The 72,089-nt window shown below is 39.7% G+C and overlaps 1 protein-coding gene across 2 annotated transcripts; it reads right to left on the bottom strand.

Moving 5' to 3' along the window:
* Positions 1-22,881: 22,881 nt before the first annotated feature.
* TMEM64 (transmembrane protein 64) lies at positions 22,882-50,360 on the bottom strand. 2 transcript variants are annotated; one of them, XM_058698508.1, is made up of 3 exons: positions 49,355-50,357; positions 32,187-32,342; positions 22,882-26,741 (listed from the first exon to the last, which is right to left on the bottom strand). In XM_058698508.1, exons 1-3 carry the CDS (start codon positions 50,150-50,152, stop codon positions 26,550-26,552), a joined length of 1,146 nt encoding a protein of 381 aa, XP_058554491.1. In that variant the 5' UTR covers positions 50,153-50,357; the 3' UTR covers positions 22,882-26,549. The 2 variants fall into 2 exon arrangements, with proteins under 2 accessions (XP_058554491.1, XP_058554492.1); XM_058698509.1 differs by lacking the exon at positions 32,187-32,342 and having other exon boundaries at positions 49,355-50,360.
* Between the last annotated feature and the right edge of the window lie 21,729 nt (positions 50,361-72,089).

Below are 72,089 nucleotides of genomic sequence, written 5' to 3' on the forward strand. Positions count from 1 at the left end.
TTGCTGACCAATCAAGTCTGCATTCTACTATCACATTAATCTCTGAAACTCTAATCCTGACATGTCCCCCTTATAACTTCCGTTAATACTTTAATTGTAATTTTATTATTTTTTAAAAAGCAATTTTACGTAAATTACTTTAATTAATTTTATTCAACTCCTTAATTTAGAAAATCAAAGCATGCCTCAGTTTGACCCTAAAATGTGTTTTCAGACTTAAGTTGCATGTACTAGTTGTCTGTACTCTCTTTTTCGGTCAAAACTTAATTGCCGACTGTCTTCTGAACAATATAACTTCAGACCTTCTTGCACTCGCTTGAATAGTTCTTCTGCCTGGATTGCCAACCCCCTCTTCTACTTATGGTTCAAAACCCTAGCCAGTCTTCAAATCTGCACTCAGAATGCCACCTCCTCCATGAAGCTTTCTTCCACTCCAGTCAGAGACCTTTTCCTCCGAATGGCGGTCGCGGTTTGCTAGGATTCCTAACACAGCACACTATCAACTGATTTGCATCGTGGTAACTTAGGCATATGTCTTTTCTCTCCTAAATGTAAGTTCCTGAAGGGCAAGGATTGTCATTTACAAGCATGGAGCTTTGCATAGTGTTAAAGTTCAAAAAGTCCATTGGAAAAGTCATGAGATGTGCACAGTAGTGTTGAGTAGAAACAGAGCGGTGGAACTGTCATGGGGAGGATAAGGTAGACCTAGTAAGGACATGTCCTAGGAATTCAGGCTGCATCGGGGTGCTTGTGTGGTGATGGGAGGCGCGTGTCATAGCACATGTGTAACACATGAGCCCGGTACCTCCTTGACATGATGGCAATAATGAACCTCTTCTCAGTAAAAACATGTTCCAGCTGACATCGACAAAGGATGTGGGACGAGTGGCTGCTTCAAAATTCTGAAGGGGAGAATTGCTTATGGGACAGTTTCGGAGGAAGGTCAGATAAAGCTTGTAGGACAGTGTCAGGTGGGCTCTGGGAGGACTTGCCACAGCCCTCTGTCATTCAGAGAGCTGTTGCTGGTTTGGAAATGAGTTACGTTGAAGTCATTAGCCTTGACTGTCATGAGTCCTCATGAGGAAGTGACACCAAGCCTTGGTAAAACTAAATAGTCATCAGATCTTCTCATGACTGTGACAGATATACAGATCAGTTAGTGAAATTTCCAACATGAAACTAGGTCAAACTCATCTACTGAGGCCACCAACCATGCAGTTTATTTCAGTTAGAACTAGATTTCCATAATAGGCCAGTACAGACGGCATATGGCGAAGAGCGGATGCCTGATTACCAAAGCTCACGAGGGTAATTAAAAGCAAAAGGAAAAAGTTCAAATAGGCATCGGTGGAAAAGTCTGGAGGACGAATGGTTGGCAATAATGGAGTAAACAGGACGAAAGTTGGCCAGGAGTCATATTATTCATTACTCTTTTCCCACATGGGAACAGAAACCTGACTTCTTTGAAATAAGTCAGAGCAATTAGAACACATGCTTCCAAAAACCTGCAGATAAACAAGGACTACAAGGACTCTGAGAATTTCCATCATTCTGTCCCTGCATAGTAGGATCTTGTCCCTACATAGCTGGACCTGGACAAAGCCAGGACTGGGGTTATATGGGGCACTTCCAAAAATCATTGAACAGGAAGAAAGTTCAATCTTTACTCCTTGAGGCAGGGTTTCGTGTGGCAGCTCAAATAGTATCTGGGAGGTCATTAAGAAAGGCCTGGAGGGGCGCCTGGGTGGTTCAGTCGGTTGAGTGGCCGACTTCGGCTCAGGTCACGATCTCGCGGTCCATGAGTTCAAGCCCCGCGTCGGGCTCTGTGCTGACCGCTCAGAGCCTGGAGCCTGTTTCAGATTCTGTGTCTCCCTCTCTCTCTGACCCTCCCCCGTTCATGCTTTGTCTCTCTCTGTCTCAAAAATAAATAATAAAAACGTTAAAAAAAAAAAAAAAAAAGAAAAAGAAAAGCCTGGAGCAACAGGGCACCTGGGTGGCTCAGTCGGTTATGCATCTGACTTCAGCTCAGGTCCTGATCTCACACTCCGTGAGGTCGAGCCCCGCGTCGAGCTCTGTGCTGGCAGCTCAGAGCCTGGAGCCTGCTTCAGATTCTGTGTCCCCCTCTCTCTCTGCCCCTCCCCTGCTCATGCTCTGTCTCTGTCTCAAAAATAAATAAAAACATTAAAAAAAAAAGAATAAAAAGAAAGGCCTGGAGCTGATGAGAAGAGGTAACAAAGGTTGTACTTGAGAGCAATGGATTATGAATCAGAAATAGCCAAAAAGGAAGCAGAAGTATGGGAGGTGCTCAGGACAATTTTCTGTTCTGTCTCTCTCTGCCTCTCTGCCTCTCTGTCTCTCTGTCTCTCTCTGTCTCTGTCTCTCTGTCTCTCTCTCTCTCTCTCTTTCTCTTTCTCTTCCTTTCCCCTCTCCTCCTCCCCCTCCTCCTTCTCCTCTCTTTCTCTCTCTGTCTCTGTCCCTCTGTCTTTGTCTCTTTCTCGGTCTGCCTCTGGTCCTCCCTAATGAGACACCCCAGAACATGCCATCTTCTGTCCAATGGCTCCTTAAAGGGACCACTGGACACCTGACTGGGACTCCAGAACCACCAGTCTGAGTCTGCTATAGAAGTGAACAGGTCCTTATGTCTCAGTATCCTCTGAGTAAATCATTACACAATTAATACTGAGGGAGACCTTGAATCACTAAGTTAAATCATGTTTTCTTTTCCTGTAAATAGAGAAAACTAGTCATATTTAAAGGCATACAAGTATATTTTTCACATGAGATTCGATTGTGTTTTTATAATTCCATTTTTGGTAGCTAACATACACACTTGGTTCAAAATTGGCATTCCTGTCCCCGGCCACAGAGCAACCAATGATAATAGTTTCTGTATATTCTTCCAGAAATTATTGATGTACTCACAATTACACATGTAGGCGTCTCACATGCCTGAATAATTAATGTTAATACCTATAGTGCATTATTAACGTTAATAATACAGTACTGAAAATATGCAGGACAATGCCTAACATTTTCATTATTCTATTTTCATCACTCTAATGTATGTTATATTGTGTCATGGCAACCCCAACCTCCAGTTTCCCAAATGACATATCAACCACGGTAGAATGTTTACATATGTAGCAAAGTATCACATAAAAATATAAATTGCTTAAAACATTGCTTCCTAATCATCAATTAAGAGAATGATCAACAAACTTTTGCTGTGTGTAGATGAATAGGGCATCTTCAGGCACCAACCTCAGGGAAGTAGATGACCTTTGTTGACACTTGTGAGCCTCCCCAAAGTGTACATTTGATTCTTAACCTACCAGTTGTGGCTGTACTATTATTTGAGGTTTTCCCAAGCATCGTTTTGTTCAAAATGATGTAGTAAGTTTAGTGGACATAAATAATCTTTTTCTCTGTTTAAAATTAGCCAAGAAGTTTTGAATTGAGACATATATTTTTTTCTATAAGATGTCTAAAATCAGGATGTGTTCTATCAAAGAATAAAAACAAAACCAACAACCATGAACTAAGGAGATTTTGCCTGCCTTTTTCTATCATTTTTCACAAATAGGTGTTCCATATATATACTATTTTACACTATTATTTTCACTTATTTTTATACACACAAAGTTTTAGATTAAAATTTAATAATGATATAAGTATTAATATTAAAATATTAACAATATTTGTCTCTGGATGGTTGGATTATGGGTGATTATGTTCTTTTTTATGAATTTTCTACATTCTCCACATCTTGCATCAAGAAAAGATTTTTAAGAGTATATTTTTGGGGCTCCTGGGTGGCTCAGTCGGTTAAGCGTCCGACTTCGGCTCAGGTCACGATCTCACAGTCTGTGAGTTCGAGCCCCGCGTCGGGCTCTGGGCTGATGCCTCAGAGCCTGGAGCCTACTTCTGATTCTGTGTCTCCCTCTCTCTCTGCCCCTCCCCCATTCATGCTCTGTCTCTCTCTATCTCAAAAATAAATAAAAACGTTAAAAAAAAATTTTTTTTAAAAAAGTATATTTTTAAAAAGGAACCGTTCAATTATTTTTTTTAAATCACTGTGTGACCTCACTTCTCAAACCAGATAACTAAGTCATGATAGTTTTGGAAAGATAGATTCATTAATATGTAAATCCTGCTCATAAGCTATTCATAGTTTATGATTTTTAACAGAAGATGTTTCTACATTTACATGGTCTCCCAATCAATCATTTGTACTTTTAGTTGAAGTATGTTATTGACAATTACTATGATAACTATAATAATATGAGCCTTAGGATGCTTACTTCATCATGTATTCGACCATTAAAAGGCAAATAATATCCTTAAATAAGAATTTCACACTTTAACTTCCAGCTACTTAAAATAATTTTCTGTATTTATTAAAGATCTAAAAGAAAGCTCCGTACACTAAAAAATTGACAAATCAATTTGCTGTGCTTTGTAAGGCACAATCTTACAAGAAGATATTAAAGTAAACAAATCACCAGAGGCAACAAAGAATTATTGTAGAAATCAATCTTGAGAACAGCGCCTATTTGAGGACCATCTGTCTATTTTGTTTAAGTTAGCCTTGGGGAGAAGGCGGTTGAGCATATCTTCAATTCAGATCCACAAAAGAAATGTTCAACACAATGAAAACTTACGTAAAACACTTTTCAAATCAACTAACAGGTATATAACATAAACCTGAATTCATGATCCAGAATAACAGCTGAGGAATGGTTACAAGACACCATCTATTACAATTAAACAAAGTCAAAGTCATATTTGAATTAGGACGTAAACAAAACAGAATTTCAAATAATTCAGCAGTGTTTTTGCCTTCATAATCGTATACAGTTTTGCTGACGGCATAATTTCTAACATCTTTGCCCTAGAGTCAACGGGATGTAAAGATAAAGAAAATGCATTTCTTGATTTTAAAAAAAAGGATTAGGAACTGAGAAAGAAAAAGATACTTCTTTTTCCGTATTAGGGAAAATTTACATTAAAAGACTATAGATCAAGGGTCAAATGGCGGACTAAATTTGGTCTCATACAAAATCAGCTTGATCCTTCACCATGCTGCTTAAGTGCCTTCTCTTGCCCCCTGCTCAGCAGCATTTCCCAGCTGGCCACTCTCTGGATCAGCGCATAAGTTTTTGCTGGCACTACCTAGAGGACCAAGGTTAATTTCCTATAGACTGTAAGTATATGAACAAAACCCAGAAATACTAGCAGGATTAACCTGTCTGTCTAACAAGCTAAAGAAAGAAGAGAGGACGAAAAGAAAAGAAAAGAAAAGAAAAGAAAAGAAAAGAAAAGAAAAGAAAAGAAAGGAAAAGAGAAAAGAAAAGAAAAAAAAGAATGGGAAATAATTGAGTTAAGTGAAGATATCAAAGCATCTAATAAACCATCCACAAAGTGCAAACCAGCTGATGAGGGAGTGTGTGCCATGCCACTTAAGGGTTGGAGAAACTTCTATATCCCGCAAGTACGAAGGCTTCAGTCATGCCCCATTATTTCCCCACCTAGACTTGGGTCCAGGGAAATGAGACCAGACCATCCAATCTGCCAGCAATGTGAGGTGAGTCTCACAAGTTTAGGGCTGGAAGATAGACATGAAACTTGTATTGTGACCAAAGTTAAAGCAAGGAGAGAACAGAATGCCGTGGAACACGCAGGAGAGGCGATGAATATTCCAGCTGAGAATGAGGATGGGAAGAGGTTAGTCAGCCAGGCAAAGAGCAGGGAAGAGTGTTTCTCTCACAGAGAGGGGATGGATTCTGCAAATACCCAAAGGCAAGACAACTGTTAGAACGCAACACAGACTTGGAGGAGACTAGTGAAGAGCAGTGAGGTAGGACTGGGCACCATCGGAAAGAATACTAGAAGATCTTATCGGGGACAAAGGTGGCCAATGAAAGTATAAGCAAATCACTTGAAAAAAATCATTTATCAATGACTGGCACCATGTATAGTTTTACTTTCAGCCTAGAGGAATTAAGACCATTAGGCTAGAGAAGAACTAAGAATTTTGTAGAGCCCGAACAATTTCGTTATGGCTTTTAATCATCATTAAACTTTAATGTAGATGAGCCCTGCATATCCTACAAGTGGCCTTTTAGCTTCATCACCTAGTATATTTATTTATGATATAGCTCTTTCTTGTGAACATAATGTTATCTTTTTTTTTTAATGGCATCGGAGTTTCTCCTACTTAAAATTTTTTTTTAATGTTTTATTTATTTTTGAGACAGAGAGAGACAGAGCATGAGCAGGGGAGAGGCAGAGAGAGAGAGCGAGACACAGAATCCAAAGCAGGCTCCAGGCTCTGAGCGGTCAGCACAGAGCCTGATGGGGGGCTCAAACTCACAAACTGCGAGGTCATGACCTGAGCCGAAGTTGAATGCTCAACCAACTGAGCCACCCAGGTGCCCCAATGTTATCTTTTAAAAATGTCCTGGGGGCGCCTGGGTGGCGCAGTCGGTTAAGCATCCGACTTCAGCCAGGTCACTATCTCGCGGTCCGTGAGTTCGAGCCCCGCGTCAGGCTCTGGGCTGATGGCTCGGAGCCTGGAGCCTGTTTTGGATTCTGTGTCTCCCTCTCTCTCTGACCCTCCCCCGTTCATGCTCTGTCTCTCTCTGTCCCAAAAATAAATAAAAAACATTAAAAAAAATTTTTTTTAAAAATAAAAATGTCCTGGTCCTTTGGATTGCAAAAAAAATAAATGCTTATTATATTTTAGAAGTGCTGGAAGTTCAACTCAAAGTCATGAGAATTCCTAATATTTTATAGTTTTGAAAGTTCTTTAAAACATGCTCTCCAAAAAAAGAAAAAAAAAAAAAAAGGGGAGCCTGGGTGGCTCAGTCGGTTAAGTGTCTGACTTCGGCTCAGGTCATGATCTCGCGGTCCGTGAGTTCGAGCCCCGCATCGGGCTCTGTGCTGACAGCTCAGAGCCTGGAGCCTGTTTCAGATTCTGTGTCTCCCTCTCTCTGACCCTCCCCCATTCATGCTCTGTCTCTCTGTCTCAAAAATAAATAAACATTAAAAAAAAATTAAAAAAAAAAAACAAACATGCTCTCCAGACTATTTTTTGGTCACTCATTTCATCTATAAAGCTTTTGAGTATGTCCTTTATATATATATATATATATAAAAACATTTATATATATTTATATATATATTTATACATTTATATATATTTATATATAGAAATATATATATAAACATATAAATATAAATATATTTAAATATAAAATATAAAAATATAAAACAAAATAAAATATATGGATATATGTGAATATATTCTATAAGTTATACTGTATATCATAATGTGTAATTTCAAATATAAATTATATATTATGTATATTATAAAATATATACATTATAAAGTATATAAAAAATAGAAACTAAAAAATAAGCAAAAAGGAAAGAATAGAAATAGAAATTCTAATAACAGAAACAGAATCTTCCAAAGGGGCTCTCTTCTGGACCCTGTCTGGAGACAACTGTTATAACCTACCCACATAAAATCTCCTAAGTGATTCTTGATTTTTTTTTCATAGAGACAATAAATTCTACAAATGGGACTATATATTTCTTATTTGAATAGAAAGCATTCCTAACCCTTAATTTATAGGCACACCATCACAGAATATTGTCCAAATGTTCTTCCTATTTTGCTTACAAAAGAAAAATTCCAACCACAAGAATCACTGAGGTCACCAGTTACTCTTGAATGGATTCAGCATATTAGGTTGACAAGGAATTTCAAACATGTATGGTTGTACGGCCCTCTTGAATCCTTGTTTCCTACTGCAAGGGAACAGAGAACAGATGGATTTTAGTATTAAAAAAAATTACACCTAAGGACCTCAATAAAAGAAAAATAAAGAAGATAAAGGGGTGGAAGTGTAATAACTAATTTATGTGCAATAATGCATCATTTAAAGCCCTCTAGAGGTTGGGGCGCCCGGGTGGCTCAGTCGGTTAAGCGGCCGACTTCGGCTCAGGTCATGATCTCGCGGTCCGTGAGTTTGAGCCCCGCGTCGGGCTCTGTGCTGAGAGCTCAGAGCCTGGAGCCTATTTCAGATTCTGTGTCTCCCTCTCTCTGACTCTGCCCTGTTCATGCTCTGTCTCTCTCTGTCTTAAACGTAAATAAAACCTTAAAAAAAGAAAATTAAAAAAATAAATAAATAAAGCCCTCTAGAGGCTTCCCAATTTAAAGGAGTCACTCAGTGACTCCTATTGAGATCCTGCATTTGAACATGCCACTGAATGTTCTGGCACGTTGGCCAGACCACTGGTTCTTGGGTCAGCTGGCTTCATCCAGTTCTGCCACTGACTGTGTGAAGTTAGGCAAGTTACTTACCCTTTCTAAGCCTTTGTGTGTTTTTATCTATACAATGGGTATGAGTGGCATCTACCTTCTAGGATTACTGGGGTGGATTAAATGAAATAATGTATGCAAGGTGCTTAGCACAGTGCCTAGGCTGTAGCAAGACTCAATAAACACCAGGATAGTTGTTCAAAGAAATAGAAGTATATAACCAAACACAGCATCACCTTTTCTGACAAAGAGCCCAGAGTTAACATACAATGTAAACACTTTTTTCCCCTTTTGTTCTTGCAGAATTTTTGTCTCTCTCTCTCTTCATTATCACAGTGTCCTTTCAAATGTCTGTCTGAATCATTGGCGTTTTGTGTAGATTAAAAGCTAGAGATAGGAGGCTCTCCAACTTGCTCTGCAAAGCGGCAGAGTCCTGAGGGCCAAGGGTATGGATGAGATAAAGGTAATTAAATCACAAGGGCAGTGATTTCCAGCCTACAGTCTTAGCTTACGCCAGGCAGACGGGGCCTCGCTAGCAGAAGGGCAAATGAGGTGGAAATTTCAGTTCCCAAATACTGGAGGGAGGAGCTGCGAGGTGGCTGTTGGCAGAGACGCGAGGAACGGTCTCAAGGAGAAAGCGTGCTGGAAAAGTACAACGCAGACTCACATGCATCTTTCCTAAATCTAATATTTACCTGCATTCCTGACTACCTGCCACACGCAGCACTAGGGATTTTCACAGGCTGTCTTTATCCACCTATTTTACAGATGAAACAGCCAAGGTTCAGAGATAATTGCTTGCCCAAGATCACACAAAGAAATTGCATTCAGAGGGTGGCATCTGTTGTTTGCAGTAACAGTTGTAGTAATGTGGGTCACGGGCATCGGAAAGACCAGGCGTGAAGGCGCTGAGCTAAGGAGAAACAGTCTGCTCCCAGACACAGCAGTTTTAGGGCGTTCTACTTGGTAGAACCACATTTGCACTGAAAAGTCACTGGAGTAAAGAGGTAAAAGCCCCAAGAGATTTCCTGTGGGTAATTCATCGGGAAGGAAACAACTTGCTTGGGACTTGATGGCTACAGGCTTAGCTGTTGTTACTTTTTGTCGGGGAATTCAAAATTGGCATCGTTGTACAGAAAGGAAAGCGGACTTGCCAGGCAGGGAAACACTCCACGAACTCATATGCATGATAAAAAGAAACAGGTTGTGTAATTGCTACACATCTGTGAGAGAAATGTTTAAAACAGAGCTTTTTCTGAATAATTAATCCTATCTCTTGATTTAGTCCCTCATTTTTTAGTAATGAATATTTATGTCTCGTTGCCATTTTGCTTACTGACTGCAAATTTGCAGTCACTTTGGGAGAGGAGCCGTGAGGCTGATGGCTAAAAAGCTGCAATACTCAGGCTGAAAACTTTTAAACTCAGCCACAATTAAAGCGCCGAAGCATTCGAGCTCCCTGTCAGAAGTATTTTCAGATTTTATAGTCTCTGGGAAAGAAAAAACAAAAACCACAACAGAACTTGGCTTCTGTGATACTTGTGGAAGTGGATTGGGCATTAAGAGGCACTGAAGAGACTTTCCTACTGAGATTGTGCCTTAATTAGCAAATACTATCAGAAGGGTGGCAGAAGTCAGGCCTTTTGAAGGTGGCCCATGTAGTACAGAAACACCAGGAATCAATGGCTAAAAAGCATGGATTTAGCTTTTACTGTTAATTTTTAAAAATTTTTTAATAAGCCAGACACCAAAGGACAAATGCTGATGGTTTCCACTTACACGAAGTATGGAGAATAGGCAAACTCAAGACAGAGAGAAAGTAGGATGGTTTTATCAAAGTCTGGAGGGGAGAGAGAAATGGGAAGTTACTGGTTAATGGGTACAGTTTCAGTTTGGGAAGATTACGTTTTCAAGATGGATGATAGTAATGGTTACACAGCAATGTGAATATATTTCCTGCCCCTTAACTGTATGCAGTAGAAAATGGTTACAAGTGGCAAATTTCATGGTATGAATGTTTCACCACAATAAAAAAATCCTTAAGCCACAACAATAATGCCAATAATACCTACTGGTATTATTTCAGAAATACAATACAAGCTAAATGCTTTTCCTGTGCATTCTCCTGTTTAACCCCTAAGGTGAATACCAAAGAGAATGAGATAAAAAGTTTAAGTCATCTGTCTCAGCTTCACACAAATAGCAAATGGTAGAACGGGGTTTGAACCTGCGTCTATTTACAAAGCCCATGCTATAGGGATTCCTGGGTGGCTCAGTCAGTTAAGCATCCAACTTAATTCAGGTCATGATCTTGCAGTTCATGAGTTGGAGCCCTGCATTGGGCTCTGTGTTGACAGCTCAGAGCCTGGAGCCTGCTTCAGATTCTGTCTCCCTCTCTCTCTACCCCTCCCCACTCATGCTCTGTCTCTCTCTCTCTCTCAAAAATAAACATTTAAAAAATTTAAAAAAAAGAAACAGGCTATACTTATATCATTATACAGATGTTAATATTTATATATAATATTAAAAATATATATTAGAACTTTAGAGAACTTTTTAAAGTTTATAATATTTTCACATTTAATAAATATTGTCACATCAAACTTAAAGCAGGTTTTACATAAAAACAAATACTGAGGCTCAATGTTCTAACGCTACAAAGTAGCTTTATTCCCAGCTGATGCTTTTGTAACTCTCCTCCATCTACAGAATCTCAAACACACTGCAAAGACAATGTTGGGGCTCAGCATCTTTCTGACAGTAATTTTGTAATTTTGACAGTAAGACAGAGGAGGGGGGAAAATTAATTTATTCCCTTTCCCTTCTGCCCCCTACTGTTGTTTCACTTGATGGCCTCTGTATGCTTGCTGAATGGACTCCTGTTACTTTTGTATTGCTTTTGCCCCCATATCTTCCTCTATTTTCAAAATTGTCCCCACCTCTCCCCTGGGTGGTCCATCAGGGGCTCCACATGCTCTAGACTCACAGAGGTAGGAAAGCGAGCCCAGCAGAGACAGAGTCATTTTGGAGAAGTGAGTGTTAACTTTGGTGTTACTTAGGGAAAGCCTGCCTTCATGAAGATGAGGCCAGTACCTAGAAAACCAGAGCCAAGAAATGAAGAGTCTTATTGACATTGTTTAAAAATTTCTGGCCTTTTCCAGGAATGGCTGACACACAATGGACATTCGGTTATTTTTCCTTGAGATAACATGCCATCTGACCAATTTATGAGAACGCCAAGATCTTGATTTCTGACATGTGGCCTGAACACAGTCTCTTCTCATTCCACTCATCTAGTTCATTCAGTCAATGAAGATCTACTGCGTAGCAGGTGAGAAAGAAACCTGAACAGGTAACTGTCATCTGTGGTGAATGTAGCATTAGAAACAGATACAGAGTATTAATGGGAGCACAAAGGAAGCCCTCCAACTCTGTGGGGAGAGCATTCCAGGTTGAGGATGAAGAGGGGCTATGCTTGGAGGGTTCAGGAACATTAAGGTGGCCCGTGTCGCCTTTGTCAGCCTTTGTCACCAGCCTTTCTCCTCCTGTGAAGTTGGTTATCCCAGTAATGTGATGAGGCTCTTCAGTTTATCCTTATCATTTCTTTCTTAGAGAGAATGTCTCTTTCAACCCTAATGCTACGTGTAGATATCTCCAACTGAAAACTTCTAGTGCTAATCTTTTCACATGATCCCCACAAACATTTTCGATTGCCTTCATGAAATTGTCCCTTGAATCTCCTTCTGGTTCCTTCAGATCTCCATGTTCTCCAAAGAATTCATCGTCTTCACCCCAAACACACCCCACCAGCTCCTCTGCCTGGTAATACTTTCCTGGACAATGGCCCATTACCACTGAATTAGTGAGGCTTCGAGCTCCAAAACCACCTTTGCTTCCTCTTCCCTGGTATTTCACATGGAATCAGTTACCCAGACCAGATGACAAATAGTCAAAGCTCCAGAGATGGCCCCCGCCAAGTTACTAAACAGGATTGGACATGTGTAAGTGGGCAATCATTTGCTGGCTATTGCAATCAAGAGGAAATGGATTTTTTTGCCTCGTTGACTCCTCTGCAACATGTTTATCTTTACCCAAAAACTTCTTGAGGTAAAATATGGAAAACCACAAACCACACTTCCAGATGAGGTTCCATGATTAATGAATTGTGAGCACATCATTTTAAACACAATGAAAACATTTGAGTGCATGTGTCTATATTTTAAGCCAGTTGGGATTATCAGTTGGGTTTATTCTGAAATGTTTCTAAGGTTCCCAGGGATTCTAAACTATTTTGTCTTTATTTCATTCTGGTACTGAAGTAATGTGAAGTCTCCAAAGTCACTTTAGTTGCTACATAAGAGCTCTTGTGCAAGAACATACTTATTCTCGTCCTCCTATTTTTTTAAACCTGCACATCCTTTCTTCAGAAAGCATTCCTTTATTAACCTTATGCAGCCTTATGCACCCTTATGGTTTGTGTTTTGTCATATCTCAACATTCAAGGTGAAATATCTGTCAATTCAATTAATTGAGAAGCAGGCAGCCCAAATAAACAGTCAAAAATGAATTATCAATAATAATTAAATAATGTCAGTTTTAATGATGTTAGGACTTCATGGGAACTCTAGTCAGGGTTAATGTTGCCTAATGTGCAGGGAAGAACAATTAATACAAATTATAACAAAATATCAATGGAAGAAATGATTAGCCTTTGCTCTCAAACCTTTTTGCATTTATAATAGTTGGACAGGAAGCAACATAAAGTAGAATTATGTAAGGTGGACATGTGATCTCTGGTCAAAAAACAGTTGAATCTGAAACTTTATCTTAAAGTCAGTTACAAATTAGGAAACACAGTTAATATGTTTATCTCTGGGTGTTTACTTTGCTCTAGGGTGATGTGCTTGTCAAATACTTTCACACTATGGGACACACAGAAAACAGTCACCTTTGTGTAGCACCGGTATAAGTGGGTGAAGCTGTTCATGACCATGAGAACAGACTGGGGTGTTGGGCTACCAGTCCTTCCAGCAAACCCAGGGGCTGAGGAGACCCATATCTTAGCACAAGCTCTAGTCTAGAAAATGGGAAGGCAATATAGCACAGTGGTCTTAATTTCAGCTCTGGACTCAAACTGTGTTCTCAAGCACCTCCTGAGCCATGAGAGCTCCCTGCTCCTCAGTTTCCTCATTTGCAAAGGAGGCTAATAAATTCTATCTCATAGGTTTCAATTATCCCTGTAAAGTGCTTAGAATTGTGCCTGGTACTCAGTAGGAGCTCAAAAACTGTTAGCTGTTACCTTGGGACTATCCAAAGAGGAGGAAGCCAGATCATATGGAATAAAGAAGTACAGGACCTTCCCAGGAGATGGGTGGGTCACTAGAGAAAATGCTACATTGTTACCATGGAAATGTCCCTACTCTGCTCCTAAGAGCAGTTATCACAGCTAAAATAGATTGTGGCATACATTTTTCCAAAGAATAATTCCAAATACATAATAGAATTCAATGGGCAAACAGGATCGAACTTACAGGATTTACAGCACAGATCCCTATTTCAGAAATGAATCTATTCTCTACATTAAACATGATTTGAATTATTTATTTTGACCATAACAGTATTTTCTTATTAAAAATCTAAGATAATTTGGGCTTTGCAATATAGCAACTTAATGTGAAAATTTTATAAGTCTGAACGTGAATTTAATGAAGTTAAGAAATAAATTTACTTATCTTGAACAAGGCCATAATATATGAACTAAACAGATACTTGTTAATATAAAGGAGGGATAATAGTTAAATAGGATTTAATTCTCAGACTTTCTCCCTCTATTTTATTAATATAATTAGCATCTCATTTAGCCAATTCATACGTTCTGTGGGTGAAGGGCAGATTTAGTTAGTACTTTATTTCCCAATGGATAAAATTAGAACATATAATCTATATCTGAAATCTGTTGAGAATTATTTTGAGTTCTTTATATTTTCCCTATGGAGAATTTTCTACAAAGAAATCTTTTTATAAAATAACATAATAATTCTGCTGTGGGATAATACAAATCACAAGAAGCACAAAAAAGAAAATCCAAGATGAACAAATTTCAATATTAATTTATAATGGCGCTAGGGTCAAAATACTAGAATACATTTATTGCTGTTATTTTGAGTGACAGTAATAAGTACATGAATCTGAAGCAAGAGCTATCATGTGACATGTTAAATAGGAATTGTTCAGATGTTCTCTGAGTCACAGACATTTTAGTGACTTTTTTTTTTTTAACGTGTTCATATTGGCTACATTGCCAATACACCTGCCCAGTTATATGGATAATGATGACAATATTCAGCTCATATAGGCAACACTTTTACCTGGAAACATAAATGCTGTGTCAAAATTTTAATCACAACCTACAGATAAGCCATAGTAATCATGAAATAGTATTTTTAAATTTAGGAAAATAAAGAATTTATTTTGAGTAATGTTAAGCCATTCATGTAACTTTCTTCCTCCTCTGATTAACATACATATCAAAAAGTTTTAAAACTAGAAAGAAAATGACACTTTTAGGGGCACCTGGGTGGCTCCGTTGGTTAAGCGTCCCAACGCTTGGTTTTGGCTCAGGTCATGATCTCATGGCTTCGTGGGGTCGAGCCCCATATCGGCCTCTGTGCTGGCAGTGGGATCCTCTCTCTCCCTCTCTAGCTGCCCTTCCCCCCCTCGTGCTGTCTCTGTCTCTCTCAAAATAAATAAGTAAACTTAAAAAAATTTTAAAAACAGAACACTTTTAGAATGAAGCAAATCAACCATAGTGACAGAAGTGCAATGAAGAACATTGTTTGCCTTTCACTAATTTCTATTATCAGCGAGAAAATGGTAAATTTAATAGCTTATTTTATTATAAATGTAGACAGATATTAAATCATTAACATAATCTATATAAACTCCTGTGTGTTGGGGCGCCTGGGTGGCTCAGTCGGTTGAGCGTCCGACTTCAGCTCAGGTCACGATCTCACCGTCCGTGAGTTCGAGCCCCGCGTCCGGCTCTGGGCTAATGGCTCAGAGCCTGGAGCCTGCTTCCGATTCTGTGTCTCCCTCTCTCTCTGCCCCTCCCCCGTTCATGCTCTGTCTCTCTGTCTCAAAAATAAATAAATGTTAAAAAAAAAAAAGAAAAAAGAAAAAAAACTCCTGTGTGCCATTGACCATACTCAGAAATCAGTTAGGTAATTGCAATACTTTTGATTATTCAGAACCCATTTAGTTAGCATGGATTCTGGTTCCACAAAGAACACATACAGTTTTAAAACATTTTCAGAGAATGATACCTGCAGGACAGTTGACTTCTTTTCTCATTTCTAGAAATCTGACTCTATATATCTAAAATAAATTCTCTCTCCTCTTTTTTTTTAAAAATAAGCCTTATAAACTTGTTTTTACTGTAGATGCCTCAGATATCCTGGAACTTAAGAAATACACCAAGTAAGATGTTCATACATTTTATGTTATAATATACTTATTAGCTATTGACAGCCATGATTTCAGATCTTTGGAAACAATCAAGAGGAAAATATTTTTTAAATTATCGCCTATACAGAAATAACTTACATAGAATTTTCAGTAGAGATAGTCCCAATTTGGGTTGGTTGGTGTGGCACTGTAGGAAGCAGGAGATGAAGTGGAGTATTGAGCTAATTATGAAGCCAGAACATTTGGTTGCTACCTTAGGGGAGCATCATTTTAATTGTGAACAAATGAATTTTTGATGTTACAAATAATGCAGATCTATTATTAAAAAAAAAAAAAACAACAACTAGGAAATAAATGTTTGAGGCTTAGCCCTGCCATCTACACATGCCATGACTTTGGGCAAATTACTTTAACCTCTCAGTGCTAGGTTTGCTAATCTGTAAGATGGAGATAATGATAGCACTTACCTCTTAGAGTTGTTGTGATTAGATAGATTGATATAGGTAAAATGCTTAGAACCTTGTCTAGCATATACTAGGTGCTCAATCAAGATTAGCTCCTACTGCTTTTACTACAGTGTACATTTTCCTTCAACGCTGCACACGTTTGATGTTATCGCGTGTGTGTGAGCGTGTGCGTTGTATTTTACTTTATAGAAAGAGAGAGAAAGCATAAGCCGGGGAGAGGAGCAGGGGGAGAGAGAGAGAGAATCTTAAGCAGGCTCCACACTCAGCCGACTTGGGGCTCCATCCCATGAGCCTGGAATCATGACCTGAGCCAAAATCGAGTCGGACGCTCAGCCAACTGAGCCACCCACGCACCCTTTTTTGTGTGTTTTTTTAAAGCTTTGACGGTTTAACAAAATAGCACCATCATTGTCTTCATTTACATTTCCTTAATTATTAGTGAGACTGAATTCTTTTCCAATTATTCACAATCTGGATGAATCTCCAGAAAATTATGCTGAGTTAAAAAAAAAAACACACACAAAAGCCAGTTCCAAAAGATTCCATACTGTATGATTCCGTTTATATTAGCAATTTTGAAATGACAAAGTTGTGGTAATGGAGACCAGATTAATGCTTGCCAGGGTTAGGTGTGGGGTAGGGACAAGAGGCAAGTGTTGCTATAAAAGGGCAAAATGAGGGACCCTTGGGATAGAACTCATTTATATCTTGACTGCCAATATGAATACCCTGGTTGTGATACTGTACTGATAGTTCTCCAAGATGCTACCACTGGAAGGGACTGAGTGAAGGGAACACGGGATCTCCATTATTTCTTACAACTAGATAAGGATCTCTAATTAAATTTTTAGATATGTGTAAGTCATCAGTAAAATGAAAACATATTGGGAAAAATACTTCTACAAATATCAAAGGGTAAACATTTTGCAATTGCCTATCAATGGCAGAGAAGCGCTGTATTAGAAACCTCAGCAAAGGACACAAATAGGCAATTCACTCACATTTCTCTCTCCCCCCCCACCCGCTTCTTTCACAACAGAAATACATTAATCACGAAATTACTCCATTTTTAAGAAATATGAAAATTTCTCACATAAAAGTAGATTTTAAATATATGAACATTTGAATCACTGAAGGTAAAGTAAGAAAATGAATTTCTAGACCTAATGACCATTTATTTCCCTTATACTGAGCTCTATAATATCCCTTGATGAATTTTTAAAAATATTCAGAAAGTTTTTATTGAATTCACAAGAAGTTAAATGTTGTTTTCAGTAGTCCAGCAAAAGAAATATCCTCTGGTACAGCATAATTTGGAGTATTATATTGTATTCTCTGGCTTTTATATAACATATAAAAAGTGAAAAACGACTTAGAATATTAGAAATTTGGAATATTTATTAAATCCAGTGATGTAAGCAAGTCATAACCTTGCTACACAATCTACACAAGGTTATGCTGCTTTGACTACTCAGTAAGTCAACAAATATTTATAATGCATCTACCAGGTGCAGGGCACTCTTCTAGGTGCTGGCAATGCAGTGATGAACAAGGCAGAGAACAAGACAAATAGATGCCTCTGAGGAGTGAGAGTGAAACAAGAGAACTGTGCGCCTTAGTAAGGATCTCTAAGACCTCATGGAAGATGTTATCTCCATGTATCTGCTTCAGCTGAACCCTATTCAGGGTCCTTGGTCAACTCTGGGAAAAAAGGAGAAAAGCAATCACGTATAGACTGGTGACGTGGAAGAAAGACTGTCCAGTTGGCCCCTTCTTTTGCTCTGTGCAATGGCAAATACCATTCGAGTAACTCAGTCCACTACTACTCCTGATTCCACTATTAACACTTTAGAGGGTCAGGAGCAAAGAACTCTAGCTAGGCTCGTTTATAAATGTGAGAAGGACAAAGAATAGGAACCTGGGGAAAAGTCAGAACCAAAGTCCATTTAGTGAAGCCTCTCCCTAGTGAATGGCAGAGCTGAGATAGAACTCTGTTAAACTGACAGATTAAGTTTAACGCTTTAAGTCTTTCAACGTCAGCTCTCTCGAGAGCTCTCAAGGCAATCTTGAGTAGGGGTTATACAAAGTACACACCTTACAGGGCCCTGGAAGGGATTTCTTGATCACTATGAGTATTTGTGACATCTTCCTAGAAATGCTCTCACTGGGGCACCTGGGTGGCTCGGCTGGTTAAGCATCTGGGATGGAGCCCTGCATCAGGCTCTGTGCCGACAGCACAGAGCCTGCTTGGGATTCTCGCTCTCCCTCTCTCTCTGCCCTGTCTCCATTTGTGCACATGCTCTCTCAAAATAAATAAATAAATAATGATTTCTTAAAAAATCCCCTCATCGAAATGTCATCAAGATCACCCCCCCCCCTTTTTTTCCCACTCCTAAGGAACTGTTTTCCTGCCTACTTAGTTTTTGCTTTCCTACTCATCTATTACTGGGGTACCCAAAAAGAACTACCACCTATCTTTGTCTAGAGAATGTTGGCTATTTTTATTGAATTTGTGTAACAGCAAAGATATAAAAATACATAAAATCAATCTACATATGTTTATATCTTTCAGACACAAATCAGAGTTATTTTATTTATTTATTTATTTATTTGAGAGCACCAGCGGGGAAGGGGCAGAGGGAGAGGGAGAAAGAATTTTAAGCAGGCTCCACTCCAAGCCCAGGGCAAAGCCCAACACAGGGCTTCATATCAAGACCATGAGATCATGAATTGAACCAACATCAAGAGTTGAAATGCTTAACTGACTGAGCCACCTAGGGTTCCTGGCCCAGAGTTAAAAATTTTTAAATGAGAATGTTTTCTGAAAGAATACTTAAGTAGCCTTAAGGTAATTGTATTTAAGAAAACTGTCATTACAATTCCCTTTGATCGTAACAATTATAGTGAATTGAAAATGAGAATAGTCTTCTCCCTCATATATGTAATAAGTCAACTAGGTATCTGTTTGTTAAACCTAGGAAGCTTCTAATGAGACCCAGGAGAAACAGTAATTCCCAAAGTTCTTATAAAGAGTGAGCCTAATACAAGTGCAAATTTAACCACCTTTAGAGCTCAGCTTGTTTTCAGCCACTATTATTACAAAGAAGGATGATGCTGGAAGGCAGGAATGGTCAGCCCATGTAGCCTAAGGGAAAACTCTAGTAGAGAACATTTTCTGAGGTAGGAGCCAACAATTCCAGCACTCTGGCATGCCTTCCTTTTGGATAAACATGCAGAATCCTACCTATATTCCATCTTAAAAGTCTGGGACAGATGAGTAATTATTTAAATTTGTTTCATCATAATTGGTCTCCCTAGCTGCAGTTCCTCTTCTAACTCACCTGTAAATTTTGGAGGTCATCAGGGTCTAATTTAGGGACTTTCTTTAATGTCTACTTTTTCTCCGCAGGTGATCCCATCCATCTCAATGGCTCTATATGCCGTTAACTACTAAATTTACATCTCTGCCCCAGACTTCTAAGTTCCCGACCCATATAACCAACTGCCTACTAACACCAGGATTCTTAATTATCACATATCTAAAAGAGAACTCCTGAATTTCTTCCCAAACCTATTATTCCCTTCGTCTTCCTTGCTACCTACACCGAGTGGCTAGCCTCCATTCAGTTGCTGAAGCCAGAAACAAAAAATTACCTTTACTACCTCTTTTCCTTATCCCCCATGTCCAATTCATTAATGAGTCCAGTGACTTCTATCACTTAAATCTGCCTTGAATCTCTCTTTGCTTACCAACCCTGCCAGCCCACTCATTCTTAGCTGGACATCCGCAATAGACTTCCGACTTGTTCCAGACTTTCCTTCTTTGGTCCCTCTCAGTCCATTCTCCATATCCCACATTTACTTTTTGAAAGATGAGAATTTCGAATTTACAGGCAAGTTTCAGGAGTAGTGCAAAGATCTTTATCTTTCTGAACCCGGTTTCGGACATGATGACCAATTCATTAGCCCTGAATTCTCCAGTGAACGTTTTCTCCCATGCCATCAAGATGGTTACCACCATCGAACAAAAAGAACCAGTTCAAGTTTTCCAATTATCTTAATAATATCCTTTGTAACAAATTCAATACCGGATCACACATTGCATTAAGTTATCTCGTCTCTTATTCCTTCAACCTGGAACAGTTTTTCAGTCATTTTATATCACAATCTTGACAGCTTTCGAGACTACAGGCCAGTTGCTTTCACAAGGTACCTCAGTTTGGGTTTGTCTGGTGTTTCCTCATAAAGAGAGTCACATCAGGCATTTTAGGCAGAAATATCACAGGAGAGATTTTTGTCTCCTCACTGCATCATAGATTGGATGAGTTCCAGTCTGCCAAGAAACAGATGCATGTTGAACTAAACACAGGAGACTTACTGGGAGAAAAGGCCTGTGAGGAATAGAGGGGAAGAAGCAGGAGTTGGCAGTGAGGGTTTTTTGACCAAGACTCGAGACCAACACCTGTGAAAGGAGAGAAGGCTGGACCTCAGACTGCAGTTCAGTCCCGAGAAAGCCTCAGCCAGACTGATGGGGTGTCCCTAAGAAAATGTTTCCTGTCAGAGGAATCCCGCATCAGCCAGGAATGTACAGGCCCAAGCATCCCCACCTTGCCCAGTGACTGGCTGGGAGAAGTGGGCCTCAGCATTCATTGGCACGCATCTAAGTTCTTTCTTTCTATGAAGTGGCTGGTTCAATCTCCATGGTGTGTGTATGCTACAATCTGAGCAGCTGATCCCCTAAAGCAGTGTGCACTTTGTTTCCAGTTGTTTGACACTAAGAACAATGCTGCAATTACTATGAGACCTCAGAAATGCCAGGGATGGAATGTGAAGCAGGCGAGCTGTGAATTCCTTGGAGGAAGTTTGCAGGAAGCTTCTCCGGATATGGTCTTCCTGAATTCTCTCCTTCTCACGCAGTAGGAAATATTCAGGCTGCTTAGCTGTTCTCAGCCTACTGGAGGCCAGGGAGAGCTGACATACTTTGGTGGGGCCCATATCAAACTTCCATTCAGAAAACCCACGAATTTCAAAGTGAAAGTCTCCCCAAGGTCTGCAGCTCTCCCGTCTTTGTTCCCAGTGGAGAAAGCCCTATTCTGTTTTTTTCTGCCAACACTCCCACCAGAAAGCAAGCCTCATATGTGCCCAGAAGTCTGTAGATCCTAGCAGCCAAGTGGGGGGAAGGAAAGACAACCTCAGGCTCAATGTTTCCCGAATCTGTTCCAAGTCCATCTAATAATTTAATGCAGTGCTATGAAAATTACCTAGAATGTGAATTCCAAGCAAAGCTGTTCTTTTGTAAGTTTGAAGTAGAAATGCGATGACACAAAACCAGTTAATTAACTGAAAGTCAGAGTAATGAACTGAAAAAACTTAATGGAAAACCATGCAGCTCCCTGCCCTCCTTGCTGAGGTCAACTTAGCACAGGGCTGTAAGAGATCAGGAGTATGGAACAGGTAATGCTTCAAAACATTTCTCCTGAAAATAGCTTTATAACTAATAAAGACAGAATCAAAGAATTCCCTCCTGGCTTCTAGATGGTGGTCATGGATTTTATGCATCCTAGGATAATACACTTACATTACCACATACTACTCTAATTGTATACCTACGATAAGAATTTTGTAACTTTCAAATTACTCCTTTTTGGTTCAATGCATACTCTACTCTTTTCTATTTAACCTCTCTGCATATTTTATGATTTTTAAGCCTTTCACCCAGCAGATTATCCTACAGAATATTAGTCAAAGACAGTAATTATCAGTAATTACTCAGTTTGGATAATCAATTTTGTTGAAACATGGCAGAATGATCAAATTTACCATATACACATATGCTGTTTTAACACTACGATGCATTTAATGCTATCTCTAAACATGTTCAATATTGAACTCCGAATACAGTATACTGCTTATACATGTTTTCCCTGCAATGAGTGCTGACAGGTGGCCTCAACCAGGGAGGGCAAGCATGGCAGAAAGTGCTATACAACTTTGGGTAATGAGCACACACACTGCCAAATACGCTTATCCAGTGGGCGCTCCACTGCACCTCTCCACTTGAAAGCAGTCTGTAATGGGTGGTATCCCCTCTTTGGCCTATTTTGTGTTCTAGCAAGCAATTTGGACCAAAAATGGTCCCACACGGTGTACAAGTGATAGTATGGGACCTGTTACAAAGAAACAAGGGCAAGTGGTACTCTAGGTGCTGAGACGAAAGTGTTATGACAGCAGGAACATGCCCCCAAGGAAACGGTCATGGAAGCAGGGTAGAGATCAACCGAAAATTATATCAAAGTCTTTTGACATTATGAAGGCATTGTAAACATTACTGCAGCCTGGGACAAATGACTAACAATTTTCTGAAGGGCAGGTAGCATTTCATGACTTAGGGGCATCAGAAAAAAATAAAACGAAATGAAAGAGCAAATGCCAAGTTAGATATCACAGTCCTTTCTCCACAGGACGTCTGCTATAACAGTAACCATAACCGCCCCCACCTAGGGTCAATTAGCACCACTCCACCTTAGAAACATGTCCTCCCTTCCTCCTGACTTGCTCCCTCCCATGGCATATATCTCTATATCCATCAAATTATACGAAGAAAGAAAGAGAAGGAAGAAGGAAGATAAAACATTACCTTTTATTTTCTCAGGCACACAAGTGATCTAGGGTATCAATTATCAAGAGATTTTACTGATTCACCTTTAGAATGATCGATTTTAAATCTTCAGCTACCATAGAAAATAGTTTGCAGCAATTACTTTGCAATTCAGAAGTACCATGTTATAATTTAGTTGTGAAATAAATGAATAGTTTATGTTCAATATGCAAGGTTATTAGAACTCCTGAGTTTCAAATATCCTGTGGAACAGATTCCTCTCCCTTCTTTAAAGGCTTTTAAAATTAAAGAGATGACCATTAAAAAAATTATTTTCTAAATAGCTAATTATAACAGAAATTAGCAACATCTAATCTGAAAACCAGATAGTGTTATTTTGACCATCATTCTGATACCCTGAGTGGCCTCTGATTCCATCACCAAAGTCATCAACCTAGGTCAGTATCACTATTCCTGAGGTCCTCATATACTTTTCTTCTTCTCTGCAAATGCCACTTGCTTCTGAATAGCACAGATTTAGTTTACCATGCATCTAAGGATTTACCTGTATCACCCGGCACATACCTAGCTGCTTTCTCAAGCATTGTAAAGCTAGTCCCACAAATACATAAATAAGCCAGAGCACCTTCCCCCAAGAACAGTCCAAATCAGCATTGCACATTAACACACACAGAAACGCCGGGAAATGCTTGTAGCTATACCACTTAGCTCAGTTACAGCAAGAACAAGGAAGAGTTACTAGTGAACTTAGCCTCTCAAGGAGGGAAATGTTTCATAGTCATATATTTGACCCTATCAAAGCAAAATCATCTTAGCAAGGTTTGCAGTTGGTTACAAAGTACATAAAACAAGAGTATGGGGAACAAACCCACACAGTCACTCTTGAACACAAACTCAAAACACACATTCTAATGACAGAGATTGGGTTCTGGTATTTTCATAAACCAGAGTACAGATTTCAACGTATTTCACAAATCATATGATCAAACGAAAATGGACATGAAAGCACGTTTAATTATGTACCTGTTTTTAAAAAGAGGTGCTGTTTTAAAATAGTCCACATGACAAAATTTGGCAGAATACACAAAATCATTAACAATAAACCAGAAAGTATGGAAAACTAGGGGAAAGGTCCAAAGAACCAAAAATAGAGTGTATCTTTCATCAGATTTAGAAATTATGTATATTGTATGCTTTTTTTTTTTTATGTGCATAAAGCAACTCTATGCTGCAGTTTGAGAAATCAAAAAAATTTTATTTTACAAACACACACACTGTATGACTGGAGGCATTATTTGGGCAACATAAAAAGATCCGGGAGAAACTTGTTGCTGCCATAAATCGGGGATGCGGGGTTAAAGATGGAGTGAATAAGGCATGGCAATACTTCGTACAACTTTTAGAGAGCACATCTAAAACCCAGTAACCAAAAATCAGCTGGCAAATGGCATGAATATAATGGATTATTGTTTACTTGGAGGCCAGAAATAATGAAGAAAAGGAAAACTGCAGCTTTAGATTAGTATTTTAGAAACAGTAAAACCATACTATTTTAAGTAAAAATGGATGATTTTATTATATAAAATTATGATGGGCAGAATACAGAAAATTTATTTCTCTTCTACCTTTACATATTTAAGTATGAAACAAAATGCAACAACTGGAAGAACTCATTACAAACTACCAAAAGGGATTCATTTGGTGAAATTATTCAAGTTACAAAATGCTAAGTAAATAAATGCACTTCAAAATACATGAAGTGTAACACAAGTATGAAAGTAGTGATCTTAAATGATTCCTTTAACAAAAACTAACCAACAAACAAGAAGCACAAGAAAAATATTGTCAAGTTAGAAAAGAATAGATCAAACATATTGTTCACTGGGATTATTAAACAAATTCTTTTAAAAAATAAAAACACCTAAACAAGTAATTAGGATTTAAAAAAAGAATAAGAATATTCCAGCATCATATATATTTTTTTCTATCAATGAAAGAAAGACTAGAGGCCAATTAAGTACTATAGACCCAGGTGCCTCTAAGATCACTTGCACTGAGGTCTTCTTGGCATCAACATGTAAGTGAACTTCACCATTACCCAAAGGTGAGAAAATGTATGCGTTATAGGGGAAAGGAAAACAATTATGACTGCAATAGGGCAAAAAACTTATGCATTAAAATGATTAAATGCAATGCATTCTCTAGCATAAGACTAGAATAACCTGCTCCCAAAAGAACTCTTTTGCACTTTAGTAAATCAGGGCAAAGGTTTTACCCTGAGGAAAAGGCAAATGGGAGGTCTCTGATAAGGTAGACTCTTCACAGCCAAAAAAGACACCAACCAGAAAATGTGCATTCATGTCTATAATCTGGGTTGTAAAAACCTAATCAAGTTCACAATTAAACCATTTTAAAAACATAAGATGATAAATGAATACTACATATGTCATACGGATCATATGCCAAATTACTGTATGCTATACTCCTAAGTGCTATTAATAAATACACTCAATTCATGCTACAAGAGAAAGAATTGAGACTTAATTTCACATTTCAGAATTCCTGAGTCTTATCAGAGAAAAACAAGTACCAAAAAACAAACAAAATAAACCTACGTTATAGTAGGGCAAATAATACAAATTTGGGTATTAAGTCGATATTGCATTTATAGTTTTAAAGCTGAAGACTATGGGGACAAATATATATGTAATTCGGTGGTATTATAAACATGATTTTAAAGCTTGGTTTTTTAAAAAGGCGATTTGATCAAACAAGGCCACCTGAGTGACATCTTTAATGATGGAAAGCCCATCATTTTAAAAGAGTAGATCTTTATCTCAAAGCCTAATGATGAATACAAAAAGAAAAAGAAATTTACTTTACTCAAACTTTTTAGTAAGACTGCAATGGGACAGCCCTTTGATGAAAGATCTAATGAGCGTAAAGCCAATGTAATGGAATTAGAACTTGAGTTCTAATTTGAGCCACCATCCATTAAATAATTTCCCTTTTGCCTTGCATATTACACAGTGAAAATAAAAAGGTATCTTAAGAGCACTTCAGTCCCACAATGTAGGATTTAAGCTTGTGTGAATAGGTGTAAATGGCCCTGCAATGATGCTTGAAAAAATACATTCAACCCAAAGTTAATGTCTATATTCTAACTAGTAAAGAAAAGGGAAGCAAAGTGGTCCCTCTTAAAACAACAAAACAAAACCAAACAAAACATTATCTTTTCTGGAAAGGACAAAGAACACCTAAATAATGTCATACATTTAAAATTACATACTTCTACTCATCATTGTAAGTAGGGAAGATGCAAACAACTACTCAGGGACTTTATAAATAAAGACACTAAGCAGAAAAATATTTGGGTTATTTCTTTGTTCGTAAGTACCCAGAAAGAAAACAATTAAAAAACACTAAAGTGCAGACCTATAGGCCATTGCGGGCATAATAAACGATAAAGAGGTGCAGCCCAAATTTGCATCTACGTTTACACTTACATATCCAGAAAATGATTCTTCCTTTAAAAAAACTGTGCAATTTAAAAACGAGTCAGTTTTGTTTGTGCCGTAATGCAATTAGAACTTGTCTCTGCCCACTAGTAAGGTGACCACTAGACCTTGGACAGCACACTAGCTCTCAACAATCACACATTTTGTTAGAGTCATACAATATTGATTCCACCTCCAGAAAATGTTAGGGTCCTCTTGTTGCAGAATGAAGAGCCACTGGTATTTGGTTGATTGCCTTGAACCAGAGAGGTTTTCAGTTCCATTTCACAAGCTACAATAGCTGCATTCAGTTCCACTTGAGCTCGGTGAACTACGTAAAACATGAGGCCTATACTTATAATAATCTGTGGACAAAAATAAAACATGACAGTTAATCATATTTTACACAGAAAAACATGGAGAAATAAATCCCATAAATATTTGGCTTAGAAATGTTTCAAACGGGATGCCTCTCCAATATGGTCAGGTAAGATTTTTAAATGGGTTACACAGAGTTTCCATTCATTCTTTCCTTGGCTGCTTCAACTGGGAAGAGAGGGCTGAAATCTAGAAGTAACCATCAGAGGATATCAGGCTAGCACGCATACATCCTTTTTAGTCCATATAAATGATGTTTGCTTGATACAAGTCAAACTCGTCTCCTGGTACCAAACAGCTTCCTTCAAGGAATAAAAACAATAAAATAAAAAAACAAAACAAAACAAAAAAGTCTAAAATAGAGGCAATAGCTGGCTAAACTTTATTAATGTAATTAATGTAATATATCTTTGCAGGACTATAAATGTCCACAGGTATTCCCAAGCCCACTTAGAGAGAAGCACTACCATTTACAAATGAACTATCTGGTGCAGCCAAACTTTAAAATATTATGAACCGCTTTAAAAAAGTGAAATGTCAATAAACTTCAAAAGAAATTAACAAGAGATCATGAACATGAAACTGTCTGTACTTAAGGAAAAGCAAAAACAAAGGAAAACATGATGATCAAGAAAAAAATGCCAAAGGGCTATGAAAAAACGCATTGAAATCAAAATCCGGTGCTAGTCTTGACTTGACCGCTCAACTAGTGATGTGATTTCACATCACTAGGGAGGCTTCTCCCACTGTCCTATAGGAACCTGTGGTCCCTCTTTATATGTTAATGTGCTTTAACATTCTATATACAGTTCATCAGAATGTCTAGGCAGTACATATCTTCTAAACGGTATTTATTCCAAACTTCATTTGTAAGTCAGTTCTTTCGAATTTGGAGCAAATATTCTCAGGCAACGAGGTTAGGACAGGTAATTTTTAATGTCCCAGTAAGTTTCAAAGAAGTTCAAAGGCTACTCTAACCATAGTGACCCTAAAATATAACATGATATAAAATAAAAGCCTATCCATAATTTTAACAGTTTTGTGGGAAAAGTATTCTAAATAGAAGCATTGAGGGTAGTGAGGGAAGTGCCGAGGCAGAGCATAGTGAGGGTGGGTTAGCGAGGGGAACTTGGAACTTGTGCAAGGGGGGGGGCACTAATAAATGGGTATCCAGTACTCAATAAAATTCTTATTTAAGCTTATTTATTTATTTTGAGAGAGAGAGAGCAAGAGCAGGGGAGGGGCAGAGAGAGGGAAGGAGACAGAGAGGGAGAGGGGGAGAGACAGAGACAGAGAGAGACAGAGAGAGAGAGAGAGAGAGAGAGAGAGAGAGAGAGAGAGAGAGACTTACAAGCAGACTCTGCATTGTGAGCATGGAGCCCAATGCGTGCTTGAACTAACGAACCACAAGATCATGACCTGAGCCCAAGTCAGATGCTTAACCAACTGAGCCACCGAGGTGCCCCATAATTCTGAGCAAATTAGGTATTTTAAAGGTGGGCCTTCAAATGCTGTATTTGCTCTCCTAAAAAAACAAGATATACTAACTGATATGTAAGTTTGACACCTATCAGTGTTATGGTGACACCATGGAAAGATGTGGAAAACTGACTTGGGGAGGGTGCGGGAGAGCTGCTGAGCTCTGCCTCAGACGTGCTGGATTTGAGGTGCCTGTTGGATATCCAAGGCAGTGCAGTGAATGGGTCCAGAGCTTAGAAAGAAGGCTGAGCTGAAGACGTGTATTTGGGAGTCTTTACGCAAATAAACCTAATAGCAGCCACCGTAATAACTGCATTTCCAGGAAGAAGAGTTTTCAGAGTAAGAACACAAAACTTAGGCTAGAATCTTGAGGAATATCAATTGTGGGGTGCAAAGAAGAAGAGATGCTGACAAATGAACCAAGCACGTGGGGAAAAAAAAAATCAAAACAGCTAAGGGAAGAAAGCGTTTTAAAAAGAATCTTAGGTTGCTGAGAGTTCAAGTCAGATGACAACTGGAAAGTATATCTGATTTTGACAAAATTAATGATAACAGCCACAGAAAGTAGGCTTAGATCTAGTGAAAAACTCTTTCAGGTTTCCAGTGAGGGTAAAATCTTTACATGGGATTTTCCCCAGATGCCCTTGTAGACCCAGGGCCTGGCAATATGTGCTGATTCTTTCCCTAACATACTACCTTATTAAAGAGTAAAAAAAAAAAAAAATGGAACAAAAACCTGTTTTATAAAGTTTCCTTATGAACACAAAAGAATCAAACACAAACAAAAGGACCAGCCTTCCACAGAAAGGCATCTCCTCCACCGTCAACTAGAGAGCAGGCTGAGAGCATGAGCAGAATACCAGTTAGTAGATTTCTTAGATGGAAATTGAGGGGTTTCCCACTTGAAGTCTTCTGATTTTTCTGTTAATCAAGAAAGGTAATCTGTTGAGAATGAAGTGGAAAGTGGGGACAGGAGCCAAAATTACGAGGAGTGAAGATAGGTTTGCCATAGTCATTGAGGAAACGGGGGGTGGGAAGACAAAGGAAACAGTTGAGCTATGGGGAAATACTGAGAAACCAGAAGTTTTGCAATCATGAATTAAATATTACCAATGTGGTTGTATGACTTCCCCCGAAACAACAGGTGCAAAACACACCAAAACTTGGATTCATCCAGGGTTTTGGCCGGTGGGCAAACCGAAAAATACAGGGCATGGACAAGAGTAACTGAATTGCAAGACCACAGCATCTTAAGTTGGATTTTTGTACAAGAAATAGTTGTTCCTTCCTCTGAACATCTATTTTGTATTGCTTTAATTTTACAGACGCTGTGGATTCTATTTAGGTGGCTATAAAGCTCAGAGGCAGACGAGTGACTTATTTCTAGCAAATATGAGAAACCTCACGAATACACTTACTCTACTAACTTTAACCTAAGCTTCATCCTTTGTTCCCATGTTAGTTTCCCTCTTCACGCGGACTTCTTTTCCCTCTTGTTTTATTCTGTGTTCTTTTGTCAGCTGAATGAAATCCTTGTTGTTTTTATAAACGTCTGGGCTAAAAAATATTTGCCTTTCCCCCCTGTCTTGTAGCCTAAGCTGAAATTTGTCAACTCAAAGGGGTAAGCAGTTGTTGGAAAAAAACAAGACCCTATATTTTTAGAAGCACTACTGACAAATGCATGAACTACTTTGTTCTATTATAACTCCACTAATTATAGTTGAGTGATTTACTAAGATACATAGAAACAAAGTATCAAATAATGAAAAACTTATGAAAACTGATAATGACCAATTCTAATTACTCAAACATAATGTAATGGGAAAAAAGGTATTTCGAATGGGTTACTCATTTTCAGAACACTAAAAAAAAATATAAAATGTGCTTAAATCTATGCTAAAAAAAATCTATCATTCAGGGGCAGCTGGGTTGCCCACTTGGTTAGGCTCTGACTCTTAATTTCAGCTCAAGTCATGATCTCACGGTTTGTGAGTTTGAGCCCCACATTGGGCTCTGTGCTGACAGCGTGGAGCCTGCTTGAGATTCTCTCTCTCTCTCTCTCTCTCTCTCTCTCTCTCTCTCTCTCTCTGCCTCTCCCTTGTTTGCAGCCACTCTCTCTCTTTTTCTCAAAATAAATAATAAACTTAAAAAAAATCTATCATTCATGGGGTGCCTGGGTGGCTCAGTTGGTTAAGTGTCCAACTTCAACTCAGATTATGATCTCACGGCTCATTAGTTTGAGCCCCATGTTAGGCTCTGTGCTGAGAGCTGAGAGCCTGGATGGAGCCTGCTTCAGAATCTGTGTCTCCCTCTCTCTCTGCCCCTCTCTGACTCACACTCTGTGTGTCTCTCTCTCAAAGTGAAATAAATATTTAAAAAAACTTTTTAAAAATCTGTCATTCAGGTTCTTTAAAATATACACACACACACACACACACACGCATGATATATATATATCATGCGTGTGTGTGTGTGTGTGTGTGTATATATGTACATATGTATCACTTTGTACAAACAAGTAAAAACAAAATGGATTCCCGAATAGGAAAAATGTTATAAATTTTTTCTTAAAGTAAGCCATTCAATTGATAAGCTTTATTTATAGCTCAATGTAAATATTTCTGGACTTACTAAACTTCTACATAAGCACAAAGAAAATCAACTCTGGCTTTATTTATCATAGTATTTTTACTATAGTAACTTAAAAGTTAAGAATAATGCTAAAAGCAAATTTGTAATATGATTAGCATATATTTAATAACTATAAATTAAACCTAGCAAGTGAAGAGACCAGGAAGATAAGCTGGCTATCTCAGTGTTATCTGCTCTGTAACCTATCGTCCTGGCTATGAGCATGGTTCCCACGGCCAACTACCTTGGTTCATGTCCTGGTCCAACCCCTTGGAGCTGAGACTCTGGACAAATCACTATCTACTGGTGTGCTGATAAACTAGCTCTTGGAGATCAGAGGTAGGAGTCTTGATTTGGAGCACCTGCTATTTTCCATAGTATAAATATTCCTGCCACTGCTGATGTCGCGAAGAGTTGGGGAGAGATGTACGCAATTAGTTGGACATAAGAAAAGGACATACCTTCTAGTGTTTTGGTAGGGATTAAATGAGCTTAAATATATGGCATATAAAGCTCTCAAAAGTTATTATCATCGTCTTACTAAACCATCAAAAATTTTGGTGATTGTATATTTTCATAAATCTCAGGAAGCAAATACAGCACAACTAACGAAATGAATTTTGAACTCTTCCCGTTGCAACTTAAAGGCACTGAATAAATGTGCCTACATAACAGGATTTCTTTCTTTTATCAACCTTTTATATGGAATTGTATCACCCTAAACTATATTACAATTTGCATGGTAATAATAATCCATTATGCAAATCTTACTTGAATTTTTAATGGAATACTTCAGACACTTTTATAAAGCAATCCTTTCTAAAAAAAAAACCATTTTTTTCTACATCAAATTGTACTAGGAAAAAAATTACATTGCCAGTATATTTTTTAAAAATACCAATTAGAGAGTTCAATAATTTGAAGATAAAGTCAGATAAAAACCCAACCCTACCAAATCCCACTAAAATTATCTTCAGAAACATAGTATTAACAACACTTCACAAACACTCGAAATAGAGTGATGACTGAAAATCACTACAAAAAGAACCCTATTTTTGTCATTCCCTTTGTTTTAAGAGAATTTTTAAGAAGCATCAGTTCAGTTCTATACACTTCCATATATCCACAGTTAAAATGTAAATGTTGTAAAAATATGAAGTATGATTGAAAGAACAAGAAAAGAAATAAAAAGGAAAAATTCTCTTAAATCATTCTCAATGAAATCTGTTAGGTTTAAAATAAACAATGCCATACAAAAAGGAAAAAAAAAAAAAAAGAGAGAGAGAGAGAGAGAGAGAGAGAACCCTTAGCCTTAAACTCACCTGTAAACAAAACACAAAATATCCACTAACACTCTGTTCTGCAATGACATCTTCCATTGTCCGCAGGGTGGTACCCAAGTAAGAATTCAGAAGCTGGGTAGGAAGCAGTCCAACCGAAGATGCCATCAGATAGTTGGGTAAGGAGAGATCAGTAATCTAGAAGAGCAGATTAAAGGGAATGATTCGTTATCAAGTAAAATTTCAATTTTACATAAAACTGTGTGTACAAGTCTTGCTAATGGTTTTTCCTTGGGAGTAGAAGGAGCTGAAATATTTTACAAAGTATTCTCATTTTTTAAAATGATTATAAAGGGTATACGTGTAGAATGTAGATTGAGAATGAAATAAGAGTTTAAAGAAAAATTTTAATATTCCATGATTCTACCACTAAAAGATAACATTTGTGACAATCTTTTTCTTTGATGTAAATAAAATGTGCACACACGCGGATCACTCTGTAAAAACAGATTTGTAAGTTTTCCTCATGTCATTAGAAATCTTCATAAGCGTGTTTCAACGGCAGTGTGGTTACTGGACTCTGAAGCCAGATAACCTTATGATGGCATGCCGGTGCTGAGAATTCAATGAACTCTTCTGTCTCTGAGAATCAGCATTTTCAGCTGTGACCTGAAGGTAATAACATGGTTATTGTCGGGATCAGAAATATTAGTACAGTCAGGAGCAAATGCCTAGCACGGGACTGACTCTCGAAAAGGTAGACATGATGATTACTACGCGATTATACTACCACTGTGTGGATATGGTACAATTTAAGCATTCTTCTGCTATGGAATATTTCAATTGCTTCCTTATTTGTTTCTTTGTGTATATGTGATTATGTATTTATATTTTTGCTATTATAAGTTAAAAAAAAAAAAACACTCCGATGCAAACCTTTGTATGTTAACCTGTGTGGGAGTGTCTAAAATATTCCAACAAAACTCGTCCTCTGGTATTCATGCCCTTATGTGATATTTTCCCCTAGAATGTGAGTTGGACCTAGTACTTACTCCTGGCAAACAGACTATGGCAGAAGTGAGGAGATGTTTCTCTCAAGATTAGGTTGCAAAAAGAATGGACCTTCAGCTGTCCCTCTAGCAGGTAAGTAGCTCCATGGAGAGCGCCATGTGCAAGGAACTAGGGTCCTCAAGGCCACAGCTAGCAAAGACCTGAGGCCAGCCAACAGCCACACGAGTGAGCCTGGAAGCAGATTCTCCCCCAGCCAAGCCTTATGATAACTAGAGTCCTGGCCAACGCCTTGATTGCAAGGTTGTGAAAGAAACCTGAGTCAGAGGCACCCAGCTATGCTGCACAGGAATTCCCAAGCTACAGAAACTCTGAGATAATAGATGCTTATTTTTAAGTCACCCCCTTTTTGGAGTGTTATACAGGAAGAAATGACTAATACAATATGTATCTCCACTATTTAGGATGCATCACTAGGAGTAGAATTACTGGATCTAACAATAAAACCTGTTTTCCAAAAAAGTTCACACTGATTTACATATCTATCAATAAATAATGCTTAAGTATGTCTATTTCATCACACTCTTACCAACTTTAAGTAGTAAACTTCAATCTTTCCTAGTTGATGGGGTAAAAATATTTTATGATTGTTTAATCTATACATTTTAATATATATTAATATTAGTTTTAAATATACATTTTTCTGTTTGCATTTTTTATGGCTTTCCTTGTTCATATTTGCCCAATTTTACTGGAATGTTAATTTTTTTCTTATTTATTCATAAGAGCTCTTCATATATATGGGCAACCTTTGTCCATTATATTTGGCAAACATTTTCCTCTAAAGTATTCCTTATCTTTTAATTTTATGTTTTGACATACAAATGTTTCATAATTTTTGTATAATCAAATATTACCTATCTTTTCCTCTGACTTTTCCTTTTTTTTTTTTTTTTAGCTCTAAAAGGTCTTTTTAGATTTATTTTTTTTTTTACCTGCATTTCTCTTCTGATTCTATTTTCCTTTTTAACATTTACCACTTATTCCTTCTGGAATTTAATTAAAGGTGAAGATACAGCCTTATTCCTCCCCTTCTCCAGTAGCCAGTTTTCCTAGCATTACTTATTGAATAATTAATAACTTCTCCTCTGATTTGTGATGTTTACTTTATAACAAATAAAGTAATTATATGTAAAAGGGTCTACTGGGAGCTCTAACACTATCCACTGACATCTTAAATCTTATATTGAAACCAGATTGTTGTAAAGACTATCAGTTAATATCTGGATACAGAATTCCCTATCCTGCAAACCCCTTTATTAGTCTTCTTTTTAAAAATGCCATAACTATTCATACCTATTTATTTTTACAGATACATTTTAGGACCATTCTATCATTCAAAAAGAAAAAAATCAGCAAATTTTCTACTGGGATTGAGGTAAATTTCTAAATTAATCTGAATAGAACTGAAATCCCCAGAATATTCAATATTCTTATCCAGAAATGTGTCTATAATTATTCAAAACCTTTCACATCTCTTACTAAAGTTTGATGGTTTTATTCACATATTATACATTTCTTATTCATTTATCTCTAAGCATTTGTGTTGTGGTTGCTCCTGCTTTTAATTTTGAGAGTAACTTTTCTTTTTTTTTTTTTTTTTTTTTTTTTTAATTTTTTTTTTCAACGTTTTTTATTTATTTTTGGGACAGAGAGAGACAGAGCATGAACGGGGGAGGGGCAGAGAGAGAGGGAGACACAGAATCGGAAACAGGCTCCAGGCTCCGAGCCATCAGCCCAGAGCCTGACGCGGGGCTCGAACTCACGGACCGCGAGATCGTGGCCTGGCTGAAGTCGGACGCTTAACCGACTGCGCCACCCAGGCGCCCCGGGAGTAACTTTTCTATAGCCCCATCTCGGTTTACTTGTATGTAAGAAAGTTTTTGGCCACTTTACTAAACTTCTATTTGCTAATGTGAAGATCTGATATGTTAAAAGAGTAACCTACAGCTAGTCTAACTACAATCTAATCTAATAATCCTGTAAGTCCTATTTTCAGTAAAGCTACATTCATCTCTATGCACAGATCATTAACTGGAGACGTGCCACTGCTGGTCTGGAAAGAATACCATAGTGACTGGTTAACAATTCAACTAAACAATCACTGACTCCATGTTGCCCAGGCCAAGATGTTCCGGTAGGTGCCTGCAAGGGACAGAAAGTAGGGTACAACTTCTACCTCAAAGGATTTACAAACTGACAAGGACACATCAACTATCCCAGGAAGGGGGGTTTGAGAAGGACTGTGTGAAGCATTAAAGAGTAAACAGGGATTAGTATGAGCTGCAGGAATAGGGGCCAAAGGGCAACCATGTAAAAAAAAAAAAGCAGCATTCAAAATGGACTCTGAAACCTAAATATGCGTTTGGCAAGCAGAGATAGGTGGGATGAGGAAGCTAAGGCGTTCTAAGAAGAGAACGAACAAGGAAATGTGATACAGAAAGTACAGAATGTATCAGTGAAGTTGGCAGTGAGGTTTGGATTGTGTACAGAGCACACGCAAGGGAAGCCTGTACAGGACAAATACTTGGGTGATACTTGTTAGGAGCCCGGAGGGAAAAGAGAAGTAAGTCTGTACCCAGTAGAAAAGTACTGGGGAATGTATAGTCAAGGAATGATGTGAATGGGGTGAAGAAAGGTTCCTCTGTCAGTTTGGAGTACTTATAGGAACAGAGACCTTTCTTACAATAAACGTGTCAAATATATAAAATGAGTAAATATGACAAAAAAATGAATCACAAAAACTATGATACTGCAGTTAATAAGATGACATTGCATGTTTTGGAAGCTATCTTACTTTTTTAAAGTTTATTTATTTATTTTGAGAGAGAGAGAGAGAAAGGCAGAGAGAGAATCCCAAGCAGGCTCTGCACTGTCAGCGCAGTCTGATGTGGGTCTTGAACTCACAGAACCATGAGATCATGACCTGAGCTGAAACTAAGAGTCAGATGCTTACCCAACTGAGCCACCCAGGTGCCCCGAAATTTGTCTTTAAAATAAATATTTCAATTCCCAAAATGTCAGAATGCAAAGCTTTAGTCCATAGTCTTTAAATGAAGACTTAATGAAGTAATGAAGTTTCTCTAAAATGCAAAACTGACATTCAGATAGGACATCAGTAATATCCAAATGGTGATATTAAGAACAGATCTCATAAATGTGAAACAACTCTGCAACTCAACTCTTTACTCCTTTGTCCAAAGCAGAAATCAAAGTTCATCAAACCCTTTTTTGACAAAACCTCATCCTAGGGAAAAAGCAAGTGTTATTGTTCATATACATGCCCTTTCTGAAAAGATGTATATCCAAAGAAAGCAAAAAATTTCAGCTAATCATTGTAAACAATGTTGCTGGAGTGTCAAATAATTTAACCAGAACAGCAACACAATCACATACACACACACAGTTTTTTTAACTATTACTAACTCATTAAGTTAAACAGGTTCCAGATTATTGTACTACAGCATTTCCTACATGCTAAGATGTTACTCAGAATCTGCATCTAGCTCCATTCTTTGAAAATCATAATAAAGTGAAAATACTTGTTCCCAAAGAGACCTATCCAAACTTCTCTCAATAAGTTCTTATCCACCAGCTTCTTAAAAATCTGTCTGCTTGTCCTACTTGCCAGAAAGACATTAAATGTGAGCCCAGAATATTTCCATTGGAATTCCTATCTATAATATCCTGGGATCTTGGCTCAAGATTGTTTTCCTACTCCAAAGAACTCCTAGAAATCTCAACCTAGGATGCCATTGTTGTCCTATTAGTCGGTTTCTATGATCATAAATACTCCAGTAAGAGTTTTAGGGATGGTGAATGTTACTTGGCTGCCATCCTCCCATGCTTTTAATACTCTGGAAGCACCATAAAACTATATGCATTCCTGCGGGGCTTGAACTCAGGAACCCCAAGCTCATGACCTGAGCCGAGGTCAAGGTCAGATACTTAACCAACTGAACCACCCAGGTGATCCTATGCATTCTTATTCCCAAAGGTACTGGGGCACCTGGGTGGCTCAGTCGATTAAGCATCCAACTTCGGCTCACAACATGATCTCACAGTCTTGAGTTCAAGCCCCACGTCGGGCTCTGTGCTGACAGCTCAGAGGCTGGAGCCTGCTTCGGATTCTGTGTCTCCCTCTCTCTGACCCTCCCCCGTTCATGCTCTGTCTCTGTCTCAAAAATAAATAAACATTAAAAAAAAATTTTTTTTTAAGGTACTGGGCTTTTACTTGGGGATGTAATTCACTTCTCTGGGCCAGTGGGGGTTAATGTAGAACATTCCCTTATACCAAATAGATCCTGAAAACAAACAGCCCACCTGAGAAGGAAAAAACAAAACAACAACAACCAAAAAAAAACAGAAAAAGAAAAAAAATGCTTAACTCTGAAGAGCAAGAGCCGACTTACGTTTGGGGCTGACAGTAAGAGAACCTCTATTTTCAGATGCATCACTCGACTGCTTGTGGAACCCTGGGACTGCTGTCCTCTTAGGCACCATACTAAGTACCCTCGCCAAGGGCCTGCTGTCCTCTTAGGCACCATATTAAGTACCCTCGCCAGGCAGCCCTGCCTCAAGCCCCTCCACTTTTTCAGTTTATAGCTATTTATACAACGGTTTTACCGGCTTTAATTTAATCCACTAAGAAACTTTATCTAATTTTTACCTAGACTATCTTGACATAGATCTAATTAAGAATATAAACGTGATCTACTGTATTCAGAGGAACTCAAATTTTATCCACAGTTCTATGAATCTAATATTAGTTTTAGTGAATTATGCTTTCCTGAATTTTCTTGGTTTATACAACATGGATGCTGTTTTATTGACAAGGTTGCATTAAGGTAAATTATAATTAAACACATATTTAATAATATTATACAGAAAAAAATCATGAATCCCCAAAATATTTATTTTTATTTATTTTTTTATATAACTTATTGTCAAATTGGTTTCCATACAACACCCAGTGCTCATCCCAACAGGTGCCCTCCTCAATGCCCATCACCCACTTTCCCCTCTCCCCACCCCCATCTACCCTTAGTTTGTTCTCAGTATTTAAGAGTCTCTTATGGTTTGCCTCCTTCCCTCTCTGTAACTTTTTTTTCCCCCCTTCCACTCCCCCATGGTCTTCTGTTAAAGTTTCTCAAGATCCATATATGAGTGAAAACATATGGTATCTGTCTTTCTCTGCCTGACTTACTCCACTTAGCATAATACTCTCCAGTTTCATCCACGTTGCTACAAATGGCCATATTTCATTCTTTCTCATTGCCAAGTAGTATTCCATTGTGTTTATAAACTATAATTTCTTTATCCATTCATCATTTGATGGACATTTAGGCTCTTTCCATAATTTGGCTATTGTTGAGAGTGCTGCTATAAACATTGGGGTACAAGTGCCCCTATGCATCAGCACTCCTGTATCCCTTGGGTAAATTCCTAGCAGTGCTATTGCTGGGTCATAGGGTAGATCTATTTTTAATTTTTTGAGGAACCTCCACACTGTTTTCCAGAGCGGCTGCACCAGTTTGCATTCCCACCAACAGTGCAAGAGGGTTCCCGTTTCTCCACATCCTCTCCAGCATCTATAGTCCCCTGATTTGTTCATTTTAGCCACTCTGACCAGCGTGAGGTGGTATCTCCATGTGGTTTTGATTTGTATTTCCCTGATGAAGAGTGACATTGAGCATCTTTTCATATGCCTGTTGGCCATCTGGCCCAAAATAATTTTTAAGAAAGGAATGATCAAAGGAAACGAAAGTGAGTACAGTTTAATCTTTTCATCTAATTACTATTTATTGATAAACTGTGTGTTTTATCATATATATATCCTCAAAATACTTTATCAGTATTTCAGAAATAGTTTGAAATGGCAACTATTTGACCCTTGACCCTTGAACAAGGGTGTGAACTGTGCAGGTATACCTGTACATGGACTTTTTCCAGTAAATACAATACAATGCTGTAAATGCATTTCTCTTTCTTATGATTTTCTTAATAATATTTTCTTTTCTCTACCTTACTTTATTGTAAGAACATAGTAGATAAAACATTATTTGTATATAATAACATACAAAATATTTGTGAATTGGCTTCTTATGCTTCTGGTCAACAGTAGGCTATTAAAAGTTATGTTTTCTGGGGAGTCAAAAGTTATTTATAGATTTTTGAGCGGAGGGCGGGGTTCAGTGCATTGTTTTAGAGTCAACTGTAGTATTCACTTCCAGAAATATAAAAACTTCAAAACCAGTTTAAGAAAAAATATTAACTGCCCCTTCTCCCTTCCTTTTCCCTCCCTCCCAAAATACCTCTCCCTGTGTCCCCTAGCTAGACACATCACAAGTCAGTCACACAGTTCATTCCTCCCTCATTCCCAAATCCATTCATTTGCCCTGTCTTGTCAATTCCACTTTCTAAATACCTATGAAATCTACCTACTGTCTGTTCTATTCCTATTCAATCTCTCCTCTCTAGTCTCCATACCCAGACTTAACCTGCACTCACCACCTATGCTAATTCCTGCTGAAATCTTTTAAAAATGCAAATGCAGGGGTGCCTGGGTGGCTCAGTCTGTTGAGTACCCAACTCTCAATTTTGGCTCAGGTCATAATCCCAGGGTCATGGGAGCAAGCCTTGCATCAGACTCTGCGTTGAGGTGAAGCCTGCCTGAGTTTCTCTCTCTCTCCCTCTACCCCTCTCTCCAGCTGCTCTTTCTCTAAAATAAAAAAAAATAATTTTTTTAAAAACTTAAAAAATGCAAGTCTAATCCTGCTTTAACTCTGACTGCCATCAGAATAAGGTTCACATTTTTCAACAGGCAAAGTGCTTTTCGCCCTAGCCTCTGATTATCTCATGCTTCAAATCACATTATGTTCCAGGCACATCAAAATTCTCTTGTTCTTAGAACACTTCTTGCTCTTTTTTTCTTTTGGGCCATTGTACATTGTTCCTTCTGGAGAGGAAATTCACACCTCCTCCCACTCCTCTACTTGGGCAAAAGTCCTACACTGTCTTTCACTACACAGTCATCAGTGTCTCTAGCAAATCTTCCCTAAGCTTCCAGGTCTGCATTAGGAACAGCATTCAAATTCTCTGACAGGACACTAGGCACTGTCACTCCCCAGTCCCCTTCACACTAGTGAGTAACCGAAGACTTCACCATCTGTTTGCCCTTCACCCCTTCCCCAGACTATAAATTTTGTAAAGAAAGGACCTGTTTTATTCTTCACTGTGTCTCTAGTCTTTAGCAAGATGCCCATTATATATTATCAGGTGCTAAATATATGTTCATTGGATGCTGACTATATCAACATCAGAACTGTTTTATAAATGTGGAGACTTACAATAATTGTCAGTTTTTAAACAGGTTAGGATGCAAGTCTACTTGTAATCATCTGTTCTGAAATTGAGAATACCTTCCTCTGTCCCCCAAAAGGAAATCATGTTATAAATGGAAATTATCAGCAAAATGTATGCCATAGTATACCCAGAATGCGATTTCTCCACTAGACTGTAAGCACCTTAAGGGATTTGGGATGAACTTTACGTTATGTACTGCGATAACTCTAGCATCTAGAACAGCCGTGGGCACAGATTAGACACTTACTAGTTACTTATTAAGTGAACACTGAATAAATACTAAAAGCATTTCCAGTAATCTCTGAGGTCAAACTAATGTCAAGGCTGAGACCTTCTGGTTAAGTGGCAACTGTGAAAGTACTGAGAAAGTCTTGCTACCAGAAAGAAAAAAACAAGGCAGGGGCTAGGAGAGACCCTACTCTAACAGCTGAAGAAGCTTTCAATGTACAGGCTTCTACTGACAAAAATGGTTAGGTCAGTAGGTCTATTTACAATGCAGAGGCCATCTTCACATACACAGACTTTTTCATTAGTTTGATGTCCCTAAATGAGGAATTGTTTTTAATGGTTCCTAAATATTTTAAGAGTCACGGATCCATTTGAGAATCTGATTAATACACACACACACACACACACACACACACACTAAACCCTTTCCCCAGAAAAGAAATACACTCATACATTACTGCATATAATTTCTGGAACATAGTCAAAAAGATCTTATTATAGAGTTGAAAAACTATATAGGCTAATTATTTTTACTCACCCAACAAAAATTTATCAAATGCCTTCTATACATAAGACCCAGCTCTCAGCAGGGATACAAATACAAAGATAGAAAACCATAGTTGACCGTGTGGTCACTGTCTGTCATTCTGTGCCAAATTTAATAACCACAATGTTCATTACATCCAGTAAGAGGCCACAAAAATCATTTACAACATTTACTCACAATGTTATATAAGGAAAGCACATGCAGCCATCAAGGCAAAGACTAGAAAAATAAACACTAAAATGTTAATGACTGTTTTCTTCTTTGTACTTACTATACTTTGCAAATTTTACAACGAACACTGCTAAAGAAATATTGTTGAAGTAAGTTTTAATAAGACTTGTCTGCTTTTAAAGAATTTTTTTTTCTTTTTTTACCTAGGAAGGGGTAATAAGACATTCAGTATGTGTTAAAAGATGCAGTAGGCTAGAGATACTGATTTGTGAATTGTAAGCCCAAAGATGAAGCATAAAAACCACAGAAACTGATGAGATAACTGAAGAAAAGCACAAAGGGGGCAAACAGTTTCAAGGAAGTAATGGCCAGTTGTACTCCGTGTACTGTGGGGCCTAAGGGTGTGAGTTGAGGTGGCATCACATTTGTCAACTTGGCCATATGTGACCCTTCAGAGACAGACCCCAAGCTCCTTCAAAATACAGCCTGATCTCCATCTTTCTATTCCCTCCAAACTATACCACTGGCAGTGAATCAGTGTATTTTAACAGGGAGAAGAAAGGATCATTAGATACACTGGTACAGTGACAAGTATCATAACCCATCAACTATACTTGAATCTGTGGTTATAACCATGATACAGACAAAGAATTTAAGACGAGAAAACATTTTTTTTAACATTTATTCATCTCTGAGAGTGAGAGAGACAGAGCACAAGCGGGGGAGGGGTAGAGAGAGAGAGACACAGAATCCGAAGCAGGCTGCAGGCTCTGAGCTGTCAGCACAGGGCCCGACGCGGGGCTCGAACTCACAAACTGCGAGATCATGACCTGAGCTGGAGTTAGACGCTTAACCGACTGAGCCACCCAGGCACCCCAGCTAACGCATACTTCTTTAAAATGGTTCCAATGAGAAGTGAGCCAGGGTGAGGGGTCAGGCCGTGCACTTTTAAATTTACTAAGTTATTCATTTCTATTTTGTTTGCATTTTACTCACAGTGCACATATATTTATTGCTTTTGTTTTCAAAAACATAATTTGTCAGGGGCACCTGGTGGCTCAGTCCGGTAAGCAGCCGACTTTGGCTCAGATTGTGATCTCACGGTTCATGACTCTGAGCCCCAGATCTGATTCTGAGCTGGCAGTGAAGCCGGCTTGGGATTCTCCCTCCCTCTCGCTCTCTCTCAAAATAAATAAACCAAAAAAACCCCAAAAAAACAAAAAAAACCCACACTATTAAAAAATATATTTAATTTTGTTAAATACAAAGGTAAATAAGACACATAGCAGAGCATAAGGGCCTCTTCCTACAGTTGCAGGGCTCAGCTTAATGGTTGCTTTATTACAGTGACTGATGAAGCTCTAATACAAACTTTTTCTATAAAATGCCAGGCAAGAAATATTTTAGGCTTTGTAGGCCATAGGGTCTCTACTGCAACTGGGCCATTTTAGCTTAAAAGTGAGCCACAACTAATATAAATATGAATGACCATGGCTGTAGTCCAATAACACTATTTAGACACTGAAATTTGAACTTCATGTAACTCTGACATGCACAAAATAGTCTTTTGATATTGCTTCCGATCATTTAAAAATGAAAAAACCTGGGGTGCCTGGGTGGTTTAGTTAGTTAAGCGTCTATTTTTAGTTTAGGTCATGATCTCATGGTTCCTGAGTTCAAGCCCTGTGTCAGGCTCCACACTAACAGGGCAGAGCCTGCTTGGGATTCTTTCTCTCCCTCAATCTATCTGCCCCTCCCGACCCTACCCCAACCCCCCTCCCCTGCGTGCAAGTTCTCTCTCTCTGTCTCTCTCTCTCCCCAAATAAATAAATAAACTTAAAGAAGATGAAAAAAACATTTTTGGTTTGTATACCATATAATATCAGACAGTGGACCTAGTCAGGGACCACAGTTTGCTGACCCCTGTTGTAGAGTCCTGGGATGATGTCTAATTCAACTATGTAGGACTGTGCCCAGAGCCTGACACGTGGGAAGTCCTCCATAATATTTATGTGATGCGCTACAGGGCAAGTGCTCTGAAACTAGAACCAAGAAATCTCTGAGAAATTCAGCTCTTCTTGGAACAACAATGGAATACTGGGTAAGTTCATGACTACCGTTTACGAACTGTATGCTCTTGGGTTACTTTGCCACTTTGTATCTCAGTTGCCTTAGTGGTAAGATGAGGTTTAGGGTTGATATGAGCATCAAACAAGTCACTATGTGCCTGTGAGAACAGTGCCTGGCAGTTAGTAAGTGCAATACAAATATTTCTGTTAAATTACAAAAGAAAAAAAACCTGAGTTTCAATGCCCTCCTTTTGGAATGCAGAGGATAGAGAGAAGGAAATGGTAAATAATGAGCAAACTATGTATTTAGTCACATCACGTAACAAGTATTATTAAACACACTTTACAACAGAAAGTATGGCTCAAAAGAGTAACTATAAGTATCTCAAGACGTCACACTGAATGTCAGGACCAAGTCTGATTTCAAGGGTGTGATATCTGTCCTCTATATCACTCCACCTTTTAGGCAAGGATAGCCCCTCAAAGGACTGCTGTAATGATTAAGGAAGATCATGTATGTAAATTTGTTCTGCAAACTGCAAAGTGGTATATAACATATGAATAAGAGAATCTTTCACGCTTTGCTTCATGTTTTTATTTTAGGTTTCAAAAATTAAATGATGATGGAAACAAAATTTCCCATGGGGAACTATGTAAGAAAAGGAACCTACCACACCTTTGACTTTTTAAGTTTTTCTATGACCAAAGTAAAAAAAGAGAATGACTTTTAGCATCTCCCTTCTGGCAGCTGCAAGTATCATTATGAATTCTGTTACTCATAACAACCAATTATCACATAATATTTTGGGGATTAAAATTGACATTTCACAGAAGGTAACTGCAAACTGTAGAAAAGTCCAGATGTCTCCAAGGGGGCATCTTAGAACAGAACTTACAAGACCATTCTAATGCTCATTAAATATAGGATGGGATGTTCTTCTTGTGAATGTTTTCAGTTTTCAACTTTACAGACAAGTTTCTCCTAGACGGCTTTACTCTTTTAGGATTCCAGCTCCTTCTACATCTCCACCAACCGTCCTTCTCTATTAAGAACTAGTGTGTTTTCCAGCAACTGATAAAAAGGAAAACTTGGAAGTTGCAAAGCTACAGGCAAGACTTGCTGTTTGAATCTGAAATATCATGTGTACCTCTTAGAATGCTTGGGATTCAAGAAGTTAACACATCAAAAGGCACTTAATAACCAAGGAATGGCAGGAGACAGGCTGCAGAGGTATGTATGCTGTGAGGGTTTGGAATTTATCCTGAGGGGAAAAGAAAACCCACTTGAGAGTTTCCTGCAGGGGAGTAACAAAATCAGATTTTTCTGGAGAGAGAAAAAACTGGAAATCCTTAGCCCAAAGGCAAGGAAACCAGGTAGGAGGCTTAGACGCCTGAACCAGACTGATGGCAGTGGGCCAAACCGAAGTGTCCAGGAGGCAGAATCCACAGGGTTTAGCCAAGATTAGTTGTGGGGGAGAGAGGAGGTAATCAAGTGACAGAGTCATGAAGACTGCTACCCAAACACCCCAGTTTTATCTCCTTCCTGGCACACGCATCGTTCTTTTGAAATCAGCGCTGGCCACGTAACTTGTTCAGGCAGTGAAAAGTGGGATTATATCCAGATGAAAGCTTTAAAACCCAGTAGGCAATCCACTGTGTCCCAGTAACCAAGTGAAAGAGGGTGGCTCTGTCAGCCTGGATCCCAGGGTAAAAGTGACATAAAGCAAAGATTCCCTGCCCCTTCCCCAAACCGAGCTGAATCTGGATCTGTCAACAGGTAAGCAAACCTTTAATTCTGAACCTACTGAGATGGAGGGGTTTTCACTACCGCACAATGTAGCCTGTCCCGACAGAAGCTGTAAGAAATGCTCATCCTAGGGGTGCCTGAGTGGCTCAGTCAGTTAAGCAGCTATTTCTTGATTTTGGCTCAGGTCAAGATCTCATGGTTCGGCTCCAGAGTTCAAGTCTTGCATGGGGCTCTGCACAGACAGCATGGAGCTTGCTTGGGATTCTCTATTACTCCCCCACGCTTGTGCGCTCAAGAAAGGAAGGAAGGAAGGAAGGAAGGAAGGAAGGAAGGAAGGAAGGAAGGAAGGAAGGAAGGAAGGAAGGAAGAGAAGAAAGAAAGAAAGAAAGAAAGAAAGAAAGAAAGAAAGAAAGAAAGAAAGAAAGAAAGAAAGAAAGAAAGAAATGCTCACCCTAGAGGTGTGTCCATAAAGAACAGTAGTTAGAAGCACACATAAACTATAAGTCTATATATCTCTCTTAATAGGCAGTAATAACTACAGATACAACATTAAAAATGGGGAGGGAGGAGCTTTAACTATTTCCCAGCAAAAACAATAGCTACATTTTTTAAAAAGGAAAAAATTTAAATATGTACTTGGGAAATTATATTTCTTATGATCTAAGAATTGATACTATAGAGTGTTATGTACTTTTTTCCTATTTCAACAGTTTCAAAAGTGGGGGGTCAGCTTGCATATCCCTTTTTAGCACAGACGGGAAGAGCAAAGAAGTATGGTTAATAACAGACACAAAGCAAGGGAAAACCCCTTTTGTTCTATATGTTAACCATTACGATCAACTTCTGCCTCTAAAATGTAAATACCACTTACCTCCACCACTAATAATAATAATTGCTAACAAAGACTGAGAATTGACTATGTGTCAGGCAAAGACCACCTTCACTGCACTAGCTTATTTAACCTTCAGAACTCATCATGGGCTAATCAAGGACTATTTCCAAAGCCTATGCCTCTCATGATCACTATATCTCACTTAAAGTAAGCTCAGATAAATTTCTTTAATCATGGACATTAAGAAAATGAGTTTTAAGTGGAATAGAGGAGAAAGAGGGGGGAGGAAGATCTTTAAAAAGACAGGAAGGGAAAAAGAAAAGAGAAATATGCCTGGGAAGCAGGCAGCTGTGGGCAGTCAGAGGTTTATGGGGATACAGAGGGTGGAAGTAGAATGATGTTATACAAAGCAGAAGAGAAAGTCAAACTATAGCAAAAATCAGTCTAACCTAAGCTTTCTTTTCATCCACATACCCTGGGTGAATTCAGTAAGCTTTTTGGTTGAAAGAACTACTAAAGCAGATAGTTAAGAATAACAGAAATGACCAAAGAGAAAGTAACAGACTATATCCACTGGCTCTACAACCCACCCTGCTTAGGGCTAGAAGTAAGAATTTTACAGTATAACGCACCTTATCAGCCCATCTTGGTTCCCAACCTCAGCTCCCCACCTGGTAGGTGAGTGACCCTGAACAAGTCACTGGAGGGCTGAGCCTCTGTCTCTTCCCCAGTAAAACTGTGCCAATAATATCTATTTCAAGAGAACATTTTTCTTTTTTTCCTTCTTTTCTCTTGAACCCACAGCACCAACTTGAGACTTGCCCCTTGTCAAGTGTGGTTTCAACTACATAATTACGTTCAATTATTTCCAAGCACAAACTATAACTTTTTATTCACAGATTTAAAAAGACATTATAAAAAAAAAAAAAACTGTCCTACCTTTAATTAATAAATATATAATGAATCCTCATTATATAACCAGGACTACACTACGTACTAAATATGCGATGCAGAAATAGAGCCATGGGTTGAGACCCTATCATCAAACCATAGTGCAGAGTTTTACTTTACCATTTATTTAGTACTTAGGTGCCCTCGGGTAATGAAATCGTAATGGTGACAAAAACCAACATGTGTTTGTTAAGCCAGGCTCTACTGCATGTATTTACCTTATGTAACGGTCTCAATACTCCTATGAAGTAGGTACCACTACTTCCCCCATTTTTCAAATAAGGAACTGACCACAGAGTGGATAAGCAACTTGACCAAGGTCACCAGACTGTATGCAGACGACAGGCCTCTAGAGCACCAGTCCTGTGCTCCAAACTATTAAACAAGAGTCTACACTATACGCATAAGCACATTCTCCAGGGCTGTTTTAAAGATTACAAATAATAGTTGTGAAGAGCTTAGGATAGTAAGCACACAGTAGGTGAACAAGAAAACACACAAGGATGCAAGCCATACTGGAGAACAAAGCAAACGTTAGAAGGAAATTATTCGGGTTCCTTAGTCCCAACCCTCTTCCAAAGTCTTAGGACACTTGATCTATTATTATCCAACATAAGGTCAAAGTTCCATGTTTATACTTCATACTACAGATTGTTGTAAAAGGGAAAAATTTAAGTCAAAAAACATATCAAACCACCATAAACACCAAACTTTCTCTTCACAGAAAACCCCTTAGCTATCTCCATGCCTCCGTGAGCTTCATTCTACAACCATTGCTGATGTTGGTCAGAATGAACATGAGATTTGCAAAAGACGTTTAAAAAAAGAAAAGAAAAAAAAATTCTTAATTTCATCACAAAAATGGGGTAGGTTGGTTAGAATTATTCTTTTTTTTTCTTTAGATAAACTGCGAGTTTATTCATGTTGCTTAACCTGATGGTTACAGCGTGTTAAAGTTATATATTGCTTTAAGAGCGATTGGTGGTGATAAAAAATTATTCACAAAAATGAATCAGAAGTCATTTGGGCTTTAAAAGGATACCACACTCCTAAAAATACCAAGTTTTATCTTTTAGGAATGGGTGGTTGGAATTATTCTTAATACAAAGCAAAATGAGAAAGTTTCGAGAGAATTTGTTTTTGAAGCAATACAATGTATCAGAATCACTAACAGAATATAAAATACATCTATCCCTATGGTTTTGAATGCTGTATCTCTTAACTTCCATACAGTTTTATTTAAGTCAAGCTGAAGGGCTGAGTTCCTAGAAATCTCTGTATGAACTCTTTGTAGTTTTGAATCATTGAATTTGGGGAACTCAGTAATCTAGTTCAACCCCTTCACTTTAGAAAAGAGGAAAGCAAGGGAAGAGAGAGTTAATCATTCGTTCCAAAGTCATGAAGTTTGTAAAGACTGGCTTCCTTTCTTCCAGTCGGATGATCTCCTCACTAGGAGTATTCCTATTCCTCAGTTGCACTGAGCTAGAGAAAGCTAAATTGGATAAGCAGAACATACGAGTATCAGACAAAAAAACAAAACAAAACAAAAAGGTAGGTGTGTATAAAGAAAAATATATGCTCACTAGGTAAAAGGTCATACGTCCTATTTTGTTTTATCCTCTACCTAGTGATTTCAAAATGAAGTTCCTCCAAAGAAAAATGAACTAGAGGATTTCTCCCTTTGCATTGTACCAAAGCAAACTATACTTTATGGAGAAAAGGCCTACTACAAATTTTAGGAAACTCTGTAATATGGAGTCTGAAGCTACGCCCTCCACTGTTTACCCAAACACTTCCTTTAGCCCCCGTGTCCTTAAAAACTTGAGTCAAAACCCGGGATGCATTTATGCAGGCAAGAGGGAAAGCTAGGAATGTGAAGCCGTCACTCCCTGACTGTTGCCAAAGCTGCTACAGAAATAAGATGGCAAATGTATAACATGGACATTTTCATTCATTTCTCCTTAAAGTTAAAAGGACTCTTCGTTTTTAATCAAACTTATACGCCAAAAAGAAGTAGTTCTTTCTCTACCAGATGTCCCTTTGAGGCCCCGACTTAAAATCGGTTTTATTTGCGTAAGATTCCTCAGCGTGCGACGCAAAGTGATCGGAACTCCTGTTTGTCAATGTCACTTCTCTGTTGGCATTTGTCTGATGGAGCGCCCTCCCAGGGCCGTCACAAGACCGCTGGAAAACAGCCCTGGAAACGGATGGGGGCAGCGGGATACCACTTACCGAGAACACTGCATTCTGAAGCCCAAAAGGTATGGGGGTCAGTCTGGCCAGCGCCACTACTTTCAGGCCGCTTCCTCCCTCCACCACGCGAATAACGGCGCTCAGCTTCTCGCTGCTCTGGATCCTGGCGGCCACCCAGGAGGTGAGGAGCCGCTTGCAGACCACATGGGCGATGAAGGTGCCGATGAGGACGCCCACCACCATAAGTCCCATGCCCAGCACGAAGCCGTACAGGTAGCCCGCGGCCACGTTGAGCACGATGTAGCCCCAGCCGCAGGGGAACGACACTACGATGAAGCCCACGACGAAGAGCAAGACCCCCAGCAGCGAGTCGAGGCTTTCCACCCAGAGCAGGAGGTGCTGCAGGTAGCGGCGGACCAGGGCCAGGGAAGCGAAGCACAGCGCGGCCAGCACGCACACCAGCACGAGGCTCCGGCACCAACAGGTGCTGCCGAGGCAGCAGCAGCGCCAGTTTCTCACCTCCGCCACGCCGACCACCACGCCGCCGCCGCTGCCGCTCCCGGGGCCGCCCGCCAAGGCCCCGCCCGGCGCCGGCAGCTCCGAGGCCGCAGGCGGACCGTGGCGCTCCAGATAGGCGCCGAGCAGGGCGCCGGAGGCAGCCGCCGCCGCCGCTGCCGCGCTCGCCCCGCCCCCGCGAGGGAGGCGATCCGCCGCGTCGTCCCCGCCCGCCGCCCGCGGCGTGGCCCAGCGGGCTGGCAGCTCGGCGCGGCCCAGGAGGGCGGCGTGCTGCAGGAGCCGGGGGAGTGCCTGGAGCAGGCTCCCGCCGGGGCTCCACATGCCTCGGCCGGCGCGGGCCCTCAGCCGGCCAGCCCCCCCGCCGCGGGGCCTGTCAGGCGGCGGCTCTTCATGGCGCCCCTCACGCCCTGCCTCGACTCCCTGCGTCCGCTCAGGGGGCAGGAGACGGCCCGGGGTGAGGGTAAGGACTCAGCGGCGGAGGGACGGGTCCGGCGGAGAGTGTGAAAACTCTGGACCCAGCACCGGCCGGGCCCGCCCCTTTTCGGCCAGAGGAGGCGGGGCCTCGACGCGGGGGCGGGGCCTAGCGCGAGCGGCGTTCTGGCACCGCCCCCCGTGACGCACAGTCCAGCCCACTACAAGGACCGGTTGGAGGGGGTCTGCGGCCGGGTGGTCCGGCCGGGGCTGGGGCTGCTGGGGGAGCCGTTTGGAGGAGAGAAGGATCCGAGGGGACGCGGGCACCGGAGAGGGGAGGAGGGGGCCGTCAAGTGGAGGGTGCGATGACGGGCTGGGGGCCCAGCGCGCTCCCGGCCTCCGCTGGCGGGCGCGCGCGTGCCTCGTATCCGGGCGCGCGCTCTTTGCCCCCGGACCCAGTCCCAGTCCGCAAGCTGCTTGGATCCTTGCCCATTGCTTATTGGGCGTTTCTGCAGTAACCTCTGATCCGACGGAGCGACTCTTGGGACGCTCACATCCACAGCTCCTTTGGCGACACTGGAGGGAGAAGAGTTCTTGATGTGCTCTGAGGAGAATTTGCTAATTGTTTCCTCCCCAGGTAGTGAAGTCCCCGTGCGAGTTTCACGTCATCGCTTGGTCCTTCAGGGGATGAAGAAATTAGGTAGAAAGGCCCACCCTTGACGGAATGCCCCTTCTGACCCCAAACGTCCATTACGGAATGCCAGGCACTTGGACTAGCGACTTCTCAAAAAGGTTCACAGAAAGACATTTGTTAAGGATTCGCACTATCCAATGGCTCCTCAAACTTTTTTTTTGCTGGTTTCCGCCCTTTAACTTTAATGATCCCCAGGTCCTCTTTCCTTCGTTCCTTCTCCCTTTTTAGAGTTGGTTGAGCCTTCTCATTCACGCCCATAACTTTGACCCCACCGTGTTTGCCATGTGTTGATGACCACCAAGCCAGTCCTTCCCTTGTGCCCCAGTCTGTGGACACATTCAGGCGGAGTTCATCATGGCTTCGCACAGACAGCAACTTGGGCTCCGATGCAAAACAGATAGATTTACTAAGTGTGTGTGTAGTCAAGTCATTAACCTCTGAATCCCAGTGTTTGCTTTTAAATTGTAAAATGAAGATCATAGTACAACTTTACTATGTAAAATTGTTGTGAGGATTAAATAAAATACAGCTGACCCTTGAACAACACGGGTCTGAACTGCATGGGTCCACTTATACTCAGATTTTTTTCAATAAACACAGTAGAGTACTGTAAATGTATCTTCCTTATGATTTTCATAATAACATCTTTTTTCTAGCTTTATTATAAAAATATATATATGTACACATATATATTACATATACAAAATGTGTGTTAACCAACTAATTATTGCTAAGGTTGCAGTCAACAGTAGGCTATTAGGAGTTAATCTGGGGGGAAAATCAGAATTTACACAGCGATTTTTGACTGTGTAGGGGTCAGATCCCCACATTTTTCCAGGGTCAGCTGTAATAAAGTAAGATGCTTGGCACTATGCCTGGAATCAGTGTTCAACTATGTGAAGTATCCATAATTAAAAGACCCACAGACCTGCTCTTCCTTTAGAGTTTCTTATCTCGATGAATGACTTTCCACCACTTGCCTGCTGGATAACCGACCAGGACGCTTTGGGCCCTTATCGATCAGGTTCCTGGCTGCTCCTTCATGGCGTTCTCAATCCACGTTGATTTTGCGGAATCAGGAAACGTACCTCAGTGATATCAGACACATGCTACTTCCTTCACTGCTTCCTTCACCTTTTCCAACTGCTGTGGTTCACATGGTAGAGCAGTTAGCTGCAGTTTTTCTTCTGCTCTAAAAGCTTCCAAAACTACCTTCCCATCACCACCACACTCAACGTGATGTTTCCTTTCCATTTCTACACGATTTGCTACATAATTATCATCACATTTGTCCACTATGTTGAAACTTTTGTTTGCATCACTGGCTTTGTCTTTAGACTGAATTTCAAGGTGGGCCCATTACTTACCTGAGCACTAAAAATCAGTAAGCACTCTATAAATACTTGTTGAATGAATAAATGATCACAGTTTATAGGAAAACCTATTAAGGCAGGAAAAACCAGTCAGGAGGCTAACAGAATTTTCTGGACAAGAACCCATGGAGGGCTGAACTAAAGGTCATGGAGTTAGTAGGATGAGAATAAATTAGAGGAAAACATCTTGGATGTTGGAAGAGAGGGAGGAGTCAAAGATAACATCAGGGTTTCTTATTTGATATAGTGGCTTCATAATGGGACCATTAACCAAGAGAAAGAACACAGAAAGTTTCTGGGGAAGATAAAGGGTACAGTCTTGGTACTTGATATTTGAAATGTCTATGATATAATCCAATTGTGGCATTCCAGTAGGTAGTTGAAAATATGGATAAGGAGTGAAAATGGGGCATCTCCTAGAAATGTTAACATTGGTATATAGGCAGCAATTAAAGCCGTGTTATAGACGAGTGAATGGTGGTGAGTGTATCAAATATTTTCTGTTCTCTTTCAGGTACAAGTAGGATTGCATTTCCTGGCTTCCTTGTAGCTGGGATGAGCCACGTGACACATTCTGCCATGAATTGTGAGCCTAGCATCTAATTGCTGATGCAAGACCTTCCGGAACTCTTTTTCCCTTTGCCATGGCAATCAACAATGTTCCAGAGAGTATATGCTCTGTAAGTCTTGGTCTTGGAGAGGATGATGCAAAAAGAGGCCCATTCACCTCATGATGGGTATTTAAAGTGAGTGAGAAGTAAACACTGGTTGTTTTAGGCAACTGAGATTTCAGGGGTTTGTTACCAGAGCAGATCTTTGTCACTTCTGACTAACGTGAAGAAGAAGAATGAATGAATCTTGAGGACATTAGTGCACTCATTAGACTATTGTGCATGCAAGAAGGAGAGACCCAGTGACCACCTTAACTGAAAGGATGAAAACAGGAACGTTTACATGGATATATGAGTAGTTATTAGGAACCAAGTCACCTCTAGAGAGAAGCTGTTCTCATTTATTTCCCATTGGATCTCCATTTTTCTCTGCCTCTTTGATCTGTCCTTACACTACCGACTACTAATTATCTTCTTATCCTCTAATCCACATCTCAGAGGATCACAGCCTAGTTGCAAGAGCCCTTATCTCTAAACCACATCGTGGGCTGCCAACCAGTCTATCGTTGGGCTACTCATGTGTCAGGCACGTGACATGACCCAAACAGTGCCACCCCTACACAAAACACCACCCAGCTCTCCTGAATGTGGGAACTCGAGTCAGGGCAATGCAGACTGTACCAGGATTCTTGTCCTGCCACAACTTATTTTTCACAATTGTGGAAGCATATTTTACGAATGGAAAGTAGGTATATCTTAACTTACAAACACTCTGACCTCCCACCTCCAGCCTAAAACCTTTCTGTTGCATTAGTGAACCTCCCCCACCAACTCCTTGCCTGGTCTACCAAGCCCTTTGTGATCTAGCCTCTGCCAACCACTCCTGCCTCATCCCCTGCCACCCTCCCTCCAGCCACACTGATCTCCTGTCTCTCCCTGGGACAAGCCAAACTGGTTTCCACTTCAGCATGTTTGTACTCTTCCCCTGCTAATCTCTCTTGTTTAAACACTCATCCCCTAGTGTCTAGAAAGATTATTATTCCTTCCTTCTTATTTAAGTTCTGTCATCTCAGAGATAGAGTCTACGTTAGAGTCATGGTAGTCCTTTTCTTCATTTGTATCTGTGATCTGAAGTTTGTATGGTTATTGCTTACTGCCTTCCCCAAGGAGAATGAAAGCATAATGATAGTGGCCATCTTTTCTGTCTTGCAATCCTCTGTATTCCCTAGAATAGTTGCTGGAACATTAAATATCTTTAAGTGAATAAGGGAGTGGTAGGGAGTGTGCTCATGCCCTGGCTGTTCCCTGTTGGTTCTCCATCTGGGTTCATTCTCTCCCCTTCTCTACCTTGCTGTGTGTCTCAGGAGGCTGAGCTCTAGAGTTTACATCACCCAGCCTCCTTTATGCTCTGGGTTTCCAGTTAGGTTTGACCAATGAAAGGCACCAGAAGAAGACTGGAGGTTAGTAGGAGTAGGAGATGGTCAGGGCATTTACCTCTTCCCAAACCAGCTTTACTGTGTTTTGGGCAGTGACTGAATTCTTCCATGACCATAGCTCCTTTATCAAGTTTCTAGCTCCATCCTGGCTCTAGTAATGGTTTCCTGTCGCATCACCATCCTTGTAATACTCCCTTGATTAGATTCTCTTTAGTATGGCTTCCGTTGCCCCCTGGGACCCAGACTGACAGCTGGAAAGGTCAAAGGCTGATTTGTTCAGTACAACTAACACCTGAGTTCACACAACTCACCCAAGGCTACAGAGAGAGTGACGGAACCAGGTTTTAAATTCAAAGTTCAGGGATTATTAAAGATAAGAAGAAATTGTTATACCAGAAACCCAAGGAAGAGAGAATGTTAAGGAAGGAAAGGTCAGCAGCGCTCAATGTTACAAAGGGTTCAATGTGAAAGAAGGACCCATAAGTGTTCCTTTGATAATCTGTTTTAAAAGTAGCCACTGGGGCATTAGGGAAAGTACTTTCAATGAGAGGCAAATTGCAGAGGTGTGAGAGTGAATGAAAGGGGAGTAGAACAGAGTTTAAACAGCTTTTTTGATGATCCTGAACAGAAAGGAAGGAAAAAAGGTAAAAAGGGGTGACAGCTAGAAGGTAATGCCAGTGAGGAAGATAGATTGGGTGATGTTGTAGTGTGTTTATAAGTTGAGATAAAGAAGCCTGGGGAGAGAAAAGGTCTGAGAAACAAAAGAAGTGATGAAACTAGGTTCTGAACAAGATGAGGGAGGGATGGAATTAAGATCTGGGGAAAGGATTAGATGGAGGAAGGCAGTGCTGTCTCTGAGGTTTAAAGGAATGATGTAGAAATGAATGCAAAGTTGCCAGTGCTGATTTAGAATTGTAATAGAGTCTGTCATTGGGGGTTTATTTGGAGAGATGCAGATAGTTTTTCTCCCCGCTTTGATAGGTAACGGCATGATTTCCATGAATTTCCCTTATCACAAATAATTCCCCTGATTTATCTTCTCAGCTCTTCAGGTGTCAGTCATACAGTGGGTAGAATTTTCCAGCCTCCTTATTATGAACTTTCCATTGTGTTTTTCGTTTGGATTCCTTATTTTATTAGTATTGGTGAGGAGAGGGAAGAAGGTAGAAGAGGGATTCCATTGTTAATTAATCATATTTGAATGCAAAATGGTAATATGCTATTAAAAACTAATTCAGTGATAAATTACTCTGCAAACACTAAATTATTTTATAATTATAGGTGTCATAATATTTCACAATTTTATCTTCACTTAAATTTAAGTACATCCTTAATGATAAATGCATTGTGATATGTGGATATTGAAATTAATAGTTAAAATTAATTTGCTGAGATTTATTGTTATTCATGCAAATTGTTTCTCATGCACAATTAGGAGTCTTTGCACAATTGTGATGACTTTACCTTTCTGTGTCTCATAGTTACATCTTGGATTGGTATGTTTTGGGGAAGAGTATAAGGTTCTGGGATTGAAATTAGAATCTGGCTTATTTGTGTGTTTTTTAACTTCGTTCGTTTATTTATTGTGAGAGAGACAGAGACAGCATGAGCAGGGGAGGCGTAGTGTGAGAGGGAGAGAGAGCATCCCAAGCAGGCTCCGCATCACCAGCCCAGAGCCCGACGTGGGACCCGAACCCATCAACCGTAAGATCATGACCTGAGCTGAAACTGAGAGTTGGACGCTTAACTGACTGAGCCACCCAGGCATCCGAATCTGGCTTATTTTGGAATAGACTTCCAGAAGCCTTGAATTCTTCATGAAACTCTGTGCCAAATGAACACACATGCCAAGCATCCTTCAGTGATTCCTCCTGAAGTCAAGGGAAATCCAAGTGTCAGTAATGCATCAAATGGCAGTATCAGAACAGTGCTGTGCTTAAGCTCTCCAGCTAGCAAGGCAAATACTTTGAACACCATTTGGAGCACATCACAGAAGACAGGTGCCTTCTCTTTTCAGTCTTGCTTAAGATATATAATTTAAATGTGTATCTGGACCCTGGCTATTTCAGTGTTAGCAACTAATTCTTTCTGAATGATGTGCATTGAACTTATTGGTTCAACAAGAGGATATTGGGGATATATACTTTGCTACCTGCCTTCAGAATATAAAGATGAACTAAAGACATTTCTTGCCTTTAGGAAGTACAGTCTAATTGTAAAGAAGAGGACATTAACTCGATTACAGAGCATGGGTAATGGGTGCATCAAAGTGATGTCAAGAAGTTTGGATGGCAGGGCAAGGTAGATGATTCCTGACAGCTGGCCACATTTAACATGTGTTCTTCATTCTGGTCCTGGCTTGTATTTAACTAGACACTTGAAAGTGACAGTTTTCTTAATTCCATGAGCAAATTATGAATATAACCAGTCTTTTTTTTTTAATATGAAATTTATTGTCAAATTGGTTTCCATACAACACTCAGTGCTCATCCCAACAGGTGCCCTCCTCAATACCCATCACCCACCCATCTCTCCCTCCCACCCCCCATAAACCCTCAGTTTGTTCTCAGTTTTTAGGAGTCTCTTATGTTTTGACTCCTTCCCTCTCTAACCGTTTTTTTTTTCCTTCCCCTCCCCCATGGTCTTCCGCTAAGTTTCTCAGGATCCACATAGGAATGAAAACATATGGAATCTGTCCTTCTCTGTATGACTTATTTCACTTAGCATAACACTTTCCAGTTCCATCCACGTTGCTACAAAGGGCCATATTTCATTCTTTCTCATTGCCACGTAGTACTCCATTGTGTATATAAACCACAACTTCTTTATCCATTCGTCAGTTGATGGACATTTAGGCTCTTTCCATAATTTGTCTATTGTTGAAAGTGCTGCTATTAACATTGGGGTACAAGTGCCCCTATGCATCAGCACTCCTGTATCCCTTGGGTAAATTCCTAGCAGTGCTACTGCTGGGTCATAGGGTAGGTCTATTTTTAATTTTTTTAAGGAACCTCCACACTGTTTCCCAGAGTGGCTGCAGCAGTTTGCATTCCCACCAACAGTGTAAGAGGGTTCCCGTTTCTCCACATCCTCGCCAGCATCTATAGTCTCCTAATTTGTTCATTTTAGCCACTCTGACTGGCACGAGGTGATATCTGAGTGTGGTTTTGACTTGTATTTCCCTGATGAGGAGCGACATTGACCATCTTTTTATGTGCCTGTTGGCCATCTGAATGTCTTCTTTAGAGAAGTGTCTATTCATGTCTTCTGCCCAATTCTTCACTGGATTATTTGTTTTTTGGGTGTGGAGATTGGTGAGCTCTTTATAGATTTTGGATACTAGCCCATTGTCCGATATGTCAATTTCAAATATCTTTTCCCATTCTGTTGGTTGCCTTTTAGTTTTGTTGATTGTTTCCTTTGCAGTGCAGAAGCTTTTTATCTTCATGAGGTCCCAATAGTTCATTTTTGCTTTTAATTTCCTTGCCTTTGGGGATGTGTCAAGTAAGAAATTGCTGCAGCTGAGGTCAGAGAGGTCTTTTCCTGCTTTCTCCTCTAGGGTTTTGATGGTTTCCTGTCTCACATTCAGGTCCTTTATCCATTTTGAGTTTGTTTTTGTGAATGGTGTAAGAAAGTGGTCTAGTTTCATCCCTCTGCATGTTGCTGTCCAGTTCTCCCAGCACCATTGTTAAAGAGACTGTCTTTTTCCATTGGATAGTCTTTTCTGCTTTGTCAAAGGTTAGTTGGCCCTACATATGTGGGTCTAGTTCTGGGGTTTCTATTCTATTCCATTGGTCTATGTGTCTGTTTTTGTGCCAACACCATTCTGTCTTGATGATTACAACTTTGTAGTAGAGGCTAAAGTCTGGGATTGTGATGCTTCCCGCTTTGGTCTTCTTCTTCAAAATTACTTTGGCTACTCAGGGTCTTTTGTGGTTCCATATGAATTTTAGGATTGCTTGTTCTAGCTTTGAGAAAAATGCAATTTTTCATTTTTGCAATTTTGATTGGGATTGCATTGAATGTGTAGATTGCTTTGGGTAGTATTGACATTTTAACAATATTTATTCTTCCAATCCATGAGCATGGAATGTTTTTCCATTTCTTTTTATCTTCTTCAATTTCCTTCATAAGTTTCTATAGTTTTCAGCATATGGATCTTTTACATCTTTGGTTAGGTTGATTCCTAGGTATTTTATGCTTCTTGGTGCAGTTGTGAATGGGATCCGTTTCTTTGTCTTTCTGTTGCTTCATTATTAGTGTATAAGAATACAACTGATTTCTATACATTGATTTTGTATCCTGCAACTTTGCTGAATTCATGTATCAGTTCTCGCAGACTTTGGGTGGAATCTGTAGGGTTTTCCATGTATAATATCACGTCATCTGCAAAAAGTGAAAGCTTAATTTCATCTTTGCCAATTTCGATGCCTTTGATTTCCTTTTGTTGTCTGATTGCTGATGCTAGAACTTCCAACCCTATGTTAAACAACAGCGGTGAGAGTGGACATCCCTGTCATTTTCCTGATCTCAGGGAGAAAGCTCTCAGTTTTTCCCCATTGAGGATGATATTAGCTGTGGGCTTTTCATAAATGGCTTTTATGATCTTTAAGTATGTTCCTTCTATCCTGACTTTCTCAAGGGTTTTTATTAAGAAAGAATGTTGAATTTTGTCAAATGCTTTTTCTGCATCGATTGACAGGATCATATGGTTCTTATCTTTTCTTTTATTAATGTGATGTATCACATTGATTGATTTGTGACTGTTGAACCAGCCCTGCAGCCCAGGAATGAATCCCACTTGATCATGGTGAATAATGCTTTTTATATGCTGTTGAATTCGATTTGCTAGTATCTTGTTGAGAATTTTTGCATCCATATTCATCAGGGATATTGGCCTGTAGTTCTCTTTTTTTACTGGGTCCCTGTCTGGTTTAGGAATCAAAGTAATGCTGGCTTCATAGAATGAGTCTGGAAGTTTTCCTTTCTTTTCTTTTTTTGGAATAGCTTGAGAAGGTTAGGCATTATCTCTGCTTTAAATGTCTGGTAGAATTCCCCAGGGAATCCATCTGGTCCTGGACTCTTATTTGTTGGGAGATTTTTGATAACTCATTCCATTTCTTTGCTGGTTATGGGTCTGTTCAAGCTTTCTATGTCTTCCTGTTTGAGTTTTGGAAGTGTGTGGGTGTTTAGGAATTTGTCCATTTCTTCCAGGTTGTCCAGTTTGTTGGCATATAATTTTTCATAGTATTCCCTGATAATTGCTTGTATTTCTGAGGGATTGGTTGTAATAATTCCATTTTCATTCATGATTTTATCTATTTGGGTCATCTCCCTTTTGTTTTTGAGAAGCATGGCTAGAGGTTTATCAATTCTGTTTATTTTTTCAAAAAACCAACTCTTGGTTTCATTGATCTGCTCTACAGTTTTTTTAGATTCTACTTTTTTTTTCTGCTCTGATATTTATTATTTCTCTTCTTCTGTTGGGTTTGGGGTGTCTTTGCTGTTCTGCTTCTAGTTCCTTTAGGTATGCTGTTAGATTTTGTATTTGGGATTTTTCTTGTTTCTTGAGATAGGCCTGGATTGCAATGTATTTTCCTCTCAGGACTGCCTTCACCACATCCCAAAGCGTTTGGATTGTTGTATTTTCATTTTCATTTGTTTCCATATATTTTTTAGTTTCTTCTCTAATTGCCTGGTTGACCCATTCATTCTTTGGTAGGGTGTTCTTTAACCTCCATGCTTTGGGAGATTTTCCAGACTTTTTCTTGTGGTTGATATCAAGCTTCATCGCATTTTGGTCTGAAAGTGTGCATAGTATGATCTCAATTCTTGTATACTTATGAAGGGCTGTTTTGTGACCCAGTATGTGATCTATCTTGGAGAAGGTTCCATGTGCACTCGAGAAGAAAGTATATTCTGTTGCTTTGGGATGCAGAGTTCTAAATATGTCTGTCAAGTCCATCTGATCCAATGTATCATTCAGGGCCCTTGTTTCTTTATTGACCGTGTGTCTAGATGATCTATCCATTTCTGTAAGTGGGGTGTTAAAGTCCCCTGCAATTACTACATTCTTATCAATAAGGTTGCTTATGTTTGTGAGTAATTGTTTTATATATTTGGGGGCTCCTGTATTCGGCGCATAGACATTTATAATTGTTAGCTCTTCCTGATGGATAGACCCTGTAATTATTATATAATGCCTTTCTTCATCTCTTGTTACAGCCTTTAATTTAAAGTCTAGTTTGTCTGATATCAGTATGGCTACTCCAGCTTTCTTTTGACTTCCAGTAGCATGATAGATCGTTCTCCATCCCCTCACTTTCAATCTGAAGATGTCCTCAGGTCTAAAATGAGTCTCTTGTAGACAGCAAATAGATGGGTCTTGTTTTTTATCCATTCTGATACCCTATGTCTTTTAGTTGGAACATTTACTTCATTTACATTCAGTGTTATTATAAAAAGATATGGGTTTAGAGTCATTGTGATGTCTGTAGGTTTCATGCTTGTAGTGATGTCTCTGGTACTTTGTCTCACAGGATCCCCCTTAGGATCTCTTGTAGGGCTGGTTTAGTGGTGACTAATTCCTTCAGTTTTTGTTTGTTTGGGAAGACCTTTACCTCTCCTTCTATTCTAAATGACAGACTTGCTGGATAAAGGATTCTTGGCTGCATATTTTTTCTATTCATCACATTGAAGATATCCTGCCATTCATTTCTGGCCTGCCAGGTTTCATTAGACAGATCCGTCATGAGTCTTATCGGTCTCCCTTTATATGTTAGAGCATGTTTATCCCTAGCTGCTTTCAGAATCCTCTCTTTATCGTTGCATTTTGCCAGTTTCAGTATGATATGTCGTGCAGAAGATCGATTCAAGTCACATCTGAAGGGAGTTCTCTGTGCCTCTTGGATTTCAATGCCTTTTTCCTTCCCCAATTCAGGGAAGTTCTCAGCTATGATTTCTTCAAGTACACCTTCAGCACCTTTCCCTCTCTCTTCCTCCTCTGGAATCCCAATTATGTGTATATTATTTCGTTTAAATTGTGTCACTTAGTTCTCTAAGTCTCCCCTCATACTCCTGGATTTTTTTATCTCTCTTTTTCTCAGCTTCTTCTTTTTCCATAATTTTATCTTCTAATTCACCTATTCTCTCCTCTGCCTCTTCAATCCGAGCTGTGGTCACCTACATTTTATTTTGCAGCTCATTTATAGCATTTTTTAGCTCCTCCTGTCTGTTTCTTAGTCCCTTGATCTCTGTAGTAATAGATTCTCTGCTGTCCTCTATACTTTTTTCAAGCCCAGCAATTAATTTTATGACTATTATTGTAAATTCATTTTCTGTTACGTTGCTTAAATCGTTTTTGATCAGTTCGTTAGCTGTCGCTACTTCCTGGAGTTTCTTTTGAGGAGAATTCCTCCATTTCGTCATTTTGGATAGTCCCTCGGGTGGCGCGGAACTGCAAGGCTCTTCCCCTGTGCTGTCTGAGTAACTTGCATTGGGGCCACAGTCAGACCTGATGTCTGTCCCCAGCCCACTGCTGGGGCCACAGTCAGACTGGTGTGTACCTTCTCTTCCCCTCTCCTGGGGGCAGGAGTCACTGTGGAGTGGTGTGGCCTCTGTCTGGGCTGCTTGCACACTGCCAGGCTTGTGGTGCTGCTTTGATGGGATCTGGCACATTAGCCGGGGTGGGTCCACAAGGTGCACAGGGGCGGGAGGGGCAGGTTCAGCTCGCTCTGTCTTTGGTGGTCTGCTTCAGGAGGGGCCCTGTGGAACCGGGAGGAAGGCAGACCCGTTGGAGGGGTGGATCCGCAGAAGCACAGCATTGGGTGTTCGCGTGGTGCAAGCAAGTTCATGATGGGAACTGGTTCCCTTTGGGATTTTGGCTGGGGGGATGGGTGAGGGAGATGGCGCTTCCCAGCACCTTTGTTCACTGCCAAGCTGAGCTCTGTCCTCAGGGGCTCAACAACTCTCCCTCCTGTTGTCCTTTAGCCCTCCCGCTCTCTGAGCAGAGCTGTTGACTTATAACATTCCAGATGTTAAGTCCTGCTGGCTGTCAGAGCACACTCCGGCCAGCCCCTCTGCTTTTGCAAGCCAGACCCGGGGACTCTGCTTTGCCTGGTGGGCTGGCTGCCTCTCCACCCACCTGGCTCCCTCCCGCCAGTCCATGTATCACACATTGCCTCTCCGCCCTTCCTACCGTCTTCCATGGGCCTCTCGACTACGCTTGGCTCTGGAGAGTCCATTCTGCTAGTCTTCTGGCGGTTTTCTGGGTAAATTAGGCAGATGTGGGTGGAATCTAAGCGATCAGCAGGACACGGTGAGCCCAGTGTCCTCCCACTCCGCCATCTTCCTCCGACTCCCTCCTAACCAGTCTTCTTCTATAACTCCCTCTGTCCATCACTACAGTTGTGATGGGAAATGCTATAATCTTACCCTTGATCTGCCGTCATTTTGTTCACGTACCTGTCCATCCTTTACGAAGCCCATCTCCTCCCAAAGAGTGTATCTCCAACCTCCCTCTCCTCTTATACTGCTCTTCAGTGTATATTTGACCCAGAAGAAGTGAGTCTTGATGGACGTGACAGGTAAAAATTGGTGGAAAAGGGGGGAGGTACCCACTCATATCAGCTGAGTAATTGTTTAGCTACTTACCACTCACAGTAAGAAAATGGAAAATTATAGGCTGATGCTACAGATTTAACTTCTAGTCCAGAATAGTCAGAAGATTTGGTGTTTCTAATTTCAAGTATTTTCAATTCTCTGAAAACAGTATATCAAGGTTCTATTAGAAAACTGTGGTTCATTCACGATAGTGGATGAAAATGCCAACCTTTGCAGTTGTTATAAATCTGTTACTATATAAGTAGATGTGCACCCCAAGGATTGCTCAGTCTAGCCAGTACATTAATTAGTGCCATATAATATATTAGGGAGAAAATGAGTATAAAATATTATGTTTAAAGTTTTGTTTACAAAGGAAGAAAAAAATAAAATGAGAATATCTTACTGACAATGAGCCTTGTTTCCCGGTGTAGAAAATATGATCAAAGACTGGTATTGAGTATTTATATGCGCTAAATCCATTATTTTTAGGCCCACCGTACACATAATTATATTTTCTAACATTTATCAAATATTTATGGCTTTTCAACTATTGTATTAAATCAAGCTGTATGGAGAAAATTTGATTAGAGAATATTTTTAAAATTTGGATTTGTATCAGGACTATTTGTTTCATTTCTCAAGTATGAGTTCAGGAGGAAAGGCATACTCTGCTCACCTCCAGGCATAAAGTGAACCATCAGGCTGATATTCTTTTGCCTCATCTCTTCATGTCATCCCCTCTCAAATCTATGCTCCCATTTGAAGTGGAAGAAGAGAGCAATCTTCCTTGGAAGAGGAGGATTCATCTTCAGTTAAAAGAAAGGAATTGAAAAAAAAAAAAACGGAGTAGACAGGCTTGCTTGTTACACCACCAAATAAGGTCTTATTTTAGTAATTACTTATTGAGAATGTCTATGATTTCAGCGTTTTAAAGGACACATGAGGGTGAGACTCCACCCTCACAGATCCCTCTTGCAGTGAGAGGCATAAACACCTATAGCGTGGAATGTTAGGTACAAGGCAGCACAGAGGAAGGATTGGCTAAATCTGGGAATCAGAGAACATTTTGCAGCAAAGGCGATATTTGACCTGGGTGTTGAAGGATGAGTATACACTTATTTATATTCTGCTCATTCCAAAAGGATTTAAGGTGCCTTGGAGGAGTTGACCAGACAGTGGAGGAGTAAAATAGCATTTCAGACACAGGAAGTGCCAAAGCATAGAAGTGCAAAAGGGCATGATATGCTTGGGAAGCCATGGGAAGATCTGAGGGAAGATGCACAGAGTACACATGTGAGCCTGGGGGAAGTGAGGCGGATAGCAGAACCATTGTGCCAACCTCTGGCAGCGGTTTGCAAACTTGAGCATGCCTCAGAATCCCCTGGAGGCTTTTAAAGGCACAGATCACTGGGTCTCATCCCCAAAGATTTTGGTTCTGCAGATTTAGGGTGGGAGAGGGCAAGAATTTGCATTTTGTTAAAAAAAAATTTTTTTAATGTTTATTTACTTTTGAGAGAGAGAGAGAAACAGAGTGCGAGTGGGGGAGGGGCAGAGAGAGAGCGAGACACAGAATCCAAACCAGGCTCCAGGCTCTGAGCTGTCAGCACAGAGCCTCACACGGGGCTCGAACTCACAAACCATGAGATGATGAGCTGAGCCAAAGCCGGATGCTTAACTGACTGAGCCACCCAGCACCCCTGCATTTTTTTTTTTTTTTTTTTTTTTTTTTTTACAAATTCCCTGGTGATGTTGATGCAGCTGGTCTTGGGACCACACTTTCAGAACCAATTCTTTAGAGTCTGGATTTTGTCCAGTAGTCAGTTGGGAGTACCTAGAATGTGTGTAGCTTGAGAAAGAAAGAATCAGTTTTGGATTTAGAAAATTTCCTGGCAGCTGTGAGGAGAATTAGAGAGGGAAAACTCTTGGTAGATTATTTCACATGTCCAAGAGTCAAAGTAAATGGGCCTCATCGCATTTATAGAAAGATTAACTACTCTTGAGAAGATCTAGAGACATAGTCAAGATTCCTTGGAATGATGGGGCACCCAGGTGGCTTAGTCAGTTAAGCATCCAACTTCAGCTCAGGTCATGATCTCATGGTACATAGTTCAAGTCCCATGTCGGGTTCCACACTGACAATGCAGACCCTGCTTGGGATTCTCTCTCTGTCCCTCCTCCTCTCTCTCTGTCTTCCTCTCTCTCTCTCTCTCTCTCTCTCTCTCTCTCTCTCTTTCTCTCTCTCTCAAAATAAACTTAAAAAAATTACTTGGTGTGATTCAATATGTGGAATGAGAGAAAAGGAAGAATCTCAGAATGTTAAAATCATGTTCCATAATGTAAATCAAATGCTATAATATTTATGTATTCAAAGAATCCCATGCTACCAAAATCTTTAAAATGAGGCCTAAGAAATCGCACAAAACTTCAGATGACTTTCTTGCCAGCGCCATGTGTGATGCCTTTATAGCTAAGGAGAGAGATGGCTTGGCCATGGTCATTCAGCAGCCCCTCAAAATGTGTGACGTGAAGCCCACTCTGATACGGTCAGGCCTTTCTAAGGCAGCACTCTCTAGGGGTGCTGTTTACTCACTGTGCCCACCCTGAACATCAGAACTTTGGCTGCAAGTATCAGGTGTCGTCTTTCCCGCCTCAATATACTCTTAATAACTGTAGGAGTTTCCCCCACTACATAGGACTTTGTAGATAAAATATGAAGGGTAAATTGCAAGCGGCTGAAACCACAAAATAGAACAAGAAGTATGTATGAGAAACTTGATCCTAAATTGAACCCATAATAACATTCAGTGAAGTTTTGATCTTAGCTTCCAGTTTCTCTTAGCCAAGTGTGCCTACAGAACCTCCTCTGTTCTGTTCTGTCTTTGTTGTTCTTAAGATGCCAGGGTCTGTTGACCCTTTTCTTGTGTTTTGTGCCATTCTTTCCTTTTGCAGGGCTGTTGATATGGTCGCTTCCTTGTACATGCCCCTTTTTAAATCTTTTTGCAATCTTTGAATTTTTCCATCAGTATAGTCTCTGCCAATGGGATTTCTAAAGGAGGCTGCTGTGTTCAATTCTCATTGCTAAATACTTACAACCCATTAGCTGCTCTTTGTTTTTGTAGCCCATGAACCCTCTGTGTGCTGCCCCTTGGTAGTAATGAGGTGGAGGGGGGTGGGAGGAAGGTATGGAGTGGGGTGCCAGTCAGGTGTTATATTTTGCCCCTTTTGACTAGCTTCACTTTCAGATTGGGTATAAACTGAAAACACATCTCTCCTTTGGACGGAAATGTTACCCTTTCTTTAACAACATTAAACATAATCTTTGGCTGTAGCCTCTCAGGAACTTTTCTGATTCACTATTTTATGCTCACAAATTATGTGGGACACAAAAAAGCTTCATAATACATTTGGCCGTTGTTGAGGTTAGAAGGGTTTGTATGTTCCTCTTTCTCCTCCCCACCTAAATTCTGAACTGATTGAGAGAGACACATGAGTCAGGAAAAGGAAGATCAAAACTTTAACTCTATTACTGATAGGGTTGATGAGGAATATGTCTTTGGAGGAAAGACAAGTAACGACAACCTACTGATACCTAGTCCTTTGAACAGCTCGACAGAGAGGAAGTCTGAATCCTTAGTGCAGACACATTAACCCAAGCCATTGGCTGTCCCCCTCCTCCCAGGTAATTCCTTCCACCACCACGTTGAAGAATAAAGGGGTGGCGGGTGAAAAGTCCAGATAAACACTCTTTCGTGGAGACCAGGCAATGAATTATTCAAGACAGATATGTTTTCTAATGATGTTTTAACAGTAGTTCTAAGAAAATAACAATGACTGACCATAACAGTGTCTAACAACTGACTTCTGAACGGTGGAAAATTAATTTCTTCCTTTAAGATAATGTCAAACACAGTAGGAATTTTTAAAAATCAGGAAAGTTAAAGTTTATTCCCCAGTCTATGAACGAACATGATGAACGTTGTAATTAGATGCAAACTTGTGATAATTCCACTAATGATCTATTCAATTTAGAAATATATGATTCAGAGAGTTGAATTTTTTTTTTTTTTAAGTTGTCACATGCTGTTAGTTATCCCCGCCTTTCCTCCACCGCATTCCTCCACCTTCCAATAGTGGTACAGTTATATCCGGCTACACAGCCACCCCATGAAAGAAACCCTTACCCAGTCTTTCTTACAGTGAGAGGTAACCATGTAAATATGTTCTCAGCAATACAATGGCAGAGTATAAGTGATCCCTGCAATTCCAACCTCATTTGCTTAAAGGAAATGCCTTGCTCTCCACTTTCTTTCCTTTCCTTGGGCTGAGATACTAAGATGATAGAGACCAGTGGCATCAGGGACCCTTAATAAACTAATGGACCAGAGCCTTTCTACCAGCTTAGACTGGCTGGACTTTAAGATGAGAGAGAAACACACTTCTGTCTTTTTTAGGCCACTGTGTTTTTTGAGTCTCTTTTTAATGTCAGCCTAACATTTGTAGCAACTAGACAAATATTTACACCTATTTTTAAAAGTGTTAAAATATTCAATAGGAAGAAATCTGTACAATGAACTATTGTAGTGGGTTGAACATGAGCTTACTTGGAAAAAGAAGAATTATGTTAAGGATCTCGAGGTGAGATCATCCTGCATTAATTGAGTGAACCCTAAAGCAAATGACACACGTCCTTATAAGGGACAGAAGAAGAACATAGAGGATAGGGAGACCATGTGAAGATAGGGAGGGATTCAAGGAATGCATCTACAAGCCAAAGAAATCCTAGAGCTGCCACAAGCTGGAAAAGGCAAAGGAGGATTCTCCACCTTCAGAGGGATCACGACCCAGCCTGTACCTTGAATTCAGACTTCTGGTATCCAAAACTGTGAAAGAGTAAATTTATGTTGTTTTTAAGCCACCCAGTTTGTGGTGATTTGTTACAGCAGCCCTAGCTATCTAATAAAATTTGATAATGATTTTTTTAAAAATCACTCATAAATCCAACACCCAAAGGAGAGCATTTTGGTGTATTTCCTACCACAGCTATCTAATAAAATTTGATAATGAAGTTGGAGAAATTAAAAAATCCTTTTTTGTTTTGTTATGCAATACCGAAAGGAGCATAGAGCACTAATATGAAAGTGGTTCGTTCATTCCTTTGTGAGACACCTTCTGATTACCTGACGTATATCAGCCACTGAAAGGTACAGAGTATGTAAAGATCAGAGAGACATGGTCCCAACCTTTAAGATGTTCATAGTCTCCTTGGAAAGGAGATATGTACATGGACAACACTGTTTGATTCGTTTAAAAAAAAAAAAAAAACTAAAAGGAAAAAAACTCTTTGTCACAATTATAGGCTACTCAGCAATGAGAAAATCAACCACGGAGTTTTGGGGCAAATATGTTTGACCAACTAAGAAAGTCAGATATTCAGTTCATTCCAGAGCAATCATTCCGTCTGGGGAATATGACAAGAACTGTATTAATAATGGTCCTTGTATTTGTAAAGCTTTCACTTTATAAATTGGGATTATTATGGATCTGGATTCCTGTTTTTTGTATCTTTATTAACTTAAAAGTAAGTTTATGAAATACCATTCTGTTCTAACTAGTGGATGTCTCCAATTTAGAGTAAGTTTTAAAAATCTATTTCGGGGTGCCTGGGTGGGTCAGTCGGTTATGCATCTGACTCTTGATATCACCTCGGGATGCAATCTCGTGGTCATGAGATTGAGCCCCATCGTTGGACTCCAGCTCCGTGCTGGAGCACGGAGTCTGCTTGGGATTCCCTCTCTCCCTCTCTCTCTGCCCGTCACCCAACCAGTAAATAAATAAATAGATACATAAATAAGTGAACTTTAAAAAAATCTACTTAATGCAGAGAATTTTTCTAGAGTAAAGAGAATTGTTCATAATTCCTTCTCACATCCCCAGTTTATGAAATTCACTTTTTATACCTGGCAACCCCATAAATCAGGATCTATTTCAAAATTATGTTCAAAACAACAAAAATTTCCCTTATGATCACGTAGAAAGAATGCATTGAGTATTATTTCTTGGACTGCATTTAGACTTTGGTATGAATGATGCAAGGTTCTCCCCTGTGTAAGTAAACTATTAAACAATATGGAATCTATTGTCTAAGTTACCTCTAAATTTTATTATGGAACCAAAGATCCTTACTAGATTCTTTTTTTTTTATTGTTGTTTATTACTTTTGAGAGAGAGAGACAGAGACAGAGACAGAGACAGAGACAGCAAGCAGGGAAGGGGCAGAGAGAGAGGGAGACACAGAATCCGAAGCAGGCTCCAGGCTCTGAGCTCTCAGGACAGAGCCCGATGTGGGGCTCGAACTCACCGTGAGATCATGACCTGAGCTGTAGTCAGCCGCCCAACCAACTGAGCCACTCAGGCGTCCCCCTTATTAGATTCTTTTTTTGGGAAGGACATCTTCCTTAATAACTCCCACTGTCTTCAACGTGATGTAGGTAATGTGAAAATCTGATTCTACCCTCTCTCCTAGTACTTTAATGTTTCATATCATTTTTTTTTATTTTTTATTTTTATAAGTTTATTTTTGAGAGAGAGAGAGAGGGCACAGGTGGGGGAGAGGCAGAGAGCAAGGGAGAGAGAGAGAGAGAGAGAAAATCGCAAGCAGGCTCTTCACTGTCAGTGCAGAGCCAGACATGGGACTCAAACTCATGAACTATGAGATCATGACCTGAGCAGAAACCAAGAGTTGGAGGCTTAATCGACTGAACCACTCAGGCACCCCTCATTTTTTATTTTGACTCACTTCCTATTTTTCACTCAGTGCCTAACTTGTGTGATATCTCCTTTTATACTAGGCAGACTTATCTTGGACACACAAAATGTATATTTACTGTGTAGGAAGCATATACTGAAAATAAGTATGCATAAAAGTACTGGAAGGAAATACACCAAAATGCTCTCCTTTGATTGTTGGATTTACAAATGATTTTTTAAAAAAATCTCCTCCGTGATTTCTGTCCTAACCTTCTATAATAAAAATGTAATTGATTTTGATGTTTGTTTGTTTGCAATTTAAGGTATCAACTTCCATTCTCCAAATGGTATCCATTCTACAAATGGAAATAGGAGAGTTCAGTGTGGTCTCTGTCGCTCATGCTCAGTGAACACAGCTGGGTCCAAAGGTGTCTTTCCGGGATTAGATGGCGAAGCTGGAGTATCCCTTGTGAGGAATTCCTACTAAGGAATCTCTGCCTAGGCGGCTTGCAGGGCAAGAGTAGGTGCTGAGTTGCTCTCCTCACCAGTGCACGAGGCATGCAGGTAAAAATAAACAACATTCTCAACAGTTTACTCAGTCCAAATTCATTTTAAGTAAAATATTTACGACATTGAGAAACTATAGTCCCAACAGAAAACAAAAAACAAAAACAAACGGCATCACTGACGTACTCAAATTTAGCTTAAGTTCTGACAAAGGTAACGAAATGACATTTTTATTTAAATACCTAGGTATTTGCTATAATCTTAGAATGCCATATGGTGGTTACTAGTTTATTAGGTAGAAACATCGAGCGTATTTGTATATATTTGTAGGTGCATAGCATTTTTTTTTTAACGTTTATTTATTTTTGAGACAGAGAGAGACAGAGCATGAATGGGGGAGGGGCAGAGAGAGAGAGGGAGACACAGAACCAGAAGCAGGCTCCAGGCTCTGAGCCACCAGCTGAGAGTCCAACACGGGGCTCAAACTCCCGGACTGTGAGATCGTGACCTGAGCTGAAGTCGGACGCTTAACCGACTGAGCCACCCAGGCGCCCCTATGCATAGCATTTTAATGAATTGTCTTTTTTTTTTTTTTTTTTACTACTAAAATTCTGTATACAGCTCATCTCAGTACTATTGGTTTTGATAATATAATGTTTGATAAACTGATATAACCTTTGGGAAAGGGTAACATGAGATGTCTTGTTCTTTTAAAGAATTTTTTTTTAATGTTTATTTTTGAGAGAGAGAGAGACAAAGCATGAGAGAGAGACACACACAGAATCCGAAGTAGGCTTTAGGCCCTGAGATGTCAGCACAGAGCCCATTGTGGGGCTTGAACCCACGAACCGTGAGACCATGACCTGAGCCAAAGTTGAACGCTTAACTGACTGAACCACCCAGGCGCCCCAGGAGATCCCTTGTTCTATGAAATTAAAGCAGCCAGGAGCACCTTGGTATTTTAAACACCTACTCAGGTAACAGCCAACAACAAAATCAGTTTTGTGCTGATGTTGCTGTTTCTTCGCTCTGAGTAAGATTGTTGTTTGACTCAAAGCCATTTTGCTTCTTGGAGTGAATCTTCTTTCATATTTTTCATCCAGGTTTTCATATGGATGTTTTCAAATAAAATATATAAGTAGAAAAATATGAAACCAGCCAGGGGTTCAGTTTCAACCTCAAAACACAAAAGAGAAAAAATCAAACGTGGCAAAGAATAAAGTTGTCCTGTGGTTTTAAGACTTACAACATTCACTTATAAAAACACTCATATTCTCAGACAAACAGAAAAATATTGCCCCTAGGGAAACAGTGTTTGCTATTATATGAAATACAGTCAAGTGAAACGAGAAATAAGGGCAAGCACAGACAGATACTAAAGAGAAACGTCATTGTGTAAATGTCCTCAGAAATGAACCTGGAAAAACATACCTCCCTGGGTATAAATATTTCAGCTGAGTTTATGCAAAGGTGTAATCTATTGAAGTCAGCAGAAATCATGCCTCATACAGTTCTGGCTAGAATATGGTTTTTTAATGATCACTAACATCTCATAGAAAGGTCTATATAAATTTTTTGTCTTAATTACTTGAAGCAGGAGCTCCTGTTTCCATGGTGAGCTTTTCCATGAATTAATATTTTGAAATACCCATTTCCTAAAAATGAGGGGATGATCATTATTTCAGTTGTAAACAATTAGTTGCATTATTTTCTTTTGCAACCCTGCCTTGCAAATATTGTTTGAGCATGTTAGCATAACACCAGGTAACCTCATGTTATGTTTTAGTAATGTCTGTGTAGATATTTCATTTATGGAAGATATTTCATCTGTCCATCATGGGTCAACCTATTGGTAAACTGTGCTTATTTGAAATG

The sequence above is a fragment of the Neofelis nebulosa genome, chromosome 14 (assembly GCF_028018385.1).
Source record: "Neofelis nebulosa isolate mNeoNeb1 chromosome 14, mNeoNeb1.pri, whole genome shotgun sequence".
NCBI lineage: Eukaryota > Metazoa > Chordata > Mammalia > Carnivora > Felidae > Neofelis > Neofelis nebulosa.

What these genes read in the sequence shown, in the direction of transcription:
- TMEM64 (XM_058698508.1), bottom strand. Translation starts at nt 50,152, where the DNA reads ATGTGGAGCCCCGGCGGGAGCCTGCTCCAGGCACTCCCCCGGCTCCTG. An exon ending in TTCAGAATGCAGTGTTCTCG is followed by an intron (nt 32,343 to 49,354) that starts GTAAGTGGTATC and finishes CTGCTCTTCTAG; the next exon opens with ATTACTGATCTCTCCTTACC. An exon ending in ATTTTGTGTTTTGTTTACAG is followed by an intron (nt 26,742 to 32,186) that starts GTGAGTTTAAGG and finishes TTTTGTCCACAG; the next exon opens with ATTATTATAAGTATAGGCCT.